This window comes from Silene latifolia, chromosome 10 (genome assembly GCF_048544455.1).
Source record: "Silene latifolia isolate original U9 population chromosome 10, ASM4854445v1, whole genome shotgun sequence".
Taxonomy (NCBI): domain Eukaryota; kingdom Viridiplantae; phylum Streptophyta; class Magnoliopsida; order Caryophyllales; family Caryophyllaceae; genus Silene; species Silene latifolia.
Window position 1 is genome coordinate 17,730,548 of NC_133535.1, and position 72,089 is coordinate 17,802,636.

The window sequence follows — 72,089 nt, forward strand, 5'->3', positions numbered from 1 at the left end:
TTTCGGGTTTTTTCTTTACATCCTTGACCTGAATCGGTAGTGCTCCCAAACCTTCCATTTTTTCAGGTTTTTTCTTTACATCCTTCCCTTGGATCAGGCGTTGTCCCAAACCTTCTATTTTTTCAGGTTTTTTCTTTACATCCTTGACATGAATTGGCGGTGGACCCAAACCTTCCATTTTTTCGGGTTTTTTCTTTACATCCTTCCCTTGGATCAGGCATTGTCCCAAACCTTCAATTTTTTCAGGTTTTTTCTTTACATCCTTGACATGAATTGGCGGTGGACCCAAACCTTCCATTTTATCGGGTTTTTTCTTTACATCCTCGAATTGGATTGGGTGTTGTCTCAAACCTTCTATATTTTCGGGTTTTTTCTTTACATCCTTGACAAGGATGAGCGGTGGACCCAAACCTTCTATTTTTTTGGGTTTTTTCTTTACATCCTTGACTTTGATCAGCTGTTGTCCCAAATCTTCCATATCGGGTTTTTTCTTTACATCGAGTTGACCCAATTGTTGTCCTTCAACACCTTCCTTCCGGAGTTGCTCCTTTCCACCCACGTCTCGTTCGACCCTTGTAATTTGTTTTGGCGGCTTTCGTACCGCCATAAGAATCTCATCTTGCTTAACCACATGTTCCTGGAATGTGGTAACTCTTTGACTATCATCCCTCCGGCTGTTCCATCGTATACAAACAACCAAACCCAAAATTAAAATCACAATTAAAATCATAAACCCAACGACCACGCCCACGTCGGGCTTTTCTTCGGACGAGGGTTTTGACGGCGAATAACTAGATGGTTCAGGACTCACAAGTCACCAACCACCCGAATAAACACCTTACAACGACGACAATTCAATGAAACAGTGTCATTGCTAAGGAATTTATTTGCCACAATAGAAAATGAGGAAACGGATGTGTGAATTTGATATTGTCAAGGCTAACTTAAACTAAGTTAGGCAAAAACAACAAAGGAAGTAGGGATAATTAATGAGCTATGCTAGAGTAATAAGATGATGAGGGTTTGTTGATTGTATTAAGCTATTATTAAGCTATAAACTAAGTAAATAAACAAATAATAAAGATGTTTGAATTCAGATAATTAAAGGTCTCAACGAACCAATTGATTATCGATTGTCTTTAATTTCCATTATTTGCAAGTAATTTATTGTGAAAATACGAATTTCTTTCTTAGTCCTTACAAGACCAAAAATATACAGAAACACTATGTAGTAGAATATCTCAAATATAAATTATTAATTAACTAGTTTTTTAAAAATGTTACAGATGTCCACTAAATTATTTCTATTACTCTGAATTAATTAATTTTTATATTTTTAATTTTTACAGTTGTCGTAGCACCATTTGAAGTCCACTAGTCTAAATTAGTATATTGACAACTTGGAAGTCACGTAAATTTCGTTGGTAACAACCAAAGTGGACAATGGAGTATATCTACAAGATCAATCTTTATCCCCTTATTATTATTATTATTATTATTATTATTAGTTTATAGAGTTTATACAAGGTAAAATTCTACTAAAAGCAAACTTAGCTAATTGTGTATATAAATACATTATGGCACCGTTCCAAATCGTATCCAATGTTATGTATTCGTATCTTCATAATTCTTTTGCTACATGTTTTAAATGCTTGCTTTTCTATCAGTAATTTTAAATTGGTTTTAATATTTGGTTTTTCGGGTTGTGTAGTCGCAGGACAGGAGATAGATCAATTGACAGTTTTGCGTAAACCATCGGCTCACCGCATATGACTATATGAGAGATCTCATCGTCTACTATGGGAGTAATAGGTAATCATTGTATTCAATTTTGATAGGCAGTAAGTAATAGATAGACAAAGACGGATTATTCAACAAAAAAATATTGTATACGTGAACAAAGTATTAGTTAACTAATGATTTGTTTTTCTATTCTTTTAGGTTAATATATGAGCTCGCAAAGCACTTGCGTTGCTGTGAAAGTTGATTAACGGACTTTTTATTAAGGTAGTAAAACACGATTAAGTTTCCATTCCAAAGGCTTAGAAGTTCTGGTGGGATTGAAGTACTCTTCCAACATTCCGTCGTAACTTCTAATTTACCTCACATTTACAAGTACCAAATTGAACTTGGAGCTCTCATTTTAGTCAAAGAGTATGTATATAATCGTATATTTACAGAATTAACCATCATAATGACAAACAAATAAACAATAGTCTTATCTATAATTGTGGTTATACCTTATGTGGCGATGACTTATTTATATAATAGTAATAACTCTTCTATTCAGTTATACAGAGTATCTCATAATGAGATATGGTTTCGCATATAATGAGAGTTTAAACAACTTTATTAAGTTTAAGTTTTAATTGGGAAATTTTCACGTTTACACTTTTAAAAGAGGGGATAGAGTGTTAAAAGAGGATAAATTCCACTACAAAGTAAAATACTACCCTCTCTATTTTTCCATTACAAATGAGACGAGTTATTATGAGTATAATGATATATATACTCATAATCAAGGAGGAAAAACGCATCTAACAATATTTTGGTGAATGAGAAGCAATTTACATCATCATCAAGAAGGAAAAATGGATCTAATAATACTTTAAGGTAAATTTCTACACCAATCATACGAACTATTATTAGAAAAATACAAGCTAAAAAATTCGAGCACATAAGAATACGAGCTATTAAGATAAGAATATGAGCTAATGTAAAAAGAATACGAGCTTAAAAGAATCACAAACTTAAAAATACGAGCACATAAGAATACGAGCTATTAAGATAATAATACGAGCTAATGTAAAAAGAATACGAGTTTAAAGGATCACGAGCTTAAAAATACGAGCACATAAGAATATGAGCTATTAAGATAAGAATACGAGCTAATGTAAAAAGAACACGAGCTTAAAAGGATCAAGAGCTTTAAAATACGAGCACATAAGAATACGAGCTATAAAGATACGAATACGAGCTAATGTAAAAAGAATACGAGCTTCAACTATTTTCATGCATTAGAAATTTTGGATAAAAAAATTTCTTCCTCACGAGTCACGTCATATTGATTTGTTCCATATAGTCAATTAATTATAATAATTTAAAGGAGAATGTGATTCATTAGCTGGATGATGGATGAAGATGGAGAGGAGTTAGAAAAATATGGAAGCAGTCAGAGAGAGAAGGAGGATTTGATTCAAAATTGGATTACGTTAATTTTTTTTTTTTTGTAAAAGTATTTGGAAAAAGACTAAAATAACCTTGGATGTACAATGCTCATTGTACATCCAGTTGTATAGTCTTGGAACTGTGTTTTCCAAGACCATGCATTAAGAAAAGCCCTTAATTAATCTATAAGCACAATTCATTCATTTCTTTTATGGTTCAAATATTTTACTTTTTTTTAAGAAAATTATTTTTTTTTGTTAGATTGAATAAGTGAATAACTAACTAACGAGAGAAATTCAAAATGATCTTTCACATATTCAACAATTTTTAATATTTAAATTATAAACTTTAACATTGTACAACTGCTTTATTATACAAGTTAAGACATTACAAATAGGCCCGTGCATCGCACGGGCATTAAATCTAGTATATATATAAAAGAGAGTTTTTTCGAGCGATCTGAGAGCGTCCACATCATCAAAAATCAATTTAGGAAAGTATAATTTTTGATGTAAAAAATAAAGTGGAAAATCTTTTAATTATTATAATATGTATATTTCCTAAATTATATTCAAGTGATATTTCCAATTTTTATATCAAACTTTTACATTTCATTTGGCAAAAAAAATATCGTTAAAAAAATTATGAAAATAATATAATTAGCTTTGTGTTAAAAAATGCTATCATTAGAGTATAAATTTCATATTATTTGCACATATTAAAGATGGTGTACTTCTTAATACTTATAATTGTGTACCTTTTAGTATGTTTTGTCCCACATTGGAAAAATAAGTAGGTGTGGTGAATATACTACATATAAATAGTAGAATTGTCCCACATCGAAAGATTAGTATAAGGTGATGTGATCCTATGATTATAAATAGGATGCATATTTGGAACTTATGTATCCACCCAAAATTTTTTGAGTCTCATAAATATTGTTTTAAAGAGCTCTTAAGATTAAGATTTTCTATCATTATCTACGATATGATATAAAAAATAAAGTTGGGAACTACCCGGGAAAGAGTTAAGAACATGAACAAGAAAATAAAAAAATAACTAAAGGTTTTACTAATGGTAGTCTCCTGACACAATACAAAACTAAAGATTTTACTAATGGTTGTCTTCTGAATGCAGTAATAGAGCGTTAATGAGTCGTTATATGTACGATGTAGAGATTCATATCTAATGATCGAGACTAAGTGGTTTTACCTTCAAAGAAAAATAATATGTATACAATAGTGGTTTTTTAAGAAAAGACATGTATTTCTTGGTATGTTATATCTTTCACATTGAAAAATAATGTAGGCATTATGAACATACTACGTCTAAATAATTAAATTATGTATCTCACATTGAAATAATAGTATATACGGTAGGGTGATTTTATAAATATAAATAGGAGGCATCCTTGAAACTTAGGTATTAATACAAAAATTTTTGATATAAAAGATATAGACTTTTTCGTATGTATATGTCCCACATTGGAAAATAATGTAGGTGTTTTGAATATATTATGTATAAATAATAGAAATGTCTCATATATATACATTTTCTATATTATATTAAAGTGATGTTCATAATTTTGATATAAAAACTTTATATTTCATTTGAAAAAAAAAAGTATCATATGAAAATTATATAATTAGATTGTGACAAAAAAAAATGCTATCATTAGAGTGTATATTGTATTGTATTGTATTGTATTGTATTTTCTCATTATTAAATCGGGTTGATGTCAAAGTAGGTGCAAAAAAAAATGGTGTACTTAGTATGTTATTTGTCCTACATTGAAAAGTAACGTAAGTGTGGTGAATATACTATGTATAAATATTAGAATTGTCCCACAACGGAAGATTACCATAAGACATGGTGATCTTATGATTATAAATAGAAGTCATAACCCAAAATCTTTTGATTCCCTTAAGTATTGTCAGAGATAACTCTTAAAAGAATTTGTATTACTGTCTCTAGAGTAATGATTTCTAACCTAAGTTAATGTTTGGAAAATCTTTTATTTATTATAATATATACTATCAAATAGAATTTTCCCACATCGAAATATAGCATAAGGTGGGTGGTTCTATGAGCATCCTTGGTACTTAGGCATCAACCCAAAATCTTTTGAGTCGTTTAAGTATTGTCTTGGAGAGCTCTTAAAAGTTTATATCATTATATTTTATACCTATAGATTTTATATGTCACATATTGAAAAATAATGTAGATGTGGTAAATATACTAAGTTTAAATAATATTATTAGAATTGTGTTAAAAAATATTCTATCATTAAAGTATAGGTTCTTATCATTTGCACATATTTTAATTATGATAAAAAAAAATTGAAAACAAACGTCCATGGTAGCATGTTTAATCTATTAAAGTTCAAGGTTACCATGAGAAATTTCCAATATTGTAATGATATAGTTAATTAAATTTGCATTTAAAAGTGAGATATCCGTACCAATAAAACAATAAAGGGGGTATTATTTTTAATTGTTATTTTATTGTCATGCCATCAAACTTAACGTCCATTTAACAGCATTTACATTAGGGGTACCATGAGCAAAAAAATGGAACCTCAAGGGTACCATGGGCAGATTTTTAAAAGTAGGGGTAACATGGAAAATCTAACAAAATTAAGGGGTACCACGGGAAATTTCCGTATCTCAATTATGTTAAAAATTTTTTGAAGAAAAACAACGTACAAATATTAATGGAGAGTAGCGTACTTGATCATGTTATTAAATTTAAATATAACTATTAGATATAATGAGTAGCAATTGTCTGTATTCAGTATTCGAGATCTGGTTGGATGTCGAACTAAGTGCAAAAAAGATGGTGTAATTCTAAGTATGTTAGTTGTCCCACATTGAAAAATAATGCAGGTTTGATAAATATATATTACGTATAAATATTAGAATTTTCCACATCAGAAAAAAAATCCAATTTTTGTGAATATATTACTTATAAATAGTAGAATTGTCCCGCATCGAAAGATTAGTATAAGGTGAGATAATTATATGATTATAAATAAGAGCTAACCCACGTATATATTAATCTTTTTTTTTTTTTTTTTGAAAGAGATATTTTAATAATATGTAAACAAATCATTAGACATATAATATAAACATTAAACGCTTATAACGTTTTTTTTTTTTTGCATTATAAATAAGCTAATTACCCCATTGCAACGCACGAGCATTCAAACTAGTATTGAGTATTTGGGTATAGATTAAGGTTTCGCAAACAATTAAAAAGTCGACACAATGTCTCATGTCAATGTACCTTATAAACTTTAAAAGGCTAAAAAAAAAATAGACATAAGCTCAAAACTAATGAGGTCTGAGGTAGTACATCCGATGTATGTTCCTATTTCTCGTGGTTGAACATAAATCTTATCTTTATTAAATCAAGAACATTTAAAGCAATTTTCTTCATCCACATCATCATATACAACTTTTTTTTTTCCAAAAATTCAACAAATGTGGGGACCCGTATTGTTTGCATGACAATAGAAACTTCCCACTACCATCTTTATTTCTCATTTTCCCAATTTTTTTCACTCATTAAAATTAATTTGGCTAAAAGTTAATTTTAATGGGTAACATCACATATAATTGGTGTCCAATTTCTGACCAACCAAAGAATTATGATCAAATTAATGTTTTTTTCATATTTCTGGAAGTTTTTGTTCGATTTAAGAATTTTGGTGAATTACTCAATTCCAACTGTATAAAAAGCTTAATATTGTTTATAATGATTTTGAAATGGTATAATAAAGATTCCCAATATTTATACTGTCGTTAAATTATATATAAAATCTATTACTTCCCATTCATGTATGATATTGATTAGTACTAATTTAGGGGGTATTTGGCCAAACTTTCTAAGTGCTTTTCTAATTGTAAAAGTAGAAGTTGGGCCAAACACTATAATTTAGGGAGATAAAAAACTACTTTTGAAAAGTCAGAAGTTAATAAAAAGCTACTAGAAACAGAAGCACCAAATTGATGCTTCTGCTTCTACTTCTCCCAAAAACTCTTAGGATTATGGAAACTAAAACAAAAAAAACAAAAAAGGCAGTAGTAGGCCAAACACATCAATTTGTTAAGAAACTACTTTTACAAAAGTTAGGCCAAACAACCGCGACTTTTTCAAAAAGTAGTTTATGAAAAAACTCATTCTAGAAAGTAAAAGCTATTTCACATAAACTAGGCCAAACAACACCTTAATTTTGTGGAATTCTTATTTCAATATTTTGTAATTTAGCTAAACTTTTGCAATAACAAGTTTAATAATTAAACCCGTGCAATTTTGCACGGGGTAAAACTAGTTCTCATTAAAGACGGACACTATTCATCACAAGTTGAAGACGGATAGTACCCCTCTCATAATATACAAGTGACATTGTTTATAAAGTGCTCCATTTTTCCCCTACTTACCCTTCCACTTACTTTATTGTGGATAAAATCTATAAATTCCGGTTGACAATTTATGAGGAAATATTGTTCTTGGTTGGTGGTATGGCGACGAAGAGTTGTTTCTGATTTATTTGGTGAGTTTACGAACAAATAGCTATTTCGTGATGTTTATGGATCTGTTGATAATGGTGTAGAAAATTTTGGGTATAAATTGGTTGATTCAACTTATTACAAGGGCCTTCTAAGATCTCTATTTTGGTCCCTCGTGATACTCACATTATAAACATCTTATATACTCGTGTAACTTTGCATGGGTCTTAAACTAGTACTCCCTCCTATTCTAAATTGGACAATGAGATGGCGCCACCGGGTGATACTCAATTTCGGCGCCACCGATGACATTTTCGTAATTTATTGATATTTTAATCATATTTTTATTCTTAATTATTTTAGATAAATGAGGGCAAAATGGAAAAATACATTTATGTATCCTTTTTACATAACTTTGGTACAACCTATTTCGGTTCACTCCGTCCAACAGCCATCCATATACGCTCAAATAGAAATAAAAAAATTTCTTCCAAATTGCAGATTGGTGAATTTAAGATGACGATGCAACATTTAGCCACAATCAATAAAAATTGGATCTTCATGTAATTACTTGAACATAGATGTGTGGGTTAGTGAATATTTTGCCGCAATCAAAATCCCAGAATAAAAATGAAACAAATTCATTTGTATTGGGTGAACAATGTTTTGCAGGGGTTTCATACGAGTATTAGTTAATCTATAAGTATTTGTGGCTAAATTACATTTTCACTCTTCAAAATTTGTGTAAAATTCATTTGTATTGGGTGAACAATGTTTTGCAGAGGTTTCATACGAGTATTAGTTAATCTATAAGTATTTGTGGCTAATTTACATTTTCACCCTTCAAAATTTGTGTAAAATTGAAAACTAAATTAATATTTTCTTATTTTTACATTAAGGTGGCGCCGAGTTTGAGCGTCATCCGGTGGCGCCCTATCACTTCCCTTCTAAATAACCCTCCCTATTCAAGGGGGCACAAGAATTAAGGAATGAAGTATTACTAGTATTGGTGCCCGGCTTCGCCCGGGCTACCTCTACTTACCATTAATTTTTTTTTTCATTAAACAAAATTACTTAAGGTTGCATAACCCATAAATTTAACATTAATATATTTTTTATAACATATCCTAAAATTACGATGAAATAAATTTTGAGACAAATTCACTACTCCCGCTACTAATATTTTACTCTTATTAATGAAACAATAATAATAACATTTCACTACTTGCCCGTAATCATTGTTACTTTCACTACACCCGCCGTAGTTATTGTTACTGTCACTACTGCCGCATTTATATTGATAATTCCACTACTCCCGCCGTAATTATTATTACTTTCACTATTGCCGCATTAATATTGATTATTTCACTACTCCCGTTGTTGTTTCTACCACTCTCACTAATCTTGTTGATAATATTGTTACTTTTACTATTCAAATGAGTGATTACTATCATATAACTATATCCATGTTACTACAATTCTTTTCTTTACTGACGAAATTACTTTTACTACTTAGACATGCAATTTTAAGAGGATTATATATATTTATATAAATATATTACATATATGCATTAAATCAAATCGAAAGAATTATGCAATATTATATATTATGGAATCTAACTTGAATTATTTATAACCTACTTATTATATTTTTGTATGTTCAATAATTAACATCTCTATACATCTAATAAACTATAAAGTTTAATAAAATTGCATAGATTTTAAAATTAATATATAATTTTATGATGATAATAATTAATACCATATGTGTGTATGTATATACTAATTAATTATTTTATTTTAAGGAAATTGATCATCTTCTAGTCTTCTATAAATATTTAGGAAAATTACCATCTCCTTAAAATTGACCATCTTAATTATTTATTTTATTTTAAGGAAATTGACATTGACCATCTTAATTAATTGTTTTATTTTAAGGAAATTGACCATGTTCAGGAAAATTATCAAGCTTCTATATAATTTAATTTTAACCCTAACTATATAATATTTGCATTGAGATCCCTTAATCGGGTCCATCACACGGTGCTATTGATTTAAAACTATATAGTATAATTAATTTGTATAACTTTCTTTAATTACATTGAAGTCCCTTGGTTTCTGGAATTAATATATAGTATTGATATGGTAAAGTAATTGTGTGGGGGTAGGAGATTGTAGAGAGTTAAAATACTCCCTCCAAGTTCCTATTATAGAAAGGGGAAGATATAAAAAAATTGGAAGGAGTAAGTATTGCTGTGGGGGTAAGGTGATTAAAATAAGATAAAGTATGAGTATTGTGGGGTATTGTTGTGGGGTGAGGTGATTAAAATAAGTATAAAAGTTTGCCAAATAAGAAAATAGGGAGAGTATTGTGAATAGACGAAAAAGGAAATAAGGAGAGTTATTTAGAATAAGAGGGAGTATCTTATTTAACTGTGTCACAATATGGTAACCTAGTATAATATTATATTACTTATTACTTATAGTACATCGAATCATCTTACATTATGACTTACATTAAAAACAAAACAAAAAATAAGTATAGATGAAACTTACATTGGTTTCAAATTAGCCACGAAAGATGATATGCGTCATGGTCGTTTGAAAATTATTTCTAGTCTAAATAAGGCGAACGTACAAGCACTTTCATCAACTTCTTTTATGAAACGACATGGCAGATGGGTAGATGCGCAGCATGAAAGTTTAAAATATATTTCTCATTCTAATTATTTGTTTGCCTTTATTTAAAATACTCCTCATAAAGAATAAAAAAAGACAAAAAAATAATTGGAACAAAGTTTTACCACGAGTCACTTTCAACTAAATAATCTTTGTGTCATATTACACTTTTTTGATAAAAAGAAACAAGCTTAACCCAGAAATAAAGTATCAACTACAAAGCAAAAACTAATAAAACGCATAAAAGGGAACATAACGTGGCCATGCGCCCATGCCACACCCCCTACATCCTGCTGAACTAAGGGACCGTTTGGTTCAAAAGGTCGGAATTGATTGGAATGGAATGAGATACCATGAGGGGATGGATTTAGAACCCCATACCTATTATTTATTGTTTGGTTCAATCTAAAATTATATGGAGGGAGAATCCATCAGAATTCTAACTCCATTCCAAAATACCCCAACCAAACACTAGAATCACTCAAATCCATTTCATTCCATTTCAACACCCCCAACCAAACACCCTATAAATGGAATAAATGATTAGGCATCTTTGTGTCATATTACATGTAAATGGTTTTTGCAATAACGGGAATACTTGCTTATTTATGGATGTACATTTAATTTCTTAAAGTAGTTTGTATACCAAATCATATGTCTTTATATTACAACCATTATGAGGATGTTACTAGATACAGTCTTGTACAATTGGTAGGGGATAGGTGATATATGATTAGTTTACACCATTTTACTTCCCGTTTTTCATGCATTTTGCCTTCTTTAGCACGTTTTTAGCTCACTATCGCTCGTGTTTTGCCCTTCATTTCATGTACATCGATATTATGACTCCCCGTACTCCTTTGTAGGGAATTGGCCTTGGAAAAGGCAAGACGGAATGAAGATCGATTAAAGAAGCTAACTCGTGTTAGCTTGAGAGGAAAAGAGGTGAAAAACCTGAAGGAGCATGTTCTGCCGGCAGACCGGCAACCGGTCCAGCCACCGGCAGAACACCCCCACCTGTCACTACAAGGAAGAAGGGAAAAATCTGAAGAGGTATGCTCTGCCGGTAGGCCGGCAAAGCACAACAATCCCTTGGACTGAAGATAGAAGAAGAAAAAGAGCAAGAATTGTTTGGTCTCGGTACCGGTGCACGAACCGGTAGCCGGCCAGCCGGTAGAAGACGCACCAAGGAAGAAATTGGAGTATAGAAGAGTGTGTTCTGCTGGCAGGCCGGCAGAACACGCACGCTAGTTAAATTTCCAGTTTTCAAGTCCAAATTTCAAAAGGCGCGCTACCGGTAGGCAGTCCGGTAGCCGGCCCGCCGGCACAGAGCAACAGCTGCGGATTAATGGGCTTTTCTTCCTCTTCTTCTCTAATCCAATGAAAGACTATAAATACCCCTTCCCAAAATCAATTGTGGACACAACCCTAGACCTATATTTTTCCTTACCAAGTTTGAATCTCTCCTAATTAGCTTACTAATCCTTCCCTAATTAGAACAAGTTCTTCATTAATTATCTCATTATTAGTACTAGAAATTGGGTTGTAAAAAGATTGAAGATTTCTCCTTTCTTATTTTAATCCAAGTTCCTTTCTTTGCTATTGAATTGGTATAATTTCTCTCCTTAGTTTCGTTTGTTTACATTTGTTTTCTCTTAAGTTTTGTTTAGTTGTTTATGTTAGAATTCTTCTCTTTGTTGTTTGATTGTTGTTTTTTCTCTCTCTTGTTCATCTTTTCCTTGTTCACCATTGTTGTTTTCACCTAAAGATTGAATCTTTAGGTTTCTTGTGTTAAAGTTTGTGTCTTTTGGTTTAATCCTTACCCATCTTAGACTAATTTGTCCTTCCTCATAATCTTTGTTGGTTTATTGCATCATTAGTAGTAGAGTTTATTCTCTCACCATGTTTATGCCTAAAGAATCCATCTTTATTGTCTCTTTTGTCTTAAGAACCATGATTAGTGAGTAGTCTTTCACTAGGACTCGGTTTAACCCAACATGAGTAATTTCATTAATTGATTCACATAAAGGCTAATTGTTGGGGGAGATTGGTAAAGGTAGTCTAGAGGATTGATTTGGTTTATGGGCCAATTTTGGTTAGTGTTGATTTGTAACCCTTGTCCATCAACGAAAGTTGGTTAGGTTGGGAGTCGGGTACCCGAAAATTGGTCTTATCGCTAACCTAGGTTGAGACCGAAAGGGAGAACCAAAGGAGGGTACCTCTAGGCTAGCATTTGAATTCGACCTTCGAGAGAAGGAGTTGGATGACTCGGAAAATGATGAGGACTTTTGGACTTAGGAGAAACTAGGGTACCTTTGAGAAGTGCATATTTCTAGGGTAGTCGGGTTTCTACCTTAGGATTCCGACCTCCGAGACCGAAGGGGAGGGGAGTTGGGAGGACTAGTGTCCTAATGCGAACCCGAGAGAGGGGTATTAGACGACTTAGAGCCATCTCCTCCTTGCTTGTCTACCCGGATAATTAGCCTAGAGAATCGTGATGTGGAATTACGAATTGTTGTGGGAGAACCGAGTTCTAGGCCTTTTAATCATTTGAATTACAACTTAATCCTATCTTGCTCTTCTTTCCTTCTCTTGTTAAATTGCATTTCATTTTGTTTAGTTTAGTTGTTAGACTAATAACCCCATTTAAATTTTGTCGACTTAATTAGCTAAGCCTAAGGATTAAAACAATTAGTAATTTTCCTAGCTCCTTGTGGGATCGACCCTCAATTTTGCACGACGACAACCGTGCACTTGCGAGGTTGAATTTGAAACTATCAAGTTTTTGGCGTCGTTGCCGGGGAGCAAAGGCTAGATATTAATAGTTTTTGTTCTAGTTTAGACTAAGTCTCTTATGTTACTAATCCTTATCTTGAGTGTGTAGGACTTTTTGCATGAGTAGGAGAAATCGAAGAGGTCAACCTATTCATCCGATTGACCACGAGATCGAAGCTACCGCAAGAAGACTCAATTCACTCCGAAGAAGGGGATTGATAGAAACTCCTAATTTCGAAGAACATTTAGTAGTGGAAGACGTTCTAGAAGAACCGGGTACTTTTGAGTTTTTTGAGAATCCATTTGGAATTCCCGAAGAAGCAACAATGGCCGCGGTTCCTATGAGGGATAATTTGGCTCCAAAGAAGGTGGTGAACCCAAGTATTGTCAAGCCACTTATACAAGCAAATAACTTTGATGTGAAGGCTACCTTGTTGCAACTAGTCCAAGTAAACCAATTCGGGGGCGCTACCGAAAACCCCAATGAACATCTTAATGATTTCTTGGATAGTTATGATATGTATAAGGCAAATGGAGTATCGGAGGATGCACTCCACCTTAGACTCTTTCCTTATTCCTTGAGGGGGAGTGCTAAGGAATGGTTGAAGAGTTGTGAGCCCGATTCACTTAGAACTTGGGATGATGTCTCCAAGGCCTTCTTGAACAAGTACTTTCCACCACAAAGGACCGCTAGAATCAAGAGTGAGCTTCAAGGCTTCACCCAAAATGATGATGAGACCCTTTATGAGCACTAGTAGAAAAACCTCCTATAGTGGCGGTCATAAATGACCCTTTTATGGCGGTTTTAAGAAATTTTGGGTGCGCCGTATATCACGGGGTTGTTTACACTTTGCGGCGGTTGTACAACCGCCACTATAGCTTACCTACAATGGCGGTTTTTAAACAAAACCGCCATTATAGGCTTATATAAAATGGCGGTTGTTAAACAAGAACCGCCATTATACTTCACCTATAATGGCGGTTATTGTTTGAAAAACGCCACCATAGATATTTCAATAATATCATTACACCACTATATGTTCTCTATAACAACGGTTGTTGTTCCAGAACCACCACTAAAGGTAGTTATAATGTCGGTTGTTGGTACAGAACCGACACTAAAGGTAGTTATAACGTCGGTTGTTTGGTGAAGAACCGCCACCATAGGTAGTTATTTAAAAAAAAAATTATTTGCTACCAAAATTTTGGTAGCAATATCCTAAAGATTTGATAATCCAAATAGAGAAATGAACAATACATACAAGAGAATGGCAACCAACAAACTTGTATATTATCCGACCCAACAAATTAGTATTGCTAATGTTGAAAAAAAAATATACTTCCAAGTGTATAAATAATTACATACATGTCTTAGTTAATAAACTAATCAACATTACATGTTCTCTAAGCCTTAGCATGAAGAGGATCATATTCCACAGTAAAGCAACAAAATTCGAAGCATGAGCTTGAAATGGAGATCACGGACAGAAGAGGTCACAATCTGATAAATACACCAAAATTGTTGACGGGCAAAATGGAAGTTCAGAAATTCGAATAGAATCTACAACTGCAAATCAGCAAGAACTGATGAAAACCACGCCTAGACGAACCATTAAACCAATGAATTATTTGATTAATTTCAGAAACAGGTCAGCTAGAAATAAAAAATGACAAATAATAAATCGTGTTCAACTAATCATATAAGCATCAATTGATCGGCCTGTTCAAGTTTTGGGAATTAGGACAACCTGTGTAGGTCTTCCTTCCAATGTCAGCTCAAAACGGAACTACCAGTGATCATCTAGATCTTTGAAACTAGTAGTATCTAGCATCTCAGGGTTCTCTGATAAGAACACTATTCTGCAAGATAATTTTCAAAAAACGATCTTTATATCAACTCAAAAGAATTACATAGCCTGAAATTTTCAGTATATTATTGCTTTAAACCGGCAAAAGAAAAAAAAAGATCGAGCCGTGGCTGGGATTTACTTCCTAACAGCCTACTCATAGACATCATGTCATATAATAAATTTGTTATTTGTCCAATTAAACCCCTCATTTAGGAAAGATTTGTCCTATACAAATCATTATCATATTTCGTGTGGTTTAAATACTTGCACATTGATAATCATATGTCCGTGTCTAGATGTCTATGAGACTTCAACTAGAATTCTAAGTCAAAAGTAAACAGAACTAGTAACTCAAGGAAATATACACACTAAATAAATTATATATAATGAAGTTTCAACTACTATATAACAATAATCACCTGAGTGCGATCCAAATCAGTTAACTTTTTTACACTTCTATGTTGGCTTTTATTATAAATGACCCAAGAATAATCTAAGTGCACTACAAGCACTACCATTTTGCTTAATAAACTACACACCAGAAACAGGGGTGTTAATTCCGTACACTTAAATACTGTAATACTACGGTTTTATGAGTCTCTGGGTACTCTATCGAGTGGGCCGTACTCTGTCGAGTAAGGGTAGTTTGCAGTTTAAAATAGTTTCTGACTTGTATGGTACTCGATCGAGTAGCCTTGGTACTCGATCGAGTAGGCGGCACTCGATCGAGTACGTCAGTTACTCGATCGAGTAAGTGTGTTTTACGGGGTTGTTTTGTCGGGTTTTGCTAATAACGCGAGTTTAATATAAAAGGTTTCCGTCAGTTCCTTTAATCACTTTTATCCTTTCTAAACCTTTCAAAAGAAAAAGAAGTTACGTAGTTCTCTCTCGTTGCGTTGTTGGCAAATCCCCAAAGCTAGGAGTGTCGGATCATCTCGTTCTTTGCATCATAGTGTTCCTTGCGTCAGGGGTAAGATCTACATACCAATTTTATAGTATTTCGTTAAGTTTCGTTAAACCCTAATTTTGGGATTGGGAGTTTTCTATGTTTATGTTGATGTGGTAGTGATTGTATGATTATGTGTATAGGAGAAGGGTTCGTAGAGGAAAGGTTTTGAGACAGCTACTAGATCGTCTGATGTTTGTGTTGCATTCCAGGTAGGGTTTCCCTACTCAGTATTAGTCCCATAATGCATTGTTGGTGTTTTGTGATTGTTGATTATTATCGTATTGGTATTGTGACGGTTGTTGAATGATTGTTGTTTGATGGTTGTGATTGTTTGTCTCTGGTTCTCGAGATGCGTTCTCGGCTGAGTGGAGTCACTTACGGGAGTGGCTTCACGCCCTAGTTTCGCCCTCCGTGGAACCCGCCACGGGAGGGGATGTGCACATTAATGGGACAGGGTTATCGCTCGGTATGATGAGCGGGGCTTAGGTGGGAACGGCTGCGGTCCCCCACCGCGCGTGGTCCAGTGGACAGTCGGTGACGGAGATTGATTGGAGTGGGTGTGATTGTGTGTGTGACCGTTTGAGCTGCTTGTTTACTGTGTTGTTGGTTATATAAATTGTGTGATTAGTACTGACCCCGTTTAATGTTTTAAAAACTGTGGTGATCCATTCGGGGGTGGTGAGCAGTTATTGAGCAGGTATGATATGACGCGTATGGGATAGCTGGGATGAGTCATCACGTGGCGCTTAGAAGTCTTCCATTGTGTCGAGACGATGTTTTATAGCTTTGATAGTTTTAGCGATGAGACCGTCTGAGAATCTTGTATTTCTTTTGATCAGTTTTGGAGTTGCTATGTAATCACTTTAAACATTATTTACTTTTAAGTATGTTTCGTTATTGTCTTATGATTATCATTGCCTCGGGAAACCGATATGGTAACACTTCCATGCCTTAAGTGGTCCTGGTAAGGCACTTGGAGTATGGGGGTGTTACAAAATGGTATCAGAGCGACGATCCTGAAACCTGTAACCAATGAACCTAATGAATATAGGGAGTCAAATTAAAATGAACCCGGGGTAAAAGTTGTAGGAGCTAATGCAAAGACTTGGGAGACGTCCTAAAGTCGCGAACTCGCCCTACAATTTTGAACCGGTCACCATGGGATATGAGTCGGGATCGCTATGTGTTTATCCTGTAAATTGTGTACCTATATGCTGATGTGTGGCATGAATCAGTGGATGTGTGTTTATGGTGGAATGAGGAATGTGGTAAATGATAAAGTGTTGTGAATAGGCATGTTGCATGATATTTGGTTTACAGTGATGTATGGAATTATTGGAAAAGTACATGAGAAAATAAATGATGTGGTGGAAAAAGGGAAGTAGATAATATGATGATATGTGATGGGTAATGATGTTGCAGGATGAATGGTTTATAATGTTTATATACTAGTAACTTGTGATTAGGGGATTTTATATGATTTTACATAATTCTGTTTGTGTAAAGTTAGATAATAAGTTCATATAATTGTCTACTGTGGTATCATATGCACTTGTAAATGAAGAATGTGGTTGAAATAGATGAACTGATTGAAAAAGATGGAATGTCAATTGCATGAGAATATGGATTTTGTGAATATGAATATGTTTAGATGACGAAGTGGAGTTGTAATATTGTTGTGTTAGTAACATGGAAATAGGATTTGTAATTGTATGAGTATGTTTTGTTTTACGAAAAGTCATAAAATTTGAAGCATGCGGTTAGTACATGATTAATGAGTTAAATAATATATGTGCATGATGGATGTTGTTGCGTGACTTTTGAAAGTAGTAACATGTGATTAGCAATACTGGTTTTATGAGTACTGAGTTGGTTTTGCTTACCTTGTTGTCGTTTAAGTTGTTTGGAAGTAAAATCAAATAGTTGTGTTTTTCGATTATAAAGAGGTTGTCTTTAAACTGTTATAACTTGAGATGCATAAATGATTTTAATGTGATTCTAATTGGAGGTGATAGCTTGTTCTTTTACGATTCTAACGATAGGTCACACGCCCAAAACGACCAAGAAATGAGTGAGTTATGACCGTTTTACGAAAACTGGACAGTGCTGAGAAATGCGTAGGGTACTCGATCGAGTGGCCCTTACTCGATCGAGTGCATCTTGGTACTCGATCGAGTAACCCTGGTAAAATTTGTTTTACGTGCTTCTGACCTTCACCTACTCGATCGAGTAAGTCCCTTACTCGATCGAGTGGCCTGTACTCGATCTAGTGACCCCTATTTTGGGTAATATGCTTATCTTTTGAATTCATTGCATATTATGTTTAATTCAAAGTTGTTATTTTGCTTCTTTATGCATTGTTTTACATGTATGTTGGTCTTGATACGTAAGTTACCCAATCTTATGAGGTGGTGAGTGGCACCTTATGGTGAGTATGAGTTTGGTGGGAGGAGATGAGCTATATGTGGTTGTGGTAGATAGTGGGAAAAGAAAAAGGAAGATCGTTATGGCTTAATTGAGACATAGAGCATGTTTTGTGAGATGAGATGAGTGATATGTTTGTGTGTTGAGTAATGTAAAAGTAAATTAATGTAGGCAAGGGATGATGTGAGTTTATGAAACGAGAACATGAAAAGATTGAAATGAGGGACGCAAATGGTGGCAACTTGAGATGTGTGAAGAATCATGGAGGGAGGTGGTTAGGAGTCGTGTGGGTTAAGAATATACATAGTGAAAGTTCGTTTTAAAGGGGTTGAGAAGAGTAGTATATAGTGAACTTTGTGGAGACATGTCGCGAGGTGGATTTGTAGACAGTGAGTGAGTTTGGGAGATTTGGTTTATTAAGAGGTGAAACTACTGTGGGATTTCCTTGGACAATTAACGGTATGAAAGGAATTTTGATTTCTAGAGATGTACAAAGGAGATGCAATTGTCAAACAGTAAACGTTGATTCTATGGATGGATTAGTGGCAAGGGTGATTGATGGAATAATAAGAGAATATTTATGGTAAGAAAGAGTGAGATGATATCGATATGAAATAATGAGATGTGAGTTTTGGAGCAATGAGAAAGTAACCGGAACACTAAAGAGTTAGGTAGAAGTGATAAGGAGTTGAATAGTTAATTGATTTTGTCGAGTGTAAAAGAAAAGAATGAGGAGAGTAAAACTAGGAAAATGTTGACCGGAGTTATGTGACATAAAAGTAAGGAATCGTCGAGATGTATGATACTATCAAGAGTAAGTAAGTTAATAGTTATACAGAAGTTTCGGGACAACATGATTAATCATGAGTTTCGAGGAATGAAGGGAGTATGAAGTTGGTGGAGTATTTGCACGATACGAGATTTTTGGTGGAGAGTTAGATGATGATACAATTAAGGATAGTATTGGGAAGAATGTTGAGGTAATTTTTGTTGATGGATTCGATGTTCGTTATTTGGGATGTTAACCAAAGATAGGAAAGAAATCGTGATGTTTAGAGATGATTGTAAGAGGTTTGATGTCCGGACAGTGGTAGTGTTATGGTTTGTGACTAGTGGTTAAGGGTGATGGTATATTAGAAAGGTAGCAATTCTAAAGAGGTTGATTTTGTAGGGACCAGATTGATAAGTATGGTTATGAAAGAGTATAAGATGTGGCTATATGAGGCGGTTGTTAGTAGTTGAGTATTAATGGTGTGGTTACATTTGGCGGGGGTGATGGATATGCGAATGGGAGAATATGTTATGAGGAGTATACGAGTTAAGCTCGGGTGAGAGGTAACTTTTATCAGGTGGTAACTTACGTGATCGGGATCTGACCGATTGGATGTGATTACGGGTCTATGATGTGTATAAATGTTTGTGTGAGGTTCTGACCTCACGGGAAGTGGTATGGTGTGATAGTTATAAAGCTGTTATCTGAGTGTTCTGTAATATATGTTGGACACGGTGATTTAATTGAATGATATTCAAAAAGTAATAATTTGATTGATCTGGCATGACTGGTTATACTTGTATGTATTCATGATATATGTTATTCTGTGATGTGGTAAGGGGATGATGTTCATGAGGTTATTATCTGCTTAATTCATAAAATATGTTGCGTTATGATTTAGTAAAGTGGATTTGAGTAAGTTTTTCTTATCTGAGAAGTTATTCTGAGTCAGTGTTTATGGCGGTTATTGTTTGAAAAACGCCACCATAGATATTTCAATAATATCATTACACCACTATATGTTCTCTATAACAACGGTTGTTGTTCCAGAACCACCACTAAAGGTAGTTATAATGTCGGTTGTTGGTACAGAACCGCCACTAAAGGTAGTTATAACGTCGGTTGTTTGGTGAAGAACCGCCACCATAGGTAGTTATTTAAAAAAAAAATTATTTGCTACCAAAATTTTGGTAGCAATATCCTAAAGATTTGATAATCCAAATAGAGAAATGAACAATACATACAAGAGAATGGCAACCAACAAACTTGTATATCATCCGACCCAACAAATTAGTATTGCTAATGTTGAAAAAAAAATACTTCCAAGTGTATAAATAATCACATACACGTCTTAGTTAATAAACTAATCAACATTACATGTTCTCTAAGCCTTAGCATGAAGAGGATCATATTCCACAGTAAGCCTTAATGAAGAGGATCATATTCCACAGTAAAGCAACAAAATTCGAAGCATGAGCTTGAAATGGAGATCACGGACAGAAGAGGTCACAATCTGATAAATACACCAATATTGTTGACGGGCAAAATGGAAGTTCAGAAATTCGAATAGAATCTACAACTGCAAATCAGCAAGAACTGATGAAAACCACGCCTAGACGAACCATTAAACCAATGAATTATTTGATTAATTTCAGAAACAGGTCAGCTAGAAATAAAAAATGACAAATAATAAATCGTGTTCAACTAATCATATAAGCATCAATTGATCGGCCTGTTCAAGTTTTGGGAATTAGGACAACCTGTGTAGGTCTTCCTTCCAATGTCAGCTCAAAACGGAACTACCAGTGATCATCTAGATCTTTGAAACTAGTAGTATCTAGCATCTCAGGGTTCTCTGATAAGAACACTATTCTGCAAGATAATTTTCAAAAAACGATCTTTATATCAACTCAAAAGAATTACATAGCCTGAAATTTTCAGTATATTATTGCTTTAAACCGGCAAAAGAAAAAAAAAGATCGAGCCGTGGCTGGGATTTACTTCCTAACAGCCTACTCATAGACATCATGTCATATAATAAATTTGTTATTTGTCCAATTAAACCCCTCATTTAGGAAAGATTTGTCCTATACAAATCATTATCATATTTCGTGTGGTTTAAATACTTGCACATTGATAATCATATGTCCGTGTCTAGATGTCTATGAGACTTCAACTAGAATTCTAAGTCAAAAGTAAACAGAACTAGTAACTCAAGGAAATATACACACTAAATAAATTATATATAATGAAGTTTCAACTACTATATAACAATAATCACCTGAGTGCGATCCAAATCAGTTAACTTTTTTACACTTCTATGTTGGCTTTTATTATAAATGACCCAAGAATAATCTAAGTGCACTACAAGCACTACCATTTTGCTTAATAAACTACACACCAGAAACAGGGGTGTTAATTCCGTACACTTAAATACTGTAATACTACGGTTTTATGAGTCTCTGGGTACTCTATCGAGTGGGCCTTACTCTGTCGAGTAAGGGTAGTTTGCAGTTTAAAATAGTTTCTGACCTGTATGGTACTCGATCGAGTAGCCTTGGTACTCGATCGAGTAGGCGGCACTCGATCGAGTACGTCAGTTACTCGATCGAGTAAGTGTGTTTTACGGGGTTGTTTTGTCGGGTTTTGCTAATAACGCGAGTTTAATATAAAAGGTTTCCGTCAGTTCCTTTAATCACTTTTATCCTTTCTAAACCTTTCAAAAGAAAAAGGAGTTACGTAGTTATCTCTCGTTGCGTTGTTGGCAAATCCCCAAAGCTAGGAGTGTCGGATTATCTCGTTCTTTGCATCATAGTGTTCCTTGCGTCAGGGGTAAGATCTACATACCAATTTTATAGTATTTCGTTAAGTTTCGTTAAACCCTAATTTTGGGATTGGGGGTTTTCTATGTTTATGTTGATGTGGTAGTGATTGTATGATTATGTGTATAGGAGAAGGGTTCGTAGAGGAAAGGTTTTGAGACAGCTGCTAGATCATCTGATGTTTGTGTTGCATTCCAGGTAGGGTTTCCCTACTCAGTATTAGTCCCATAATGCATTGTTGGTGTTTCGTGATTGTTGATTATTATCGTATTGGTATTGTGACGGTTGTTGAATGATTGCTGTTTGATGGTTGTGATTGTTTGTCTCTGGTTCTCGAGATGCGTTCTCGGCTGAGTGGAGTCACTTGTGGGAGTGGCTTCACGCCCTAGTTTCGCCCTCCGTGGAACCCGCCACGGGAAGGGATGTGCACATTAATGAGACAGGGTTATCGCTCGGTATGATGAGCGGGGCTTAGGTGGGAACGGCTGCGGTCCCCCACTGGTAGGGCTGGTCCAGTGGACAGTCGGTGACGGAGATTGATTGGAGTGGGTGTGATTGTGTGTGTGACCGTTTGAGCTGCTTGTTTACTGTGTTGTTGGTTATATAAACTGTGTGATTAGTACTGACCCCGTTTAATATTTTAAAAACTGTGGTGATCCATTCGGGGGTGGTGAGCAGTTATTGAGCAGGTATGATATGACGCGTATGGGATAACTGGGATGAGTCATCACGTGGCAGTTAGAAGTCTTCCGCTGTGTCAGACGATGTTTTATAGCTTTGATAGTTTTAGCAGTAGACCGTCTGAGAATCTGTATTTCTTTTGATCAGTTTTGGAGTTGCTATGTAATCACTTTAAACATTATTTACTTTTAAGTATGTTTCGTTATTGTCTTATGATTATCATTGCCTCGGGAAACCGAGATGGTAGCACTTCCATGCCTTAAGTGGTCCTGGTAAGGCACTTGAAGTATGGGGGTGTTACAAATACAGTAAACAAAACAAGTAATTCGCTGCACAGACTTACTGACAGTAAGAATCAGAGAGTAGTAATGTTATAGAAGTTAACCGGGATAAAAAGGAAATGAACACCAATATCAGCAGCAGGAGGAGCATGGCAAATCGCGTCTTCAATATCATAACCTTCCATGCAACAACACAAAATGAGCTTCTATTTTTACCAATTACTTAACATTATAAACATTCACATAGTATTCCCATATCTAAGAACAAGTTAACTATCTAGGATGAACAAGAGAAATAGGGGATACATTTTCCTTCTCAAAAGCCAAATTAAAGCCTTTTCAAGTTCAGACACGATAATGTTTGGAAGTAAAACACAGTGTTCCATTTTTGCTCTCTTCCTACATTCGACAAAAACCAACCCTCGAGGAGGATTCGGGAAAGTGTAAAGTACAAGGGATCAAAAATACTAACCTGCGACGAGCTGCGGCACAACTGCATTGGACACAGTAACTAGCTGATGTAGCATAACTTCCATTTGGCACAATCAAGCCATAATCAGAAGTAGTGTATCGTGGAAAAATTGAGGCACTGGCTGCAAATCAAAGTCATAAACTCAGACAAAGTACAGTGAAGCCAAAACAAGCATAATTAAAAGAACCAAGCAAAGCGTTAGATGATTTTTGGAAACTGAAGTAAAAGAACTTTAGCAATCAAATCAGCCGCCATTAATTTTTCTTACCAATTGAAACCTCAAATGAAATAACACATCAAAATCCAAACGAAAAAAACACTAAATTAAGTTAAAGAAAACGGCACAAATACCTTGGAATTAGCATTACACTACATAATCTACTCAGCAATTATCTTTAAAACATAACTCTAGGAAGCTTCTCCTGCCATTCTATGTTCTTTCCTGTAACATAAGCAGATGCACATCCAAGCTAAGCAATCACTCAAATCACTTTCGCGGATAAGAATTCCGTAAATGTACAAAAAAAATCATACGATAAAAAGGAAAACAAATCAAAGACGCATGCAATTAGAAGAATTAAAAGTAAAAAATTAAGGAAAGTAAAGAAAACTCAGATGATAGGAGGGAAAAAATGGACCTGTAGTTGTCGGTGGGGAATGGACCGTGTTAAACATCATCGAGATATCAGCTTTTTATCGTCGTCGTCGATGGGAAACGAACCTAAATCAATTAACTATAATAATAATAATAATAATAATAATAATAATAATAATAATAATAATAATAATAATAATAATAATAATAATAATAATAATAATAATAATAATAATAATAATAATAATAATAATAATAATAATAATAATAATAATAATAATAATAATAATAATAATAATAATAATAATAATAATAATAATAATAATAATAATAATAATAATAATAATAATAATAATAATAATAAAAATAATAATTCAAGTTTGAGTTGAAACCCTAGATCTTAAAAAAAGGGGTAATAGCGAAAGGAAGAGAAGAAGAAGAAGAACCGGTTAATAATGGAGGTCGGCCATGGCGACGAGCAGTCCCCATTCTTTCATATGGAGTGTTGGTGGTGGCGGAGCAGAACAACGGTGAGAGAAGAGCCAGGTTAGAGTGGGGAGTGAACGAGTGATAAAGAATAAGAGAGATGCGGGTGTTGTCATTTTAAGCGCCAAGTTACATACAAGTTTGATATAAGTCGGTTTTAAATAGGACCGCCAAAAAAGCATTATAGCGACGGTTTTAAAATAAAACCGCCTCACCATTTTTCACGTCGGTTGTAAATTAAACCGCCACAAAAGCCCTATAGCGGCGGTTTTTAAATAAAACCGCCACAAATAATTTCTTTTATAGCGTCGGTTCTTAATTAAAACCGCCGCCAATAGTTTTTTATCTACTTTTTGTGTCGGTTTCTATTAGAACCGCCACTATATCAGCGTCGCGATAAGGGTTTTTTCTACTAGTGGAGGCGTGGGAGAGGTATAAAGGACTCCAAAGGTTGTGCCCCCATCACGGGATCGGAGATGATGAGTTGATAAACCAACTTCTATGAGGGGTTGAACAATGAGATGAAAATGAATCTAGACTCCGGCTCGGGAAAAGAGGCACTAGACAAAATTGATCACAAGACGGCCAAGGAGCTTATTGAGGAAATGACTTCCCGTACTTTTCATTGGAACAATGATAGGCACAAAAGGAAAGGAAAGTCAACCATCGAGTCGGCCAACAATGTTGAGGTCAAGGGGTTAATAGAAGAGCTCAAGCAACAAGTTGCTTTGTTGAACTCAAACAACACCTCTAACAACTCTTCAACTAGTAGGAACCAAGTGAATTGTTGTGAAATTTGTGGTGATCAAGGACATCCACCAAATGAGTGTCCTTTGATGATTGGAGAGGGTAATTGTATGGAGCAAGTGAATGGAGTGTGGGAATCAAGTCCGGCAAAGCAAGCATTCAACAACAATCAATACCACCCCGGAATGAGAGCCCACCCAAATTTTCCTATGGCTCACAAAATGTCCAAAACGCCACTTTCCAACAAAAATCACAATTTACACCAAACTTCCAAGCCCAAAAGCCAAATACAACATTTAACCAAGGACCACCGGGTTTCCAAGGGAGATCCTTCCAACCAAGACCACAATTCCAACCACTCAATCAACCAACCAACCCACCATTTTCACAAAATTCCCAACCATTTCAACAAAATTCTCAACCCTTTCAACAATCCACCCAACCCAAATCAAACATGGAGCTCATGATGGAGCAAATGATGAACACTCAAACTCAATTCATTGCTCACTCTAACCAAAAACAAGAAGAGACAACATCTTCTATCAACCAACTAAGGACTCAAATGCAAGCCTCCCAAAGAATGACGGATACTCAAATCTCTCAATTGGCTTCTCAAATGAGTCAATTGCAAGCCTCAAATGGTAGATTCCCTGGTAAAACCGAGGAAAACTCAAAGACCATAAATGCTATACATTTGAGGAGTGGTAGAGAGTTAGAAGACCGGGTGTTCATCAAGAGGAGAAAGAGTAGCAAGCCGGAAGTTGTGGTTGAACCACCAAAAGTGATTGATGAAAAAGTGGTTGAAGATGATCTTGTAGAGGTTGTTGTGGAAACTCCCATGCTAGTTGATGAGTCCACCAAGCTTGTTGATGAACACACAAAGGTTGTTGAGGAACCAAGCAACAAATAGTGAAACCTTATGTGCCACCAATTCCTTTTCCTCAAAGGTTGGCAAGGGTAAGGCTTGAGCAAAAGTATGGGAAATTCATGAACATGATGAAGGGAATTAACATCACAATGCCTTTCATTGATGCCATCAAGGAAATACCAACCTATGGTAAATTCTTAAAGGAGTTGATTTCCAACAAGAATGTCATGCAACCATTAATGGTAAATTCATCTAAGGAGTGTAGTGCCATTCTAATGAATGAGGTGCCCCAAAAGCTTGAAGATCCGGAGAATTTTTCCATACCATGCACAATTGGGACCGTTCATATTGAGCGAGCTCTATGTGATTTGGGGGCAAGCATTAGTCTCATGCCTCTCAAGATTTTCAAGAAATTGAAAGATTACGACCTTTCACCAACTAGAGTTTCTCTACAACTTGCGGATAGGTCGGTGAGATATCCAATTGGTCTTGTGGAAGATATCCCACTCAAGGTGGTCAAACTTGAATTTCCTTGTGATTTTTATGTGATGGATATCCCCGAAGATTCAAACATTCCCATTATGTTAGGGCGCCCTTGCCTTGCCACGGGGGGTGCCATGATTGATGTGAAAAATGGGAAGCTTTCTCTTCAAGTTGGTGAAGAAAAGGTGGAGTTCTCCTTGAATAAGGCTATGAAGGAGCCTTCGGAAGAAAAGTCTTGCTACATGGTTGATATGGTAGAAGAATGGGTTGACACGAAAAGATTTGAAGAAGACAAGGGCTTACAAGGATTTCTTGAGGGTAAGGTAAAGGATTACAAGGAGCACCGGGAATATGCTTTGGTTATGGATTCAACAATTGACGAAGACCCAAACAAGGAATTTGAGAGCTTAAGAAGAGATGGTAAAAAGGAGGAGAGATCCACGCCTCCTCAAGTGGAGTTGAAACCTCTTCCCTCTACTCTTAAACATGCTTTTCTTGGCCCTAATGACACATACCCTATTATTGTCAATAGTGCACTCAATGACACCGAACCTCTCCTAATAACACATTAGCACATTAGCACTTTGATATATAATATTGTCATTTTTATTATTTTAAGTGTGATGTGTCAAGATCTTAAGAGAATGGGACATAAGATGGGACATAAAAGTGGGACAGGTGATCTCTACTGTTACAACATTGCAGCTAAATTTTAAAAACTGAAAGTTTCACTTAATATACCTTGTAATTCATTTAAAAATTTGTTAATTATTGACGATATCAACAATGATCATTCTTCTTTATTATTTCACACTTTCGAATCATTTCATTTTACAATTTAGAACGAGATATATTTTTATTAGCTAATATGGGACTTGAACCCATACCTTGTGCATATTGCACATGCTCTCCCATTTGAGCTAATTAACTTTTAACAAAATATAAATTTAAGTTCTCGGACTTTTAAAGTTTTCTTTTTTAAAAAACACGTTTTTAATTTAAAAACCAGATATTTTAAGCTACAATCCATGTTTAACAATTGGATCCTATGATTTAAATAGAGATTTTAAATTAAAATTTAAACGACGTTTTGAAGTTAAAATATGGAGTTTTCAAACTAAAACCTCAACAACTTAAGACTTCTAGCCTCAACAAAGATTTGATGATCATTAACTATATCCGTGTTAACATATTTAAAAGAAACGCATGTAACAAGGAAACTTATATCAATCAGTTTGTTCATTTGTATAAAAAGAAATCACAACGTAATTATTGTGGAATATCAAAATTGAGACATAAATTGATACAAACTTAACATATAACAAACAAATAAACCTTGTTGATGATATAAATAAGGGAAATGATAAATACAGCTCTAATTTAAGGAACCATAAAAGGAAATAAATCCTTAATATTTATATTAATTGCATTGAGTAATGTGTAATCTAATTCTTAATTCCTAAGTTAATAACTTATATAGAAGGTATTAAATGCTTAAATATAGTCCTAAGGACTGTATTTAACATTACCCTATAAATAAATCTCCTGCGTGCAAAAATGGGTTAAAAACAAACTTTGATTGATGAAATCAACCTTTCTAGAAATTGTTTGGATGAAAAATTATACTGGATGATCCTTTACTTCCACCGCCATTTGTCATTTTCACTAAGTAAATCAAAATTGCAGAAAATAGTTGGTGATGATGACGATCTAAAGAGAAAAATGGATAAATGATGAAAATTTGGGTTTAGAGGGACACATAACGGAAATGACTGAATATCGAGTAGCTTTTAAACAATTAAACTCTCAATGTTGGGCTTCTAATCAATATTATATATTAAATCCAGAAACCAAGGGATTTCCATGTAATTAAATAAAGTTATACAAATTAATTATACTATATAGTTTTAAATCACTAGCACCGTGTGATGGACCCGATTAAGGGATCTCAATGCAAATATTATATAGTTTGAGTTAAAATTAAATTATATAGAAGGTTGATAATTTTCCTAAACATTTGTAAGAGACTAAAACATGGTCAACTAGATTTTGTGCCCGTGCGTTGCACGGGTTTTTAAATAATGTTTTATTTTTAACTGAAGTGCTAGAATATGTAAGTTCTTAAATGTGAGAACGGTAAATTTGATATCGTAAAGTAACTAATGACTTTGAAAATAAGTGTAGTGGACGTTGTGAATTAATTTCAGTTAGTCTCTCTAATTTCAATTAGTCTTTTGTACGATTGTGTTATATAATGCTCCGTATTATACGGTCTTCATTGGCATATTATGAAAATCTTTATTGTCATCTTAAATGATGCATACTACGTACAAATTGGTTTTATATACCAAACTATATGATCTATGAAAAAATAAAAGACAACAATTGTTAAGAAAAAAATAAGTTATAGACTGGGTCGACGAAAATATATGCTCGTCTGTGTCCGATCTACTGAGCTATAACGAAACTTCACATTCAAATTAACCCTGCATAACAATCTCGCTCGTGGTGTAAAAGGTTAAGTATTATCCAATTACGATTCATGTAAGATTAAACATGTAGATAATTAAGTCTAGAATATGGATTGATCTCTTTTCGAAATCAGTTGGCTTAGTGTGGGTGAGAACCTGTCGAACATTAGAAAAATACAATAGAAATAAATGATAATAGTAATAATCAAACAACACAAAATTATGCAGAACATTTTTGTGTTCATATAAATCGTTCGCAACCCAACAAATATGGTTATTGTAATTCAAAGTCCATTAATAAAGTCATTAATTAATCATAAAAATTGCAGTTAGTAAAAAAGTTATACAATCATATGGAGTACTGAAATTACCCTTGATTGCACTTTTAGTCTTGTGTAGTTGTGTCCTCTTCTATGACATTTTTCTTCTTAATTATTTTTCAATTGTTATAGGGTAGGGTTTGGAAAAACTATATTACATTTTTACTTTTCTATATTGGAAATGTTTTTGAAGGTTAAATAAATGATCAGAATGGAGGGAGTAATTTTTAAAATTGCTATTTAGTTAATTAAGGCAGAGAACGCACTATTGCAAACAAACAATTGCTGAATTAGTAGGAGGACGCAATAATACAATTAAAATTGTTGACGTATAAAAATTATACGGAGTAGTCAAAGAAGATCATAATTCAATCTGCACATGAAAATACAAAAGATTGAAATTTTCGCACACAAATCAAACAACCCAATAAACAACTTTGAGTAACAAATGACAAACAAATTGAACTTTATGAATAAATCAAATAACCTAACACAGTAGTGAAGTTGAAGTATCATACAAACATAAATCTATCACAAAAATAAAAAATGAAACGAAGTACAGAGCTTTGAGTGAAACAATTACAATCAGCATTGATAACTTACTCTAATGTCACATATTTAGTGTGCAAGCTCAACAAAGCGTAGAGGAGATTTAATGGCAATATCCAAACCGTTTTCTTCAATTTCATATTCTGCCAGCATAAAATAATGAAGTACTTCGTATTAGACTTCGTTATGAAACACATTTCCTCTATGAACTTATATGCATTCCTTCATGTTTGTTTCTAAAACTCATATTTTGTATGATGTTGTTTTGTATTTACCCACCTCAAATTGATGCTTACCAATTCAATGAATAATATGTTGAATATAGTCACGAACTCGGATGTATCATTATTTCCTGGAAAAAAAAAATCAAATCTCATAAATAAAACATCAAAATTCAAAGACTAAGCTATTTAAATCTAAAATCTAAAACTACAATCTACGTATATAATCAATAAGTCAGATCTACCATAACATTAGTCACAAAATTAAATTAAATTTTGATAATGAAGGAGGGGGAAGGGGACGTATAATAACAAGGCTTTTATAAGGTATATGTATTCATAGTTCAACAAAAATAGGTAAAGAGTCATAACTCTCGGAAGACTCTCATAATGTATTTAATAATACTTTAAAGATCAATTTTGAATAAAAGATTAATAGGTAAGAGTCGTATACTATGCACAAATAAAAAAAATAATCTTTTTATAAAAATATATTTTATTTGCCAGTAGAATTATCTTTAAGTGAAGTAATTAATAAAAATAAAAAAAACGTGTTTTGAAATAGTTGGACTCTCTCACAGTGCCTGAAAAAAGCCTCTTTTATATATATATATATATGATGATTGATTTTCTTAAAATAAAATAATTAGTTAAGATGGTCAATTTCCTTAAAATAAAATAATTAATTAAGATAGTCAATTTTAAGGAGACTAAAATAAAGAAGATGTTTGGTAATTTTCCTAAATATTTATAGAAAACTAAAAGATGATCAATTTTCTTAAAATAAAATAATTAATTAGTATAAACATGTATATGCTATTAATTATTATCATCATAAAATTATATATTAAATTTAAAATCTATGCAATTTTATTAAACTTTATTATAATCTATATCTATCTATATTAATAAAGGAAGCTTTTTCCGAGCGATTATAGAGTCTCCACCTTTTACGAACTACCTAATAAAAAATAAATCACACTCCAATGTAAGTCGGTATTCTCATGCTACTCGAATTCATGTAAATATATGTACTACGTATCTTATAAACAATAGAAATAATACACTAGACTTTTATTAGGATTCAAACACCTTTGCATAATACTATATAAGACTTGATAATACATAACATAATAGGCATCAATTTCTGTATTCCTTTTATTTATTTAGCTTTTTTACCTTACGTTATCTGCATCACGACAAATGCTTTGTTTTTCATATTTTTTTTTTTGCAATGGCTGATTGACCAGAATTGTACAATTTTTTTTTATTGCATGGTCTTTAGTATAGAAATAGCATATGATGCATATTATTTTGTATTTTTTGCAACAATTTTGTGGTTTTTGCGGTTATACTAATAGATGCTTTGTTGTTTTACAGTTATAGTTATGGACGATCTAGCAATCGCAGAAGGATATTTTTTTCCGGCGTAATGGTTTGAACAATAAACCAGATTTTTTTAGTGGCCTCATTGGTAAGTATTTTTCTTAGGTTTTTGTACACATAGTCCAATTTCTTTAAAATATTATTCATCTATCTATAGTATTAGTTATTATCGTAAGCCTAAATTAATTGACTATAATAATTAAGATGTTTTACAAAATCATACGAAAGATTAGAGTTTTATGAGAACTATGGATCAGAGTGATTTCCCTAACAAATATTCTCTCCATTAAAGTTAATTTCATACAATTTTTATTCATATGTGAGGTATATTTTAATCAAACATTACGAATTACTCAATATGATGAAGACTATGAAACTTAATCTAATGATAACAAACAAAGAAACATACTCTGTAGTTCAATTACACTCCTGCCAACTTTGTAGAGCTAGGTACATCTAAGATACTATATAAGCATTGTAGGCACAAATTAAAATTTTATACGTATGATATCCCTTATAATATACCTACCCAAAGCAATTAACACATGATTATATTTCATCAATTATAATTTAATTTATTGCGTGGTTGTCTTATTAGCTTTATTTCAAATTAATTTTTTTTTTTTTTTTCAGAATTTGAGATATAGATTGATAAAAGAGGCACAGAGCAATGATAAGATATTAAGGTAGTACATTCACTTATTGAATGAATGAATGTTGCGGTTTTTTACAACCCCTATATTGCATAGCATTAGTTGTATTGTACTCCCTATATATATTGGTGTTAATATAGGACATCTGCTTTCTATAATGAAACTTGCCAATTTCTCATACCATCACACGGTATAGAATGGAAAGAGTTTTCAGGTAGTTACGGTAAAATAATCTCCTTATTTAAAGCAATGATGAATGTAGTTCGAACATGGTATTAGAAGTTATTTTCATAAACTCATAGCCTTTTCTCCCTAAAATTTGTATATAGAGTTTTCATACAATATTACAGTATTACACTATGCTGTTTGGGTGTTTTGCAGGTTTTCTAATAGTTATATTGTTGTGACGATGAACAAGTAATAATAAGCTAAATATTGTTGATGAGCAAAATTAACTATACCAACACTTTCGTGTACTATTTTCATCGTAAACGTTGGTATAACTTAACTGTACATTTGGAGTTTAGATTAAAAATATGCTCATGCTCATATTTTATATTTCTCAGCTAGATAGTTAAAATCAAAACCTTACTAGGTTACATTGTGTCAACTTTCAACTGAAAATTAGTATATTTTGATCTCTTATTGAATGTCTTTCATTAACCAATAACCCCTATGGTAACTCGGGAAAATAGGTCAATCAAGAAGCACTCATGCTTTTGCAAAGCCTTACACGGCCGTTACCTCTTGAACCTGCCTCATATCACTACTAAAAAATTTATTCAAAAAATACGTTTACGAAAACAATTTTATTAAGCAACTAAAAGAAATATACTTTAATATTTTTTAACTAAAATCTAAAGAAAAGATAAAATATACTCCTTTAACTAAGCAGATATATGTCATAGTCATCCTCGAGCGAGGTTAATCATCTGATTCATACAAAAAATGAAATCGTGGATGGTTTAACCATTAACTTTTCATCTTAGTCCTTAGAGCACTACAACAAGTTTCTCCGCATAAATAACTACGAATCTACGATCAATAGTTGAGCTAGACTTGAGAACAAATGAAGCCCTAATTATGAAAATAAGGTTAAAAACTCTCCTTTTAAGTTAATTCAAGTTTAGTTAATTTAACTCAAATTAAAGTTAGCTTAATCGATTTGGTTTAGACCGAAACAAAAATTCTTTTAGCTTAAAGTATGATTTTAATAAAATGTAAACAATTATTTTTAAAATTATTATCATGATATATTCTATTGTCAGCCTTAACGAAAATTAAACGAGACGACATTCTTTCTAGGCCTTAGCATGGCGTATCATTTTTATGGAATAAGAGAGAACGTAACCAAAAAATGGTAGCTATCTACACTTTGTTACAATGATAACCATTATTTTTATGCATTGCAACGACAAACATTATATAGTCCCTATTTACAATGATCTTGATAATTTGTGTTAAATTTGTAGTTTTGAAGTTTAACACTCCGTAATGTGCCAATAACTCTAATATAAGTTGGCAGAGGGCCAGAGGCACTTTTAAAGAGGGTGTAGCGTGTTTTTTGGTTTGTAAAGCTACCCACCTTTTGTAGATGGGCAAAGAGGGTGTAGCGTGTGCGAGTGCGACTGCATTCTCTTTGTTTTAGGGGAAAGAGATAAGTAACAGTGAGATGGATACTAAATTTGGAAGTCAGGAAAGACGAAAAGGGCAGAGGAAGTTCAGGAAATAGGGATGGGGATAGTTATTTTCTTAATTTCACGTATAACATTTTTCTTCTTACGAATGTTTAGCAAGTTATAGAAAATGTTTTATGTTATCTTTACGCAAGACGATTTTAATTGGTTTTTAAATTATAAAGGATGGTAACCGAATTGGATACAAAGTATATTTTTTTATGATAAATACAAGATATTAGAGTCTGGAACTAAAATAGTTTAGTGTGAACTACTTATATAAAAAAAAGCTTAGAATTAACTTTAAGACATTTACTAATTCCATTGATTCGAGCAAAGAAAGTCTAATAGCTAATTTCATTTTTCGACGTTGTTCTGTATGCTGTTTATTTCCCGCTATTACGACATAGAGAAATGCCATTTTAACTAATAATATGACAATCTAAAATTATTATAGGAGTATTATCTGACTAAGATTCTTAAGTTAAAACTAGAACATAATAAAATATATGATAGAATTGCAATAAGTTGATTAGAACATTAATCTTGGGTAGAATACCAAAAAAACAAAGTAGCGTATAGGTTCAATCGTGATTACATTATTTAGTTACTACATTATACGCGACAGAGGATTACAATGAGGCCCGTGCATCGCACGGGCATTAAATCTAGTTGAGTAAAAGGCCGGTCTTATGCTAAGATAGTGGTGGGAAAGTGTTATGGAGTTTTGCAGCTCGGAGTCCGGAAGTGTGGGAAGCCCATGTTGCTGAAGCGGTGGCTGTGCTCGAGGGTCTTCAAGAAGCGGCAAAGGCAGGTCATGATGCGGTGATTGTTGAAAGTGATTGCTCCCAAGTTATAGACGGTCTGAAGGCTAGGAAAACGGGTCGTAGTGTTTTTGCACTTGTGTTAGACGATATCTTACGTTTTTGTAATTCTTTTGGTTCTGTTGCTTTTTCTTTTGTGTCTCGAAAGAACAATGAGGTAGATCACGCTCTGGCTCATGCGCTACCAGTAGTCTCGGGTCGTTCTGTTTGGATTGAGAAACTTCCTGATGTAGCTAGTCGCTATATTTCGTTGGAGTAATATATTTACCCATATGGGTTTCAAAAAAAAAACATATAATTATTACCTTAAAAGACGTTATATAGGTCAGGTGAAAGTATAAGTAAGATAATACGAGTTACAGGTCGAGTTAGGATCAGTGTACGGGTCGAAATGAGTTTTTGATACCATTTTTTGGATCAAATTTTTTTAGAAACAAATTTCACTAAATATAATATTTATAATTAAATCAGATTTATCGCTTAGATTTCTTTTAGTGAAATAAATATAAATATTAAGTTTTTTTTTTTTTTTTTTTTTTTTTTTTTTTTTGCAAGAAAGGTAGTTCTCATATATCTCAAAAATAAGAGGATTACAGGAGTTTCTTACAGAGAAAAAATATAACCTCTATACTATGAAACCGCATATCTCCCTTATCTATACAAGTTTACATTACTTTTAGTCTACAAAATCAGGTCTTTCATTTAGAGCTACCACTACTTCTGTATATACATTGTCATTCACAGTATTGACTATTGAGTACCAAAGTACTGGTTATTAGTTGTATCTCCTTTGCTAGCTGGTTAGCTGACCTCTCTTTACCTTCAAAAATTATCAGATTCTTTTCAGTCCAGAGGGATGAAACAAGGCATCCCAGACTACAGCTTACCCATTTATTTTTCCAATGCTTCTTTTTTTGCCTGCTGTTTGTCCACAGGAGAAGAGACACCAGATCTGTTGTGACACCCTCATTCATTGCGGAAAAGTAAACATGTAATTCTAGAATAAAACTGCATGGATATGTTTGTAATAGGTTCATTTGGGTAAAAACCTGTAATTTTTAAAACCTGAACCTGTTATAAAGATATCCAAATTGAAAGGTGTCAAAACATACAAGGTCTAAATAGAAGTTTCATAACATAACCATCGCTAAAGTCGCGAATAGCAAAGTTATACAACTAAATGTAAAGAGGGAGACATATGTCCCTAAAATGTATGTGACATAAAAACTCGTATAAGAGTCTCTACAAATAAAACCAAATCTAAGTAAGTCCCAAGGTTACTTTGCTCGCTAGCTCGTCCATGAACCCCATATAAGCATCACCATACCTGTCGGATCGCATTTTATACAAATACGAAAGCCACAGTCAGTGAGGAGTAACTCCGAGTTCTCCCAGCCACGAAATGTCATAATTAATATAACATGTAAACATAAGAATATGAATATGAATCACGCATAGCCTTAGCATATAGATGCTAGGCAATCGTGCTTATCATGTGAACAACAATATAACAACACATAGTCCTAGCATGTGAATACTAGACCGACTCATACTACACTATCATGTGAATCACATAACATCCAGGAATCCAAACTCTATCAACCATAGCCGGCTTGCATCTCACCTTCTATGATTCATAGAATCATCAAACAAGAAAGGACAATATATCTAGAGACATACATAAGTTCCTAGTACAGTCAATAGTCACTCTGTAACTCGAGTCTATACCACGAGGTAAGGTAAACACCCTAATCCTAAACCTGAGCAGACCTAGCGACATGCGGAAAACTACCGCATCTAAGACCTATGATAACAACACATGAGTACCCCTAAGGAGTCCTCCAAAGGGTTGGCTAGTACTTAAGCTGACTACATACTTCTAAGAGTACGTCAGGAAGTCATACCCTAACTTGGATATAAACCCACCAAGCTAAGACACAAAGGCTATTAAGCGGTGAACATACACTCGTCAAAGACTATAAGGGCCTATCTATGACGATGGTCTAAGATACCAACACCACACAAGACAAGTAGGACACCCACTTAACCATAAGAGGGGCAAAGAGTCCAAACTGGCAACATAAATACTTATACTCAAATCAAGGACTCTAGGATAACATCCTTCCTTGTGAAAGACTACAAAAATGTAAATTCAGCTGACAATCCAACAATATCCACAATCTCATTAGTAATCCAAAACTCAGCGAACCGTTAATCTCATAATTCATGAGGACAAGCTAAAATGGCAACAAGGCAAGAAGACTCAAGTATAAGGCAACCAATTTATCTAACAACCAACATATGAAAAGACAATCATACTCAAAGACAAATCCTCGACCCTAGTCCCGCGACGGGTCATCGGTCAAATCGAGGCTGACCGGTTTAAACATAGCTTGACCAAACTCATTTGGTCAAATTGGCCCAGCTCAGAGTCTTGGCCTACTTTGGCCCAAATCACAAAAATCATCACAATATCATTCTCATGCCATTTCCAATTTCTATCATGTGAAAAACTATCAACATAAGGAAATATATTCCAACTTACAAAATATCCAATTCAATTAAATTCCCGCATAATAATGATTACCCACATGCCAAAAATACCAAAATACATAAATACGCGAACAAAAGACCCAAAACATCAAACAACAGACCCAAGACCCGACCCACACAACGGGCCATGAACCGGGTCAGAACGGGCCCGAATCAAACATTTTTTGGTTGGTTCTCTCGGTCAACACAAGTCTCCATTTGCAATTTGTTCCAACATCAATACAACATCCCTTTCGAGCAACATTCAACAATATTCATTCCGTTTCAACACTTAAACATGTGAAAAACAACATATTTAACAAACTTTAACAACAACAATTCATGTGAAAATTAAAGTTAACATGTTATTAATCACATAAGCATCCAACACATCATAAACAACACTAATGTGACATTATTTCGTCGAGTAACTCGGAATAGTTACCTTAAGCTAGAAAGAGAGCAAAATAAACTTTAGAAAGATCCTATAGACCGAAATTATGCATCATCTTCCACAATATATGAGTCTCCTAACTCATCTTCATATTCTTCACTTATAAGAACAACAAAAACACATAAATTAGTCCTAAATTCGAAACCCTAAAAAGATAAGACCCGAAACGAAATTGAGGGAAATGAAAATAAAGCTTACTAGTAGATGAGGATTGAAGAGAGGATTCCAAATATATAAGTTTTATGCAAATTGGTGGAGAAATGAAGGATTTATGGTGGTTTTAGGTTTGTGAGGAGGATTTTTGGTAGGTTTTTGGTGTTTGAGAGAAGGAGGAGATAGATTGAGAATGGAGGAAATGAAGATTGAAAGAGGAGACAAATGGAGGGAGGTTTTTCGGTCCAAATGGCATGGGGAGGGTGGTCAATTGTTTACGTTTTGGGTTTGCTTCGACGGTAATTAGAAATATTCGTCGAACGCGATTTTCGAGAATATTAAAGTTCTTAAACACGATTTTACTAAAAGATTAAGTACTCATATGCCCAATATCCAAACTCGTTTACCCAACGACCGTAAGAAATGGGAAAATCCCAATATTACGACTTTTATCAGAAATCTATTTTATCAAAGTAAAAGGTTTAAATATAGTTTAAATTACTTTTAAACATTTCTAAACTATCAAAAGTGATTACATTACTTCAAACTAAAATAAAATTATATTTTATCAAATTATTATTATTTCAAATAAATTAATATTAAATTAAAATGGATTAAAATATTACTTTTAAAATATAATAAAGGTCTTCAAATTTACGGGGTGTTACATCTGTGCAGGGTGTATTTAGATTTATCCGTCGAGTAATATCTGAAAGAACTATTATTTTATAGCATTGTTTGATTAATCGGTACTCTTATTAATTTGATTTTTTGGAATTATCATAAAATTGAATTTTTAATTGTATAATTTAAAGTATTATTATTAATATTTAATTATTATATCATTTAGATTATATAAATATTAGCTTTTTAAAAATTATATTATTGACTTATATGTTTTACATTCACATTTAAGATACATTTATCTTTGATCCAGGGAGTCGGGCGGTGTTTCAACCTAAATTAACGTATTATTTCGGCCTAATTGGGTCCTAAGTCAAGATTTGTCGGACGTGGCCTTCAAAATGACAGGTTGGGTTAGGTCAAACTTTAACAAGTATACACACTTCACTGTTTACCAAATTTCAAATTTATTTTAGCAACTTACTTAGTACTTATCTTTCGTACATATAACCCGTATTAAATGCATTAAATTTTATATTAATAGTGATAGATATAGGGACTCGCGTAGTCAGGTGTACAGTTTTAGATGGAGCCATAACCGTGATAGATTGCATATTATCTGCATTACACTTAGCCTCTAGATTCCAATGAATTTTAAGTCCACTTCAATAGAAGGCAATCCTCATTGCTCTTTGTTTTGCGATGACAATAAGCAAAAGTCATCGTCAGTTCTTATCTAAAGTGAGCATTTATATTCTAATTCCAGTCTTCAGTCATGGATACTTTTATGTGCCTATCTCGAGGGTTACAAACAAACAAGGCCTGAAACTATTGATTGGCGACAATAATAAGCGTACATCGAGTACGACAACCAACGTACTCTACAATGAAATTTCTGAGTATTTAATAAAGTTTTAAATTATGTATACATTTGTAGCGTAATTTGCATCGTATGGCAGTGATTAGTAAGTAGTAACTGAAATTATATGTACATCGAATTTCCAATAGTGAACTATTTATATTGCCACGACATTGCACATTTGATCACACTCATTTTTATGCTCCTGTATTTAATAATAGCAATTGCTATTACGACCCGTGCATGTTTTTTGCACGGGTTTAAAACTAGTGGCTTATTGTAATTCAGTTTTACAAGAGACTTGCTCCTACTTTTATAAAATATTATTAAAAGGCTACCCTAAAATGACCAATTAAGTCCACGTAGACAATGCCACGTAGGATAAAAAAAGCCACGCATACATTTGAAGCTCACGTCAACCGCATAACCCAGATGCCACACACATATTCATACTCAATTACCCCGTCTCTTATCATCACTGTTCCTACCGACAACGACAATCCCCATTTTTCCGCTCATTTTGTCAACCGGAATTAATTTATTATTACATGGCATTAATTTAATTCATTTATCTATAAACTAATTTAATTCACTTATCTATAATATTAAAAGATATTATCTATATTCTTAAATGAGTTATATTAAATGTATTGTTTTCCAAAATTTATGTAACCCTTAGAAATTTACATCAAAATTTCATAATTTATAATTAATATTGACATTTTAATTGAAATTTTTCTGATAAAACATGTTAATAAAATTTATAATTTATAATTAAAATTAAATTTTTTTTAATAAAACATGTTAATAAATATTAATTAAAACTCTTCATATTACTTAACACCCACCATTTTTATTAACATTTTTTCCTATTTAATTCAGTTTTTTAATTAAACATGATAATAAATTGATTAAAACTCTTCATAATACTTAACACCCACCAAATTAATTAAAAGTTTTTCCTATTTAATTAATTTTTATAATATAATATGTTAATAAATTGATTAAAACTCTTTATCTTACTTAACGGTTAACACTCATAATTTTCATTAATATTTTTTCCTATTTAATTCACTTCTTGAGTTTCTCGGCAATCAATTATCTAATTAAATAATACTACAAAATAAATTAAAATTAAAATTAAAATATTGGAATTTATGGTTGTATAATGGCTATAAAACCTATAATACCTATAATAGTTTCTATCTATAAAATCTTATTAAAAGGCTAACCTAAAAAATGTGACATGGCAAGTTTAATTGTGACGTGGCAAATTTTAATGTGACATGGTAAAAAAAAAAGTGATATGGATTATCAATTTAAGAAAATTAAAAAATATAAGGTAAAAAAAATTTAAAAAATATAAGGTATAAACACAAAAAAGAAAGAAAAAAAAAATTGTAAGCCATTGATCTCCTCTCATAATTTTTGTTATTTATTTACCTTATTTATTTAACCATTATTTCCTTTATTTAATAAAATGACCTTTTAACTTTCCTTTCATTATTACTATATATACTCCGTATTTATGTACCATATTTTTTATTTTTCTTTCATTCATAAAATTTTGAGAGAATTTGTAATAGAATTTTTCATATATATTCACCCTAATTTCAAATTTATTCAAAAAATAGCGCCTAAAGTATACATAGAAAAGTAAACTAATTGTTTCGTTTTTTATTTTTCTTATGTTTTGTATTAATTTGTTATTATTTTTTGTGTTTTTATTAATATTGCAGGAGAATGAATTTCTAACTTTATTCAAAAAATTGGTAGATAATGTATAGCTAAAGAACTAAATTAATTATTTTGCTTTTTATTTTTATTATGTTTTGAATAATTAGAATTTTATTAGTTATTTTTTCATGTGTGTTTGTATTAATATTATAGGAGGATGACATACTCACATATCAATAACAATGCACGAGGTTCCAAATAATGGCTATGGATCTTCTTTACAGATTTTTTTCTTGGTTTGGATGACTCTTTCATTTTTATCGGTTTTTATTTTTTCTACAATGGTGTATTTGAAATATCGAATGGTAGCAAAAATCTTTAATAAGTTGTTGACATGTTGTTACATTATTGTCCTTCACTCTTTCCTACACTTTAGTCTCCTTTGTAACACTTATGTTCTATTTTTATTTTGTCAAACAGGTTACAAATCAAATTGCTTAGCCAAATTATTAAAGTACGATGCACATATGTTAATTTGATCTTATCATACTGTTATAATATGCATAAATAGTAATTAGTTAGAAACTGATTCTTATTCTCCAATTCATTGTTCCAATTCCAATGCTTTCAAGCCTTTAAATCATTTTTTTCCGTCAAATATACTATTGTATAACTCACAATATTTTTTGGATAAATATTTTTTTTGAATGATTTGTTTATATTTTATTTTCTCATGAATTAGGAAATGCAAATATTTCGTATGAAGTATAATAGTATTGTTTTGATTATAATTTTTGATGAATGATCGAATATGAAGAAGTTATGTTTAGAATCGTATATGCATAAATCTCTATTTATTGCGTGATTCCGAGAAATGTGTAATTAGTTTTGCTCATCTTATACTACTACTAATAATTATAGAGTTCGCCTATAAAGTTTTGATCTTTACATTACTCTCTTACTTTTTGTCTCAAATCTAATCTTATATAGTATACTACAGAGTATATTATTATAACACAAAATGTGATATTTTAAATATATGTAACCTTTCCTTGGAATTATTCGGAATAGTTGTTAAAGTTGCCAACATAAAAGTTCACGGCCGTTTCTTTGCAAGATAAACATAGGGCCAAGTACTTTAAAATGCACCAGAACGACAATAAAAACAATATCTCCATTCAAGCAATAAAGAGGCAAGTTGCAATGTTTGTGGTTGGTGAAGAAAACCATTCATATTCTATAATCTTTAAGCCGATCAAAGCAATGGTCAAATAATAAAACAATTGAAGAATCACTAATTAAAGAGGCAATTGAAGAACCATTAATTAAACATGCAATTGAAGAATCATTAGCAACTCAAACGAGAAAATTGAGAATCATTGATTTTCTTTCTATAAAATCTCATCAAAATACCAATTCATATTGTCTTATTTGATACCAGGTTTTCCAAACCAACATTACCCGTCCTTAAAAAAGTCAGTTTTTTTTGTTATATTTGTAATTTAGAGTATTTTATTGGAATTTTGTGTCTCCCTTTTCCTTTTCTTTTTGTTTACGTATTTATATTTAATAGTCTTAATTAAAGGTGTCAATTCAATTAATTAACTTGATAATTTAATTAATGATGTTATCGTAGGAGGCATGTATATGTTAATGCGATCCTAACATGGATGTGCTTTGAACTTCGCGTAATTATTTTGCATACCCAATAAGAAATATTTTTACGAGACTAACATAATTATCCATATTGTACGAGTTTTAGGATTTTGATGGGAGTATTTATTTAAATTCTATATCTATATATGTACTTACTATAAGTGAAGTAATAAGAAGGTTATATTTTTGTAGAGAAAGAAAGGATAATAAATGAAAAGTAATCCCGCTATATATTTCGAAGTTAGGAGGTTTTTAACTGCATATGGAGTAGAAAATAAATTTCAATGCAATTTGTTCATATATGGAAGAGTGACTTCTTTTAATGTTTTGTTTTATTGGTAGCAACTTGTACTCATATTATTAAATCCTTTGAAAACAAGGGACGACAATGGAGCGCAAATTCATGTTCCAATACTTCTATGACGTCAAGATTGTCCATAAGACAAGAAGTATCCGAAAATTCAATTTGACGGATTGTGTACTCGCTTCAAAACAACCAAGCTATTCACATTTTGGTTTGCGTATCTTCCCGAATCAAAAATTTGGAGTGTATTAAACTTTTGTTTTAAAATACCGCTCCCTCAGTCGTGTTCATTTATTTACCTTTTTTTTTAATTATTTGTGAGTGGTTTTTTAATTAAAATTAAACAAATTATTGAGAGAGGGGGACTACTCCATATAAGTTATTCATAAATTAAACACTTAAACACAGTTAATTATTAATGATCCCGTGATTTACACCGGCTCCAAAACTAGTTATCCATTTATTAGCCAATATGAATGTTGTATTATATTACAATGCCCTTAAATTACACGTTCTTATGCAACTTTAATATAAGAGATCATTTTTTGTTTATACACCTTCTTAAGTACGAGTAATCTATATAATATGCTTTATGAAGTAAATTTTTCTTTCAAATTTTACATATATTTTCACATTTTTTTATTATAGACTTTGTAATAAGGAATAAAGATAAATTGCAAAGTATAAAATTAAAAATTCATTTATTATTGTTTTCTCACTCACAAATTAGTTACAAAAGATAACTAATACTCAACTTCTATTCAAGGTAATGTTTGGAAACACGAAATTGATTTCATTTTTATGATTTCAACTGTAGAAATCAAATTGTTTGCATTCACTTCCAAATCTAATTCTAAAAAATTGTTTGGTAAACAGGATTTAGAATTGGAATGACGGATATGGGTGTGGTGATCGAATTTTTTTTATTTGAAAAAAAAAATTGTCACGGAAAATATTTGCGATTGAAAAAAATATCACAAATAAAAATACTGTGATGAAATTTGCATGACAAAACAAACGTAAATAGTGATAAGATTGAAATGCATGATTATTATATGGTAGGAAGTTGAGAGACTCAAACTTTAACTAGGTTAGAAATGATATGGAATTAAGTCCATTTCCAAATTCTAAAGGTTCACAAACACTTGAAATGTCTCAATTACGGAATTAAATTCCAATTCTAGGTTCCCAAACACACCGCAAGGATGCTTTAATTGTAAATTAGTGTTGATTAGTTATAATAATACTCATAATAATATAAATCATACTTATAAAACTAATAAAAATCAATAAAATTATAAAATAAGTTTATAGACACGAGAATTCAAAATCTATAAATAAAAAAAATCAATTCATAAGCAAAATTTACTTAATATTTGAGTTTATATAAGGAGTTCACTTTGTTAGCTGTTGTATTGAACACACACTCATGGACTACATGGGTTAATGTTCCGATCTGACCCATATTTGACATGACAAATATTCTTAACTACAATTTGACAAGGTATGGTAAAGTCGTCGAGTACGATTCAGGTCGGAACATGGTAAGAAAACGGGTCAAAATTTGTGTATGCCATCTTTTTAACCGTTTTAAAACTGAAAAAGATAAATTATTTTATAAAATAAATCGGCTTTGCTATTAACGCTTTATTTGATCGTATTCAATACGTACATCACATATATAGTAGAAGATATAAACATCAAGTTTTTTTAATATAATTTTTTTAAGTTATAATATTTGTGATTTAGATGTTTGTTAATATTTTTTAAATAATTATTGTCCATTGATATCTGAATATTAAATTTTAGATTTAATATTTACATGTATTCTATATTATATATCTATGCGTGTGAATTTTCAAAGGTAACAATATAATCTAATTTTGTTAAATGTTTGATGATAACAAATGAACAAATGTTTGAAAAACAATCCGTACAATTTGCACGGGTTTAAAACTAGTGGAATGTAAAAGGTTTGTTTTATTATTATTTTTATTATTTTTATTTTAAAAAGTCCACTTTGCATGAAAGTGGTTTGAAAATTATCTTATGAAATTAAAATATGACATTTGAACAGATAATGCTTGATAATTTGACTTGCTTTTTAATTATAGATTATAGATTTATAAATTCAATTATTTTTCCATGCATGTCATGTTGTCAATATAATTAAATATTCAATAAAAATGAATAGGAATAATGGGGTGTGAAAATGTGATGTGGAATAAAATTGAATGTTATAAGCTACACTTTTAATTAGATAGTATAGATTTCATGCAATGTTATTAATAATTGAGTATGTCATCCTCTTGCAATTTCAATACAAACACAAAAATATTAAGTAAATAAGATTCTAACTATTACTTAATTCAAATTATAATAAGGATACAAAGCGAAAGATTTAATTTAGTTATCTATGTATGTATACTTACCTACCAACTTTTTGAATAAAAATGAAAATTAGGATTGTTATAATAATAGTTATATAAGAAACTTTTTGTTATTAACTATTTGATTAATTTCAACAATTTCTTCGAGGGAAGAAGAACGATTTTGTGAATTAAAGGGGAGATAAAAAAAATATGGTAACTGCAAATTATAATAATGGTGAGAGAAAACCAAAAAACCATCCTATTAAATAAAAGAAATTAAAGTTAAATAAATAGGTAGATTAATAACCAAATTTATGAGAGGAAAATAAAGAGTTTATATTAATTTATTTTTTGTGTTTGCAACTACTATTTTTTTAATTTTTTTTGTATTTACAAGCATGTGACAAATTTAGAGATGATTTTTTAATACATAACTAGTTTTGTAGCCCGTGAAAATCACGGTCTTGCTTGTTTCGTTTTTATTTCTAATCGCTGTGGTGTTTGTGAAAGTGTAATTCTCTTATTGTTTGTTGTGTAATTCAGAGGACCGTAATCATATTGATAATCAATCTTGGTGCGAAGAATTTTAATAATGTTATGATCAAACCGTGTTCGAGTTTCTGCATCAATGGCGTAAGACAACAATCTCGGTTATCAATGACCGACGGGGTTCTATGAGAATCGGGTACTCAGTTTGGGGCATCGTTTTTATAGCAAATAAATTTAACCGCTAACAGGAAAAGTGAATAAGGGTTAATGGTAGAAGTATATGAGGTGAGTCATTCATTTTAGGTAAGATTGAATTAAAGCAACCCCCAAAAAAAAAGATGAAGTGAGTCCATTTTGGGTTGGATTGAATTAAATCAACCCCAAAAAAAAATAACAGTACTCTGGTCTGTTGACGAGTTAAATGCTTTCATTGCCATTGTTAAAGTTGTTTATTTCTATTTTCGTCATTATAAAATTATTTTTTCTATTACCGCCATTGTTATTTACATGGGAATGAGGGTCATAAAAGCAATAAAACATGGATGAGACGGATTAAAGACGGATTATTTACATGAATGAAAGATTGATTAGTGACATGGGTGAACTAAATAGGTTAAATATGACAAATTAACGACAAATTAATGACGAAAACGACAAAAGACAGATGAAAATATATCAAAGATCGAATTCCAGAAACCCGATATGAACAAATCGAATTCCTACAACCCGGATTGAGTTTAATGACGAAAACCCGCAAATATGAGATTATAAGGGATTTAAGTCGGATTTAATGATGAATTATACGTGTCAATGATGATGATTTATGTACATGTGAAACGATTATGATTATATGTCAATGAATTAGCAAAAACAAACGAAACAAATAAAACGAACGAATTACAGAGGACGAAGAAAGAAGAAAGGAAGCGAGAATGCGCGGCCTCACGAAGAGGCGCAAGAGCTCAATGCGCTCAAGAGGCGCAGCGATTCTTTGCGTCCTTTCTCGACGGTTATCTTCTGGTAATCTGAAAAAAGGGTTTTAAACGAGGTTTTATAAATCGGTTTTAAGAGATGTTTTCGACATAAACCTTACATTAATGATACAAAAGGTAAAGAGCAATAAATAAAAGAGAGATTTACACCCTCAGACTTACATGTTTGACAAAACGAGATGAACTAAGTTATCGATTAGTGATGCTCGACTTGAATGTAGACGAAAGTGCCCTCGTAAGAGGAAAACGATTAGATTAATTAAATTGATTAGTTGTGGAGTTGGTCAGATTGGTCGGTCATGCAAACGAGGCTGGTACTCAGAAGGATCCGAGCTTACGTGGTCGAATGTTCAAGCACGTAGACGCCAAAAAGTAAGAACAAAGGTCTAGAATGCAAAGGAGAAGAGAAGGGCGGACACTCGCGTGAGAAATATGAGGAGCGAAGGCTCCTATTTATACTAATCACGTGAAGGAATAAGGTTTTCGGAGAGACTTTGGAAGTGAATCTCAGAAAGATATGAAAAAGATACGAGAAATACGCAAAAGGACTGGGAAGAGGCGCGGCGATCCATCTGCGTCTCTTGGAAGAGGCGCAGCACCTGCTGCGTCTGTTCCCAAGTGGTTTCCTCCTGCGGAAGAAGGATTTCCGTGTTTAAGTTATGGAATGACGGAATAATTTGGTTTTCCTTAATATTTTGTATGAATATTACGGGAAATTGTTTACCAAAGAATAAAAGATTGTGAAATATTTATAAAATATGGAATAGAAATATCCGGAACATTCCAAAACATTCCGACTCGGGATTTAACGGTTGTCAGAAAATGAAGACGGTTTTAGGCCCGGACTCCAAATGTACTCTAATTATCAAAAATGACCGTATCGGCGCGTAGATGACAACTAAGAGGTAGACATTAGTGTTTGAGCAATCACTTGACGATAAACTTACGAACTGTCACAAATCGTTCCGCGTACCAAACATGCGGCCCAATCATCACCGGGTGGTTTGCGAGAGATGCATAAATGAGGTATCTACAGAGCCCCCACTTTGACTGAGGCTTGGACAAGGCGAAAGTCAAAGTATAGCCATCAGGTCAATCGAAGATTACAACCTAACGACTATGGCGAAGCGAGGCGGTTCAAGGGGTCTGAACCAAGGACCTGTCGTCGGGAACATTTTAGAGTCTGTCGACTATTGGGGAGGGTCGTTTAAAGTCCATTAGACTACGTAAGGAAGCTCGCCAGCCATAAGAAGAGACCATACCTGAAATTCCTTCCTCGAGACGTTTCCGGAGTTGCGTAGGAGCTAAGGGTAAGACCTAAAAGATATGTAAGGATTGTGCTAGGGTGTGGGACCCTAAAGGAAAATATCGACGGGAAGGAGGCCAAATATAAGTTCAACTTAAGGGGTAATCAAGGTTTGAGTGTAGGAACTCTAAGGAAAGGTGATCCTAAAGGATTATGATCCTAAAGAGAAAAGGTGATCCCAAAGGAATATGATCCTAAAGGGTAAAAGTGTATGAACTCTAGGGAGTTTGGGAACCTAAAAGAAGCTAGGTGTATGAACCTGGATATATGAACCTAAAAGGACGGCTAGTATGGGAACTTAAAGGCTTATGAACCTAAGAGGAATTGGGATCCTAAGGTTAAGTTTAAGAACTTACTGGGTTACTAATTCTTGTTTTAAATGCGTGCGCTTAAGCTTCTGAGGTATGAGAACTCCAAAAGGATTTATGGGTTTATGAATCTAAGGTCGTTCGTGTGGGAGCTTAAAGGCTTATGAACCTAAAAGAAGCCATTTTGGAATCTAGGGGTAAGAATCCTAACTTTGGGTTTACGAACCTACGGAAGGAGGCTCTGGTTTGGGAACTTCAGGAGAACGACACCTTTTCCGAACTCTATGAGGAAACAAAAATGTCAAGGGTAGCAGGACGTAGGCGGGAACTGCTGGGGAAGCTGCTTGGGTCGTGTTCAAACAAACTTCGATAAGTCTTGGGGTTGATGTTGATCTCCACGTATTGAGAGCGATGATTTTCTGTCCGTGTACTCTCGTTGGGGGAACATAATCGGGAACTGATCTCCATGTCTCGAGAGGGGCGATTGGCTGTTCGTGTACTCTCGCTGAGGGAACAGAATAGAGGTGTGTCGAAACACCTGTCAAAGAATATTCGCTCATTGTGGCAAGCGAAGTTTTGGTAAAGTACTGCTTCCGATACTTACATGCATGGTTAGTGGCCACACAAGAATGCAATCTAATAGAAAAATAGCGCATAGCATATAAGCACATAAACAATTAGTACATGGATCTTGAAGGAGGAAGCACATGGGCTTTGCAAAACTTGTTTCTTTATAAAAGTTGTTTAAAACTTGCTTAAAGAAGTTTGTCGTTTGTAATGCATTATGCATATTCAAATGGGCTTTAAACACTTGACGGACGCGACATAGACCCTACACGGACGCGAGATGTAGACTGACTTAGTTTTGACGCGACACAGGGATGATTCTGACATGGCGCATGGATGACTCTGACAGATTTTGCCCAAGTATGCGCAACCCCTAGCCAAATATGGGTGACAAGGCGTATCAGTTCCAAAGGTAGAATAATTGCAAGAATGGTGTCGGCATATAAAGGCAAGGCATGAGCCATGGATCGGCTGTCTACTTAGACGTCTTTGTCATTTATTGTAGAAGAGACCCCTCCTGAGGCATGATAACTTGGAGAATTGATCTAAGATCTTTGTCATTGTCCGGACCGAGTACTAGCTAGACTTAGAGGAATAAAGGAAGGGTGGCATCTTGGAAGAGAAGCCCCCGGGATGAGAAGATGACTCTGGACTTTGGTAAAAAAGAGGATGGGCGACAATAAGGAGCCCCCAGTATAGAGGTGTTGGTTGTGGAAGGGATGTTAATTGAGGTTGGAAGGTTGAAATAGAGGTTGAAAGTTGATGATTGGTAATTGAGGTTGAAAGTTAAAAGTGGGGATGGTTGTGTCCTTGAGGACTGCCTACGTATTCACGTGAAGTGAAATCAAACCAGATCGTAGTTCCGAGGTTTGGTTAATTTTGTTTGGGTGTTGTGGTTGTATCCTTCTTGTGTAAGAAAGGACTGCCTACGTATCCACCTGAAGAGGTGAAATCAAACCATGCTCGTAGTTCAGGTGTGTGCCTAAGCTATGTTGTTAGGTCCTTAAAGTGCAGGAGTCACAAGGGTAATATCCTTTGGTGACTCGAAGAATCGATTTGAGATAACTCCCTCTGATCATAGACCAAAGAGGTATAATCAAGTTTGTAAAAATTTCCTTGTCATGTGAGCACACTTAGTGGACCCTAAGGATGATATGGGTATGTCCCGTTCTAGGTAGTAAAGTATTTGAAGACTCCGTGTCTGGGTCAAGGTGAAACTGGATTGGATATTTGGAATGTGGAGCTCGGTAATAAGAGGCTTTGATGAACAAATCTCTGGAGCTTGATTTTGTGGAGTTAAGGCTCGATGGGATTATGGCTTGGAAATGGAGTCTCTTGGCTTGGCGTAGCCTGAGCACATAAAGGTAGGTTAAAATGACGTGGGATCAAGTTTCCATGTCTTGGCCCTAAAGGATGGGTATACTTGACAAGCTTGAGAGGATTCTCAAAATTCCTAACTATCTCCTTATAACGGTCTCGAGAAGGACTTAGGGTGTATGATGTGTGAAAGGCTAAGTGGGGGTGCTAGCTAACCATCTTCATCGATGTCTTGATAAAATATAGACTTCAACAGTATTCCGTTTAGCATTTGATTTCAGGCTTGTTCTTGATTCAGACTCAGATTCTTGGTCTGGAACTTATCTTGGCTTTTGCTCATATTTTTTATTCAGGTTTTTGAGGATGACTTTAACTTTGGATATTGACATTGGCTTGCTTGAGCCTCGTTCTTATTTTGACTCTTTTGTCTTGGATTACGGGCATAATTGTGGCCTTGGATATCGATCTTGGGTTCTCTTGATTGAGCCTTTGTCTTTGATCGTGGCTCGTATCGTCTTGGACTTGCTTGCTACCATGGATTTGGGTCAGACTAGCACCTTTGGTGTGAAACGGGTTGGTCTTTAGTAACACGGGTTGCTTATTGTGGGGAATGGGCTTGCCTTCTATCATGGATCGTTAACAAGGGAGATGCTCTGGATTCGTCCTAGAATCTCTTGAGATATGCTCGTCCTAGACTAGGGTTATATTGTGGTTTCTATTGCTAGACATGGAATAGGTAAGAAAAGAACACGGAGTTTCGGGTCCTCTACAACTTGGAATGGAACATCATATAAGTGCACTCACATTGATTGTCGTGTGTTGTTCGTTTTAAAATGTCTCAAATCAATTCTTGTTGTCACAGGAGAAGAATAAAAGATAAGAGATATGATAGAATGTATGGATGTAAAATTGTACTTTTATTGAAATGAATAATGAATGTATTTAACGTAGACTCGAGAAGACACGTGACTCGTGGGACAGCCCCCAGGTTGTCACTAGGAATGTAAATGGACAAGAAGGAAGACACTAGAACAAATATGAGATAGAAAGCCTAAGACTCGGACTCGGACTCGGGCCCGGACTTTGACGCGATCTTAGACCTAGACTCGTAATCATCGGCCCACGCTTGAACGTTTTCTCTTCCAGCAACTGGCTTCGGCATCCGGCTTTGAGAATTCATCCATTTGAACACCTCGTCCTCATCTTTGGGAATACTAGAAGGGTAAAGGCCCAAGAGACCTTCCTGTCTTTGAAGAGTAAGACACCCATGAGGGTCATTCTGCTCTCTTAACGGATCGAGGGTCGATAAAGATATCTTGCCGTGATCGAGCATTAAGTGGATGGTATATTTGAGTTTGGAACATTCTTCAGTGTCGTGTCCATTACCCCTATGAAATAAGCAATATTGAGAACCGTCCCAGAAGCGACCTCTCCTCTCGTACTTAGGGTCTGGGGTTGGACCGATTGGTTGGACCAGTCCTTTGGCAAAGAGTCTTTTAAAGGCTACCGTATAAGGTATGCCTAAATTGGAGTATGACCTTGAATGCCGAGTTCCTCTTTCCGGTGAAGGTTCTATAAACTTTACGTCGGTAATGCGGATTGTTTGATTGTTGGGTGTAGATGTGGACGATGAACCTTTTTGAATGACTTCATTGATACGAACAATCTCTGCCGATAAGTTTTCGACGGTTTTGATGCCACCTTTCAAATGAGAGGTGTAAACTGGGTTCAGACAGTCAATAACGCCCTCAACCAATGTCGCCTCCTTCGACTGGTCGGGTATTTGTGAATCTATTTTTCTTCTTTTCACCAAATGATTGGTGGATCTTTCATCTTTTTGATCACCTGTGATATTGAACTCCCTATAAGATCGCTTAACTTCTGTACCCAAACATTTCAGGAGTGAGACAGAAATCCTTCCATCCTCAATCCTATCTTGTATGACATGCTTGAGCTTATAACAATCTTCGGTATCATGCCCCCTACCCCTATGGTATTGACAATATAAATTGCCATCCCACGATTTAGATTTCTTTTCTGAATCTGGTGTAGGTCCTATTGGTTGAAGAAGACCTAGAGAGGATAATTGGTTCAAGGCTAGGGCAAGAGGTATTCCTAGATTTGTGAATGACCTGGGAGAGTTGTTTAATTCCTTTGAGGAAGGCTCCATGAGGCTGCCTTTATTGATTTCGACTCCTGGATTAGAAGAACTAGGAATAGATCGCTCACTTTTTGCTTTCTCCTTGAGACCATGAGGTTGAGGGTTTGTCTGGACATTCTTCATCTTGAAAGATTGGGTCTCAAGCTTCTTATCCATTTCAGCAAATTGATTCCCCATGTTGGAAAGCCGAGAGTTTAGAGTATTAATGGCTCCCTCTATCTTGGAAAGCATGATCATTCCACTTTTGACATCGTCCTCCTTCAGTGCTTTGATTTCTTTGTCATCGCGAGGATCGAGGAGATGAGAAAAGTCTAGGAATGATTCTTCATCGTGTTTAGTGCTGTTAGACCCAAGAGGGTCGGTCCTATCAAATTGCTCCACAAATGGTGGCATCGGAAGCTTGCCATCCTCGATCATATCCTGAATAATATGCTTTAGACAAAAGCATTCCTCCGTATCGTGTCCCCTACCTCGATGGTAATGACAATATGAATTGCCCTTCCATCTAGGGAATATCTTTTCAAGGTCCAGGGTTGGACCAATTGGATGAAGCTTTCCTTGGGAAACCAATCTTTGTAGAGCTACTTTATATGTGGTTCCAAGGTCAAGGAATTCCCTATGAGCTCGTCCCGGCCATCTGGGTGGAGTTTCCAAGAGGCTGACTCCCTTGTCTTCATTGGCCTTCTTAGATGGGTGAGTTGTGTTGAAGCTATGCTCTGGCCTTGGGGTATGAGAAGATGGTAAAGGTTTCATCATGTCTATCATGTCTTCCATATTGGTGACACGAGTTCTCAAGTCTTCGACGGTGGCCTGAAGCTTAATGACTACAGCATTTAGTCCCTCGACGTTGACAGATAAACGTTCTTGAACACTTTCATTGGAAATTGCAGAATTCCTACCGAGAAGAAAATGATACGCATTACGACTTGATTTAACATAGGATCACGCATACTAGAGCAACAAACAAAGGATACATGACGAGACGAGATGACTAGACTCTTGACTTGTGAATCCAGGAAATGTCGTGAGTGACTTCTCGTGTTTGGATTCACGGTGTTTGACTTTGACCTTTAGACTTGAGTGTTGACTTTGACAGAGTGACATTTATGTGGTTGACTTGATTAACGGGATTGGCGACACGTGATTCTAAGACGCATGTTTTAAGACGGACTTGACTCGAGGTTCGGGTAGGTGTGTCCCTAACGTGTACTAGGAGAATTCAAGAAACGGATATGGGAATGACTCGATGTGTTAGCCTCGAGTGTGTGAGTCGAGGTATGGAAATATTTAGAGATCCTAATTGAGTTGGGGTAGGGAGTCCAAAATGACGGCGTGACGCCTTAGGACTTGACTTGAATTTTGAAAATACCCAAAATGTAAAACAAGACGGGTTTACGACTCGACAGAGTTTTGACTAGGACATAGTCAGTTTGAACTTTGACTCTAACTTAGCCCAATTGAATTTACATATTTACATTTACATGTTGGAAAATATTTTAATTTTTTTTGTTTTTAAAAAACGTTTTTTTTTTGTTTGTTTTTTTTGATTTTTTTTTTTTGGTTTTTTTTGGTTTTTTTTTTGGACTTTTTTTTGGTTTTTTTTATTTACACGGGTTTTGAAATGGGTTTTAGGGCCGAAGTTTGACTCGACATTTGGACAGAGTTTCGGCTTTGTTTTGCGCTAATATTGGGCTTAAGTTCGAAATTTTACATGTTAAAGAAGGATTTTGAACGTCATGGTTTTGTTTAGAAAAGGGTGATCACGTAAGGTACAAACAATATACAAGCATTATAACGGGATGCTGAGTGCATTTAAATGAGTTTTGGTTTAAATGGTGGGTTGCCATACCGAACAATCAAACCCGAAGTCTGTGCAGAGGCTCGTACCAAACAAGAGTAAGGCCGATTCCTAGTCCATTTCCTCAAGTAGTGAAAGTTCTTGATACAAACAAGAGTAAGTACCATGGTATGGATGACGTCAATCGCTATCCATCCTTAGGCCCAAATAAGAATTAGGACCGTTTAGACGGGACGATTGGTCGAATGGGTTGGGTTGGGCCTAGGAAGGCCGAATGAAACGATCTAGGAAGAGCGAGTTATGAAAACCGACAATTGTCTTGTACAAACTATTCCCTAACCTTGTTCAAGTTTCACCCTTGGCTACACGTAAGTGTATTATCCCCAGCGGAGTCGCCAAACTGTGGACATGGGCCACGGGGGCACTTGGGAACAAGCGTTTGCATTTTGTGGAGTCGCCACCAATTTTTATGGGAAATTGGAACCGTTCGAATACCTCGTGTCATGTCAAGACACAAAGTAGTGACATGAACACTAAACAATCGTTACCCTTAGCATTCTATGTCTAGAATGACTCTCGTGGATGCCAATGAACACGGATGTTCACAGAGATCTGGAGTAAGGGGTGAGGGTACGTATTAGGAAGCTCTTTTGATCGAACACCTAATCCCGCCCGCCTCGATAGAGGCCTCTACTAATGATTAGGGACATCATATATACTCGATATATCGTCGATTATATGCATGCAATGCAACATCCAAGTTTTAATCCTAGCATGTGAAGAATAGACTAAGTCGGTTAACACGCAACTTAGCACACAATTAATGTCAAAGTAGGATTTAATGCTCAATTACATGTGAAAGCATACAAATGATACAAGAAATATGATAAATATAATAAATAAAATTAAAACAATGAGAATTACAATAATTACATCGGGTTTAACGATTTATGTCGAAAATACCTTTAAAACGGATGATTTGAGAAAAAGAATAAAAGAAAGAATTAACGGACAGATCAGTGGGTGATAATACGGTTAATAGTTAATTATGCGTAAACTAATTGAACTAGGTCAAGCAACAATGGAGTTCAGAGACAGAAGTCAACCTGGAACAGGCGCAGCAGGACTGCGCCCTTTGGAAGAGGCGCAGCAGTTGCTGCGTCTGTTCCAAGGGTGAGTTCTGGTTGTGAAGCCGGAACTGCAAATCGTTAATGTAAATTGGTGATTGTAATGGTTAATTAATATACTTACTCGGATGAAAGTGATTAACACGTTATTTACATGTGAATGAGGGTCATAAAAGCAATAAAACATGGATGAGACGGATTAAAGACGGATTATTTACATGAATGAAAGATTGATTAGTGACATGGGTGAACTAAATAGGTTAAATATGACAAATTAACGACAAATTAATGACGAAAACGACAAAAGACAGATGAAAATATATCAAAGATCGAATTCCAGAAACCCGATATGAACAAATCGAATTCCTACAACCCGGATTGAGTTTAATGACGAAAATCCGCAAATATGAGATTATAAGGGATTTAAGTCGGATTTAATGATGAATTATACGTGTTAATGATGATGATTTATGTACATGTGAAACGATTATGATTGTATGTCAAAGAATTAGCAAAAACAAACGAAACAAATAAAACAAACGAATTACAGAGGACGAAGGAAGAAGAAAGGAAGCGAGAATCGCGGCCCTCACGAAGAGGCGCGCAGCATCGCGCTCTTCAAGAGGCGCAGCGATTCTTTCTGCGTCCTTTCTCGACGGTTATCTTCTGGTAATCTGAAAAAAGGGTTTTAAACGAGGTTTTATAAATCGGTTTTAAGAGATGTTTTCGACATAAACCTTACATTAATGATACAAAAGGTAAAGAGCAATAAATAAAAGAGAGATTTACACCCTCAGACTTACATGTTTGACAAAACGAGATGAACTAAGTTATCGATTAGTGATGCTCGACTTGAATGTAGACGAAAGTGCCCTCGTAAGAGGAAAACGATTAGATTAATTAAATTGATTAGTTGTGGAGTTGGTCAGATTGGTCGGTCATGCAAACGAGGCTGGTACTCAGAAGGATCCGAGCTTACGTGGTCGAATGTTCAAGCACGTAGACGCCAAAAAGTAAGAACAAAGGTCTAGAATGCAAAGGGAGAAGAGAAGGGCGGACACTCGCGTGAGAAATATGAGGAGCGAAGGCTCCTATTTATACTAATCACGTGAAGGAATAAGGTTTTCGGAGAGACTTTGGAAGTGAATCTCAGAAAGATATGAAAAAGATACGAGAAATACGCAGAAAAGGACCTGGGAAGAGGCGCAGGCGATCAAGGCGTCTCTTGGAAGAGGCGCAGACTTGCTGCGTCTTTCCAAGTGGTTTCCTCCTGCGGAAGAAAGATTTCCGTGTTTAAGTTATGGAATGACGGAATAATTTGGTTTTCCTTAATATTTTGTATGAATATTACGGGAATTTGTTTACCAAAGAACAAAAGATTGTGAAATATTTATAAAATATGGAATAGAAATATCCGGAACATTCCAGAACATTCCGACTCGGGATTTAACGGTTGTCAGAAAATGAAGACGATTTTAGGCCCGAACTCCAAATGTACTCTAATTACTGTCAAAATGACCGTATCGGCGCGTAGATGACAACTAAGAGGTAGACATTAGTGTTTGAGCAATCACTTGACGATAAACTTACGAACTGTCAAAAATCGTTCCGCGTACCAAACATGCGGCCCAATCATCACCGGGTGGTTTGCGAGAGGTGCAGAAATGAGGTATCTACAGCATGGCTCAAGCAACCCTAGTGTGACCAATGCTCAAGAAACAAATTCAAGAGCGGGGTAAGAGGAAGTAGGCAAGTCCGCCGAGAATTACTAAACCGACACGAGATTCAACTCAAAAACCCACGACCAAGGGGACCTAGGCAACGACATCCTCGCGGTTTTCGCTCGTCACTCATTGAAAGAACAGGGTGATTCTTGTGATAAATAGTAACCGAAATCACTCTCCTAACTCGACTAGCGAAAACGTGCCCGCAATCTAATGTGTAAGACCATCCTATGTCCAATGAAATACAAACAATGGTAAAATGCACACAATATGAAGCAAGGATTGTAACGGGGCTAGGGAGTAAGTTGAAACGGGATTGGTGCAGGCACCGTTTGGATATGTGGAGCTCAAATCAAGAATTACCGATACATCGTAACCCATTTCTTATTGCAACACATGAGACACGTCTATGCCCTAACATAGCATGGATCACCAAAACTATGCAAAAATTTCATAAACCCAACTCAAATTGGAAAAACTCAAAAGTACTCCTCTTATTTCAACAAATGGTAACGTCTAAACCGTAACAAAGGCTCGGTTTCCCAAGCCATGCAAAAAATGTGTAAACCCGACTCATTTTGGAAAAACATCAATTTGCCCTTTTATTTAGCAACGGCTTTTTCTACCCCGTTTAATGATGAGGAGGGGTGTTGCTTGCCTTTTTATTTTCTTGATAAAATATACAACACGCATGACTCATTTTTTTGGTTTTTTCATGACTTTTTCACTTTTTCTATTTTGTTTTTCATTTCCTTTCCAAAACCTCTTATTTATTTACAATGCCGAAAACACCAAGCTTTTGACCCGAGTGGACATGTATACTATCCACCATCATGACCCAAATCACCTCCTACAACACAACTACAAAACCAACCAATTCTTGATTAAGGAAGGGTGGTTATGGAATGTAGCTATTTTGGTGGATTTGCCAAATGAAAAGGCTAAGGCTCAGGGGAGGTGAATCAAAAAAGGGGAATAATGGAAGGGAGAAAACAAGGCTATTTGGCTATGTGAGGTTCATATGCAAACGGATTTTTGCTTCATATCATGTGCACAAAAAATGTGATGCAATTTGACAGTCTAAGGACGAAATGACACACTTATGCGTCTTGATGTGACATGCCTCGCGAGGAGACCTACTCTTAAACCTAGATGAGGTTGGGGTATGGATGTACCTACCCTAGGAGGCTCTACCTTTTCCTTTGAGTAGCTAAGTCGAGCCTAAGGTGTAGTCTACGGCCCTAGGTCTCACAAGATCGGTCTAAACTCATTGGTCAAGCCCGCCTCCATCGGCTAACTAAGAGGTCATGGGTGCGAGTCACGGGGAGGGGAAAGACATAATTGGACACAATAACTCATCATGGGGGTACTTGGTTCCCTTCCTAGACCATGTTCATGCAAAACATTTATTTACAAACGGATGCGAGACTTCAAATTGAAAAACATGTATATACAAGAACATATGCATGCGAGAATTGAAGATAACAAGGATAGAAACATGCAACAAGTCAACTAAACCTTACAGCACATCAATCACCAATTATCCAACAGTTCCCCAAAGGAACATCCAAGGCACAAAAACCCGTCTTCCTCCATATTATACAACAATATAAAAAGAGAGAGAGTGGAAATGGAGAAAGAGATAGGAACGTGTATACCAAGCGGTCTTCTAGTCTCCTTTTTGCCTCAAATGGTTGATGTCTATGCAAAAGGTTAGCCAACAAACAACATATATATACAATGCAATATTTTTGTAAAATTTTTTTTGAAATTTTTCAATTTTTAGGCATTTTTTGAAATTTTATCAAATTTTAAAGTATTTACAAATATAAACAAATATTCACAAGAGTGGATATTTCCCTCCCCACACTTGAGATGTACATTGTCCTCAATGGACAAAAGCATAGGGAGTGAATAAGAAAAAGAAAAGAACATATTTTTGCATTTTTGATTTTTTTGAAAATAAAAATAACATATTTTTGGTATTTTTGTTTTTGAAAATTAAAAGGACATATTTTTATGTTTTTGAATATATGAATTTCCTCCCCAGACTTATTTATTTACATTAATTCCAAATAGAAATAAATGTGTGGAGGAAATTAAAAATGAAAATGCATGTTTTTGGTTTTTTTTAGGCCCTCCCCACACTTATTTATAGACATGGGAGGGCATTTAGAGAATTAAAAGAACATGTTTTTGTTGGTTTTTGTCATTTTTCAATTTTTTTTTTTTTGTGATTTTAAGATAGGAATGCAATGCATGGTCTATTCTATATGCAATATTTAAATTACAATGCAAGGTATACTAAGTGAATGCAATGTCTAAATGTGACAATATATTACAAATTTGAAATCTAATGCAATCCTAGATGAATGCAACTATGTGAATTTCTAACTAAATGCATGCGAAAAATTAAACATGAATGAGAGAATTTGGATTAAGGGAGAGATCATACTTGTCATTTTGGATTGATTAGGGAGGAGGTTGGGCCACCAACTCGGCCTTCGGGACTAGGAGTCCATCTCATCATCATCATAATCATTCTCTCCGGTACAATACTCGGAGCCTTGAATCAAGTCATCGAGGTTGAAGGTGAGGTCACCTCCACTACCGCCGCCCATGAGACCTCCCGTAAAGTCCCCATTCATCATCATCACACCGCCATCACCTCCCGTGGAAGCATCTCCCATAAAGGCCCCACCGGACAACGTAGCACCCACGTCACTAGCAAAGAAGGGGCGGATGCCCCCCACCCAATGGGCGTCATGCCCCTCCGGTTGATACTCGGGCCTAGGGGGAAAAATGGGGGCGGAGAAGTAGTCCGGTTGGAGGTTAAGACCTCCGTGAACCATCGTCCTGTCCTTAGGGTAGTTCCCGTCGGGCCAAGTAAAGTAGGAAGGGTGTGGGGCGTCAAAGGGGACGTAGTCCCGTCTACAAAAGTCGTCGTAGATCGGGTAGGAACCGGTGGATTGATCATAATAAAGGCGGTCCAATTTCCGCCCCAATACATCCCTCTCACTCTCTCCCTTTGCCGTAGAAATGTCCATCCTCTCCATCCACTCGGTAAGGGAAGGTGGTAAGGGAGGGTAGGAAGGTTGGCTCGAGGAGGACCCCTCATCGGGTTGGAATTGCCATGGTGGGAGTTGGTGAGTTTGTGGCATGGTGTATTGGAGGGAGGAAGGAGTGTCCACTCTACGATCTCGTGAATACACACGTGGAACATTAGGAGGAGGTTGGTCGGTGGATACCTCCGCTTCAATCAGGAGGAGGTATTCTTCCTTGTCTTTCTCAATTTTAATGGCGGTGATATCGGGAAGTGGGATTGAATTCTTGTAGTTGATTTGCCAATACTCTTTATCATCAACGGGGTTGACCTTAAGCCACTCAAGGTTGTTAGCCAAGTAACGTTTGGTCAAATAAGTATCCCCGGGTATCCAATTCATGGTAGAAAGGTCTACCGGACGGTCCAAACTTCAGGCAATACGGGTGATGATGCCACCCACATGGATTGGGACTTTTTGCCCCGGAGAATTGGCAATTTTTGGTAGGTTAATTGCAAGGTGGTGAGCCACATTAATCTTGAAGGCGGTGGGTTTTGTAAACAAATAGGACCCCAAAATTTCAAGTTCGTTGGTCCGAAATACCCACGGCTCATCCACCACAAGAACAGTGCATCCCATAAATCGATGCCACACCCGAATGCCGGGATTGTGGCAACTAATTGCGGCCCTTTTTACCCCGACCTTATCCTCTAAATCGGAAATCGCTTTCCAAACTCGGGAATAATGAAAAGTAGCGGGTGGGTTATGTGATGCGGCATTTTCTAACCCAAACATGTTAGCCAACCGACCCAATGAAATTGTGTGGTCCCGGTTCATAAGACGGAAACTAAGGGTAGCCACCATATTTGATTGTCGGTGCTTGCTAATCCGTAAACTACTCAAAAATTCCCATGTGAGTCGAGGGTAAGTATATTCATGCATTGTGTACATTCCCCTCATTCCTACCCCGGTAAAGAGAGCTTTCGTTTCCCTAGCTAACCCGAGGGCCGATAAGGACGGATGATGTAGAAACTTAGTGGGGATTAGGGGACGATTTTTGAATAGAATAAACTTACCCTTTTGAGTTTGGGTGGCAAATTCCACCGTCGGAAAATCTGGATCGGGGTTGGTGTCGTTGGCGGCTCGTGCAATCAACTCGGCTTGGTTCCTTGCAACATTGGCTCTTGTTCTCCTTCCCGCCATTGTGAGGATTAGAGGGGTTTGGTGAAGTTAGATTGAAGATAGATGGAGATTTGAGGGAGAATGGAGGAAAAATGATGGAGAAATGAAGGTATAAAGTGTCGAAGAAATGAAAGAATTGGGGGTTTTTTTGTTGTTTAACGGGTCTTTGTGGTGTGTTTTACCGGTATGCGAACCGGCAGTCGGTCTGCCGGCTGAGCAAACCCCCCCTTTTGTAATTTTTCGAATTTTTCCTCCAAAATTTTTGTTCTCGCTACCGGTGGACGAACTGGCTGCCGGTCCACCGGTAGAACACTCTCCTCAATTCCAATTTTTCCTTGACAGGTGTGTCCTGCCGGTGAGCCGGCTGCCAGCCTACCGGCAGAATACTACTCCACTCAGTTAATCAATTTCCTCAAGTCTTTGCTGGGTGTGTCCAGCCGGAGGGCCGGTTGCCGGCCTGCCAGCAGAGCACACTCCCAATCAGCATTTCTCCAAGTTTCAGCAGACTCATGTGTGTCCTGGCGGTGAGCCGGCTGCCGGCAGAACACATCACTCCTTCAATTTTCTTCAAAATAATTTGGTTTCGGTGCCGGCAGGGGCACCGGCTGCCGGTCTACCGGCAGAACCCAACATTCATCTCATTTTCAACAATTTTCATTCAACTTGTTCAATTTTCACAAACACGAAATTCGAGACTTTTCGTTGACCTTGGGATTCTTGTTTTCCATAACTACACCGACGCATCATGTCGGGATTTCGGGTCAAACGAAAATGAGGCTTGTTTTCTTCAAATACGACTTCCGTCACCAATCTAAAGTGGACAAAATATGACTCCAAAGCTCTCATTATCTACCTAAAATGCATGCTATATACAAATTCCATGGGTTGCCTCCCATGTAGCGCCCTTGTTTTATGTCGTAGGCTCGACGAAGTCATGAATCACAATCAATTATGGAGAAGGTAGGTATCGATGGAGCTTACATTCTTCATGATAGGGGCTCCGGTAATGTAATGCTTGAGCCTTTGCCCGTTTACCTTGGAAGCTTGGTCTCCATCGGATATTTCAATCGACCTATGGGAAAAAACTCGGACCACGGTGAAAGGTCCCGACCATTTAGACTTGATCTTTCCCGAAAATAACTTGAACCTTGAGTTAAAGAGTAGAACCAAGTCTCCTACCTTGAATTCCCTCCTTAAAATAGCCTTGTCATGAAACTTCTTAGTCTTTTACTTGTAAATCCTTGAACTCTCATAAGCATCGAGGCGAAATTCCTCCAACTCATTCGTGTCAAGAAGCCTTTTCTCTCCCGCTTTCTTCATGTCAAAATTCAAGAATTTTACCGCCCAAAAGGCACGGTGCTCTAATTCAACGGGGAGATGACAAGGCTTACCGTAAACCAACCTAAAAGGCAAAGTGCCAATAAGAGTTTTGAAGGCGGTACGGTACGCCCATAAAGCATCATCTAGCTTCATTGACCAATCTTTTCGCGACTTTGCCACGGTTTTCTCTAGAATAGACTTGATTTCCCGGTTAGAGATCTCGGCTTGCCCATTTGCTTGGGGGTGATAAGCAAGACTTCTTCTATGTTGAACCCCGTGTTTCTTGAGCAAAGCTTCAAAGGTCTTTTCATGAAAGTGCAAACCTCTATCACTTATGAGTACACTTGGTACTCCAAATCTTGGGAAAATAGTATTCTTCAAGAATTTGCCAACCGATTTGGCATCACATGTCTTGGTAGGAATAGCCTCTACCCACTTACTCACATAGTCTACCGCCACAAGTATGTACTCGTATCCATAGGAGGAAGGGTAGGGGCCTTGGTAATCAATACCTCATACATCAAACAACTCTACCTCTAGGATGTAGTTCATTGGCATCTCATGCCTCCTTGAAATATTTCTGCTTAGTTGGCACTTATCACACCCCTTGACGTAAGTTGCCACATCATGAAATAGGGTAGGCCAATAAAAACCGCTTTGGAGCACCCTTGCGGCGGTCTTCCTCGAACTCCCATGCCCTCCACTCGGCATATCATGGCAATGAGAAATTATCGGCTTCACCTCTTCACTTGGAATGCACCTCCTAATTATGCCATCCGCGCAAGATTTGTATAGGCAAGGTTCATCCCAAAAATATTGTCTTAGATCATGAAAGAATTTCTTCCTCTTATGTGAGTCATAATCATGTGGGATGACCCCGGATACCAAGTAGTTGACATAATCCGTGTACCAAGGGACATCTATAAGAGCAAGAGCGAACAATTGATCATCCGGCAAGGAGTCATCAATTGGTAGTCCATCCTTAACCTTTTCATGGAATAGCCGAGAGAGATGATCGGCTACCACGTTCTCCACACCCTTCTTGTCTCTAATTTCAATATCAAACTCTTGGAGTAAAAGTATCCACCAGATCAAGCGTGGTTTCGATTCCTTCTTGATTAGCAAGTGCCTCAACGCCGTATGATCGGTGTGTACAATTACCTTAGAGCCCACCAAGTAGGAACGGAACTTGTTCATGGTATATATCACCGCCAAAAGCTCCTTTTCGGTGGTGGTGTAGTGTGATTGAGCTTCATCCAAGGTTTTGCTTGCATAATATATAGCATGAAGTTTGCCATTCTTTCTTTGTCCAAGCACCGCTCCCACCGCTACATCACTAGCATCGCACATCAACTCAAAAGGTTCTCCCCAAGTGGGAGGTTGTATAATTGGAGCGGTGACGAGAGCTTCTTTCAACCTATTAAAAGCATTCAAACATTCATTAGTAAACTCAAAGGGCACATCCTTGCCAAGTAACAATGTTAAAGGTCGGGCAATCAAAGAAAAATCCTTGATAAATCTCCGGTAAAAACTGGCATGCCCAAGAAAACTTCTAACTCCTTTGACATTAGTGGGAGGGGGTAAAGTTTTAATCACTTCAATCTTGTCTTGATCAACTTCCAAGCCTTTACTTGACACAACATGACCCAAAACAGCCCCGGATGTCACCATAAAGTGACATTTCTCCCAATTCAAGACTAGACCGGTTTCTTGACACCTTTTCAAGACCTTACTCAAATTAGATATACATCCATAAAATGAGGTGCCTACGCCGGAGAAATCGTCCATAAACACCTCCATGATATCCTCAACATATTCGGAAAATATAGCTAGCATGCATCTTTGAAATGTGGTTGGCGCATTGCATAGCCCAAAGGGCATGCGCCTATAAGCAAAGGTGCCAAACGGGAACGTGAAGGTGGTCTTTTCTTGGTCATTAGGGTGAATCGGGATTTGGAAAAACCCCGAAAACCCATCAAGGTAGCAAAAGTGAGAGTGTTGGGCAAGTCTTTCCAACATTTGGTCAAGGAAAGGGAGGGGGAAATGGTCTTTCCTAGTCGCCTTGTTGAGACGTCTATATTCTATACACATTCTCCACCCGGTTGTGATTCTTGTTGGAATTAGCTCATTCTTGTCATTGGTGACTATCGTGACCCCGCCCTTCTTTGGCACAACATGCACCGGGCTCACCCATGCACTATCGGAGATAGGATAAATTATACTTGCGTCATAGAGCTTCAACACCTCCTTCCTAACCACTTCTTTCAATGCGGGGTTAAGGCGGCGTTGAGGCTCAATGGAAGATGCACTCTCATCCTCCAAATGAATGCGGTGGGTGCAAAAAGAAGGGCTAATCCCCTTGATATCATCAATTGAGTACCCAATGACATCCTTGTATTTTCTCACAACATCAAGTAACTTTTGAAGTTCGGTGTCATTGAGTGCACTATTGACAATAATAGGGTAAGTGTCATTAGGGCCAAGGAAAGCATGTTTAAGAGTAGAGGGAAGAGGTTTCAACTCCACTTGAGGAGGCGTGGATCTCTCCTCCTTTTTACCATCTCCTCTCAAGCTCTCAAATTCTTTGTACGGGTTTTCTTCAATTGTTGCTTCCAAAGCTAAAGCATACTCCCGGTGCTCCTTGCAATATTTTACCTTGCCCTCAAGGAATCCTTGCAAACCCTTGTCTTCATCAAATTTCTTCATATCAACCCATTCCTCTACCATGCCAATCATGTAACAAGACTTTTCTTCCGAGGGCTTCATCATAGCCTTGTTCAAGGAGAATTCTACCTTTTCTTTACCCACTTGTAGAGAAAGCTTTCCATTCTTCACATCAATCATGGCTTCCCCCGTAGCAAGACAAGGGCGCCCCAATATGATGGGAATATTTGAGTCCTCGGGGATTTCCATTACATAGAAGTCACATGGGAATGCAAGTTTGCCCACTTTGAGTGGGACATCCTCCACAAGACCGATTGGGTACCTTACCGACCTATCCGCAAGTTGGAGAGAAACCCTTGTTGGTGAAAGCTCATAACCCTTCAATTTCTTGAAAATTTTGAGGGGCATAAGACTAATGCTTGCCCCCAAATCACACAAGGCTCTCTCAATATGCACGGTCCCAATTTTGCATGGTATGGAAAAGCTCCCCGGGTCTTCAAGCTTTTGAGGAGCCTCATTCATAAGAATTGCACTACACTCCTTGGATAAATTTACCGTGGTTGTCGGGCTCAAGGAGTTTTTGTTTGAAATTAGCTCCTTCAAGAACTTTCCATAGCTTGGTATCTCCTTGATGGCATCAATGAAGGGGATGTTAATGTTGATACCCTTCATCATGTCCATGAAATTTCCATATTTTTGTTCAAGTTTTGCCCTTGCCAACCTTTGTGGGAAAGGAATTGGTGGCACATAAGTTTTCACAACTTGTTGTTTTGGCTCTTCAACGACCCTTGTTGGTTCATCAATCACCTTTGGAGTCTCCACAACAATTTCAACAACTTCATCTTAAACCCCTTTTTCTTCAACTCCCTTAGGAGGTTCAACCACAATTTGAGGTTCAACCACATCACCCGGTCTACTACTCTTCCTCTTCTTGACAAATGCCCGGTCCTCCAAATCTCTACCACTCCTCAAGTGGATAGCATTTATGGTTTTCGGATTCTCCTCGGTTTTACCCGGGAATTTTCCATGGGAGGCTTGTAGGTGGCTCATTTAGGAAGCCAATTGGGAGATTTGGTTGTCCGTCATCCGTTGAGAAGCTTGCATTTGGGTTCTAAGTTGGTTGATGGATGAGGTTGTTTCTTCTTGTTTTTTAGTGGAATGGTTGATGAATTGTGTTTGAGTATTGACAAGTTGGTTTTGGGAAGTCATCAATTGTTCCATCATGAGTTCCAAGCTTGACTTTGGTTGGGTGGATTGTTGGAAAGGTGGGTTGTTTGGTTGGAAAGGTGGGTTATTTGGTGGGTTGAGTGGTTGAAATTGTTGTCTTGGTTGGAAGGTTCTTCCTTGGAAACCCGGTGGACCTTGATTGAATGTTGTGTTTGGTTTTTAAGCTTGAAAGTTTGGTTGTTGTGATTTTTGTTGGAAGGTTGGGTTTTGGACATTTTGAGAGCCATAAGAGAAGTTTGGGTGGGCTCTCATTCCGGGGTGATATTGGTTGTTGTTAAATGCTTGCTTGGCCAGACTAGACTCCCATATCCCATTCACTTGCTCCATGCAATTGCCCTCTCCTACCATCAAAGGACACTCATTGGGTAGGTGTCCTTGGTCTCCACAAATCTCACAACTATAAACTTGGTTCCTCACAGAAGATGTGTTGCTTGAACTCATCAAGGCAACTTGTTGCTTAAGCTCTTCAATCAACCCTTTGACTTCAACATTATTGGCCGATTCAACCGTTGACTTTCCTTTCCTCTTGTGCCTATCATTATTCCAATGAAAGGTACGAGAAGCCATCTCTTCAATAAGCTCTTTGGCCGTCTTGTGGTCTATTTTATCCAATGCTCCCTTCCCCGAGCCGGAATCAAGGTTCATCTTCATTTCATTGTTCAACCCTTCATAGAAACTGTTGATGAGCTCATCATCCCCAATCCGGTGGTGAGGGCATAGCCTTTGGAGGCCTTTGTACCTCTCCCATGCTTCGTAAAGAGTCTCATCTTCTTGTTGGGTGAAGCCTTGGAGCTCACTCTTGATTCTAGCGGTTTGTTGTGGTGGGAAATACTTGTTTAGGAAAGCCTTACACTAGTACAATTAATGCAATTGGCATCGGTTATAAACAGTGATTGGCATCGGTTTCTAACCGATGCCAATGCGGGCGATGCCAATGACACTTATTTGAATTGGCATCGGTTCATGAACCGATGCCAATTTACACATATTGGCATCGGTTGTTATTCAATTGGCATCGGTTCTAACCGATGCCAATTTACTCATATTGGCATCGGTTGTACCATTAAAACCGATGCCAATTTTTGCATTATTGGCATCGGTTGTAACTTAGGAACCGATGGCAATCATCAATTACAACAATAAAAAAAATTTTGTGCCTAGCCAATAAATAAGTTATTGGCTATAGAAATTCGACAATCATATCGGCATTATTTTATTTTCTAAACGCTATAGAAAATTCGACAATTTATAAATTGAGCAATCCAAATTTCATAAGTTCAATACCAACAAATCCAAATAAAATACAGCCATTCAAGGAATTGTATCTGGCAACAAAATCACATACATATAAACCCTTAACTATTCGAGTATCTAGATCAACCGTTCACTCATATATAGACCTCAATAAGCTGCTTTGCTTGTGGTGTTATCATGCGTGTGTTCGGCCTCATGTATTGCAGCATCTGTTCTTCTGTGACACCCCCCTAAAGAATATTAACGGTGTGCGTAGTTGGTAAATAAAGGCATGAAAAAATAGCGAAAACTAACAAGATATATCAGAGATATTCATACATACAACATAAGCGTAGTTGGTAAATAAGGGCATGAAAAAAAGCCATATAACAAGATAAATACCTGCAAATGCCAAATTGATCACATGTACGACTTCTTAAAAACCTATACGCAACACCAATGGCATACTATCATGATTAATGATAAGAATTTTGTGAATGACAACCAAATACTCAACTAAATTGAACAACAAAAACTACATTCTTACATCATCGTTGAAGAAATTGATGTACACTGACCTCAATTCTTTTACCAAGCACAATGGCAACAAACTCTAACACCAGGCGGTTGTGGTACGATTCTTATTTTTTTTAAATATCTTATTATTCGAGGAGTCTTTTTTTTTCACAAGAACAACAAAATAAACCTTGTCGGCCAGACAAGAACAATAGTCCTTTGAAGGTTTGAAATTGTATATCATTATACAAGACCTTCTTTTGTCTATCCACATAATATAAAACTCAAGATAAATGAGATCAAAAATTATACCCCCAGTTTCAGACAACACTATCAGTCATGTTGATTCTTGTTTGCCTATCCTCTTCAAGTATGCATTCATGTAGTAGAAGTACCTGAAATGCAATAGACGAACATAAGCATCATTGCATCAGAACAAGAAACATATATAAGAGACAAATAGCCGTATAAAATAAAGAGATTGTTTGCTACCTAGAAGGTTGTACAATCTCCGTGTTTAAAATAACCAGGATATGTTTTCTAAAGTATAATGCACGTAAAACATAAATAAAAGGTATGATAAATGTTGAGTACCAACTCAAGAAACAACCACCCACTGCCTTCAATCCACGACACACAGTTGATGTACAATAACAAGTATAATCAAATTGCCCAGTTGATTATCCTCCAAATCAAGATTGAGCAAAACTCATGAACAAAACAAAAACCTGTCTAAACTAGGTGATGTACTGAATGGACTATAAATGACTTCCTTAACAGCAACAAATAAGACATCTAATGATAGAAAGATAGCTAAAACACTATTGTTTCTTACTTCCATCAGCGATTGTTCGAACAGACGGTTATAAAATGACACAGTTACTATACGAAATACAAGTGATTGCTAAAAAATGGAAATAAATATAATTCCCTAAAACCACATAACCTTATCAAGAGCACTCAACATAATTCTATAAGCATAATTAGAATAAATTAAATCTAACTCGAATTGACTCACCCCCAATTTCAGTAGCCCTAGTCATCAGAACTAATCATTTTAGCTTTAATACTTAAAATACAACAACGATTATCCTGTAATTATAAAAAAAAAATAACAGCAAGAACATCATACAACAGCCTATATCAACTAATTTAGTAGTGTACAAATTAATTTAGAATTGAACAATTTTTTCCTCAAAACCCTAGCCATTTAAACTGAAATTATTCAAGTGAGATATAATACCTAGAATAGGAAAAAAGGAGGAGGAAAAGATAGAAACAAATCATAAAAATTCTGCCAAAATTCAGCTATTTCTGACATGAAAAGGACTTACTTAGCTCCACTAAATTCAGCTTTGCGTTCAACAGATAACTCCTTGAACAATGGGAATAAAATGTATTTCAGGTATTCCAGATAAGGATTTCCTTTAACTACTTTTGGGGGGCAATAAGCCTTTTTAATTTTCACATTAACTTCAACCTGTGGAAAAAAAAAGGTACAAAACAGTTGAATGTACAAGTATACGATTTATCTCTATCTAGTGAACAGAAATTACAGCCAGTGAATTTTAATAAATAGTTGTACAATGACAGTAAAGATGACATCTATTATCACAAACCTGATCATCATCCATGAAGATTGCAGAATATGATGCTTCAGAATTTGGCATCTTTTCTTGCCCTTGTTGCAAGCCTGGAAGCATGTCTGTAGTTAAACAACAAAGAAAAGCTACTTTGTTAGTCAACACACCAGAAAGGAATAATGCAAAGACCTCAAGACACTGCCGCAAATTATGTGAGTACGAGAAAACAAAGCATACGGTGTGACAATATAACAGGCTTGCTCTTTCTTTTCATGATATCAGAGTCTTATCGAGCGAGAATGTTGACTTCATGCTGGTCCATATACCCTGTTGACTTCATGTGAAAATAATTTAGAGTTACTGATTAAAATGCCCCGATTGACAAACCCTAATTTATACACATTTCATGGTTCAAAGAGAAAGCTTGAGGTATGAATACCTTCAATTTCGTTGCTTATTAGGGGATGCTTATAGCACTGCACTTTGCGCTTCAGGATACTAAAGATCGACTAAAAATGGAAACATAAGAGGGATTAGTTCCAGGGAGATATGTCTGGTAAAAATTATCGAAACATAAAGAGGCATTACTTCTGGGAAATGATGCATTTAGGCACAAACACAAGACAAATATGCAATCATGAGGATGAAACCAGTTAATAAACCAACTTTAAAATCAAAAAATCAGAAATCTCTAATTTGTATTGAAGAGAAAATCCCTAATTTTATCAACCCTAATCATCAAATCCACTCGGTCTAAGCCAAATACTTATAATGAAACATAAATTATGCTATATTTAACTTCAAATCACAAAATAAACACTACACAACAATCCAATTTTGTATGATTCGAAACAATACAAACATTACACAACAATCATCACCTATTCGATTTGGCCAGAAAATTTAGATTTCTGATTAAGAAAGTAACCCTAATTGAGTATAAAATTGCAACTAAATTGAACCTGCTAAGAACACAATAACCAGAGTCAATTTCAGAAAAAATATTTCTAGCAGCCAATTCATCGAACACCTTCGTTACACCCGCAAATCCCAAAATTTTGCTTACAAAGGCAGTATAATCATATATTTAGAAAATTAATTAAAGCAATTGAAATTTAAAAAAAAAAATACCTGCTCACTTTGTAGAAGGGTTTGAGCGACAGTGTTCGAATGGTGATAAAGGATGGTCGGGTGGTGGGGTAGGGCGAGGGAAGTGCGGTAGTCGATAACGAGCGAGGTGTTCGACGAGATAATGAATAAGAGATGAACAACGTGGTGGTGGTGAGTGGCATAATGGTTGGCGTTGGTGAGCGGCATCCGGGCGGTTGCAAGGAGGGTGGGTAGGTCAAGTAATGGGAAAGGTTGTGGCTGTAAGTGTATGTTTATGTAATCGTGGTTAACAACGATTGACATCGGTTTCAATTTATAACCGATGCTAGTTGTTCAAGAACATTAATGACATCGGTTTTTTACAAACAACCGATGCCAATATCACTCAAAATTACAATTGCCATCGATTCTTTGTAAGACCGATGCCATTGTGGCGATGCCAATCACCTAAATTCTACTAGTGTTAGAGACATCATCCCAAGTCCGAAGAGAGTCGGGTTCACAACTTTTAAGCCACTCATTGGCACTTCCCCTCAAGGAGTAAGGGAAAAGCCTCAGGCGTACGACATCCTCCGACACTCCGTTGGCCTTGAACATGTCACAACTATCCAAGAACTCGTTGAGATGCTCGTTTGGGTTTTCGGTGGCTCCCCCACCGAATTGATTCCCTTGGACAAGTTTTAGCAAGGTGGCTTTCACATCAAAATTGTTGGCTTGAATAGGTGGCTTGACGATACTCAGATTCACCACCTTTTTCGGAGCCAAGTTATCTCGCATAGGAACCACGGCCATTGTCACTTCTTCTCCCGGAGTTGCAAAGGGATTCTCAAAAGTTTCCAAAGCACTTGGTTCTTCTCGAAAGTCTTCAACTACTAAATTTTCTTGGGAAGTTGGTGTTTCTATAAGCCCTCTTCTACGGAGTGAATTTAGTCTTCTTGCGGTAGCTTCAATCTCGTGGTCAATCGGATCAATTGGTTGACCTCTTCGAGTTTTCCTACTCATGCAAAAAGTCCTACACACTCAAGAGAAGTATTAGTAACACAAAATACTTAGTCTAAACTAGAACGAAAACAATTAATATCTAGCCGAACTCCCAGGCAACGGCGCCAAAAACTTGATGGTGTCAAGCT

At 35.5% G+C, this 72,089-nt stretch overlaps 1 protein-coding gene, 1 long non-coding RNA gene and 1 other non-coding gene across 3 annotated transcripts; 2 read left to right on the top strand and 1 right to left on the bottom strand.

The window, feature by feature from the left end:
- The first annotated feature begins 26,229 nt into the window (after positions 1-26,229).
- On the top strand, positions 26,230-27,135 carry LOC141607213 (uncharacterized). The gene has a single exon (XM_074426573.1). The coding sequence runs from the start codon at positions 26,230-26,232 to the stop codon at positions 27,133-27,135; it is 906 nt and encodes a 301-aa protein (XP_074282674.1).
- Positions 27,136-67,216: 40,081 nt separating this feature from the next.
- Positions 67,217-67,324, top strand: LOC141609696 (small nucleolar RNA R71). The gene has a single exon (XR_012527615.1). It is a non-coding gene; the product is annotated as a small nucleolar RNA R71 (small nucleolar RNA).
- Positions 67,325-69,926: 2,602 nt separating this feature from the next.
- On the bottom strand, positions 69,927-71,216 carry LOC141608028 (uncharacterized). Its single transcript, XR_012526966.1, has 3 exons — positions 70,981-71,216; positions 70,289-70,358; positions 69,927-70,183 (listed from the first exon to the last, which is right to left on the bottom strand). It is a non-coding gene; the product is annotated as an uncharacterized LOC141608028 (long non-coding RNA).
- Between the last annotated feature and the right edge of the window lie 873 nt (positions 71,217-72,089).

What these genes read in the sequence shown, in the direction of transcription:
- LOC141607213 (XM_074426573.1), top strand. Translation starts at nt 26,230, where the DNA reads ATGCCTTTCATTGATGCCATCAAGGAAATACCAACCTATGGTAAATTC.